We start from the raw sequence: 64,576 nt of genomic DNA on the forward strand, positions 1-64,576 counted from the left end.
ACGGAGGGACGGAGGAGTGGCTGAGACCACGGCGGAGGGAGTGAGAGCGAGGAAGCAGAGAGTACGTGAGCGAGGAAGAAGAAGACGATGTACGGATATGTTTTGTGTTTCTGAATAAAATAGCGTGTTTTAGTTTTATGAAAATTTTAAAAAGGGCTACCAGAGCGCTTTTCAGAAGCGCTTTCATATGCCCCTTTATACCAGCGCTTTATTACTAAAAGCGTTTTCGTACCCACCCCTTATAAGAGCGCTTTCAAAAGCGCTTTCATACCCACCCCCTATAAGAGCGCTTTTAGAAAGCGCTTTCATTACCCCCCCTATAAGAGCGCTTTTCTAGCGTGATTTTTAATTTTGTTTTTAGCCAAACCTACCAAAGCGCTTTTGGGCAAAAGCGCTTTCGTAGGTGTGCTGTTAAAAGCCAAATTTGGCGTAGTGACTCGATCCAAATTCTTACTTAATGTGTGTTTATCACTTGCACTTATAGTAAATGAAGCAATTTGTGCAGAGAGTGCCATTCATTAATGAAAGTTGACATGTTTTGTAAAAAATTAGTATTTTTATATATTTTAAAATTTATCTTAATGTAAAAATTGAAAGATATTTGGAACATGTACGGTAGAAAAGTATTTTTAAAATGATAATTACAATAATAAAGAAATTTAATTAAGTAGAGATAAATTTACATCTAATAACTTTATTTATTAGTTTGGGTGGAAGACTTTTATGGTGGCTTCATTAAAATGGGCAAGGTACTCCCTTCGAGACTCTAAGGGGTCCTGTTGGATGTTGAACAAGTTAATGGTAGACATCCTTCTATTTCAACTTGTGGCAAATTGATGCACGAGTTTTTTCACTAGATCCTGGTAGCTGGCGATAGAAGCTCGAGGTAGGCCCATATACTATTTTAAGGTTGCATCTCTAAAAGTGCCAGATAAAAGATTTCATTTTAGAGAGTCGGGCGCTTCGATGATGGTCATATGTTTGTTGATGAAGGTGACATGCTCGTAAGGGTTACTACGTCCATCAAACTTTGTCAAAGAGGGAAGCTTGAAACCTTTGGGGAGAAGATCTTCCTATATCTCATCTGAGAGGGGCTGGGGATCCAACAGTTATGTCTCCTCTATGGGGGAAATCTCCTGCTGGCGCTGCTGAATGTTAAGGACGTTATGCTCCAGAATTTAATTTTGATGGTGTATCTCATCCACGATGGCACATATCTCTGCCATGGCATTGGGATCGCTACTACTATTGTATCCTCTTGTGTGGGAGATTGTGCCCTCATAGAAACCATGATTAGGGATGTTAGGGATAGGAGTGAAGACTTTAGTGAACGTTAAAGTAGTGGTGATAGTGGAAGGTGTGACCTATGTTAGTTTTACCAGTGCCCCATGGTGGGTGCCATTATACTTGCTAAAAAGGTACAAAAGTGTGGCACCCCTATGCTTGTAGGGGGTCGCTAGAGACTTTTAGGATTTATGTGTGTTAAGGCAAGCTCACGATGGTGAGAGGCCATTTTTCAGTGGTATTTTTGGTATGGAGAGAGAATGCTCACGAGGGTGAGAAGCTTTGAATTTGGGTGTGTTTTTTGTCTATTCAGAATATCCATCTCAACCCTAAGGATGAGATATTTATAGAGTCTTATGGGCCTAAATTTAGAGTTTCTCATATGTAGTAACTATTTCACCTTGATTATGGAGCCCATTGACTACCAATTTCTTAGCGAGTCATGGCCTTGACCACCTCCTCACGTGGTTATAAACAACGCACACGCCACTACCCATGTTTTTCATAAGGGCGAGCCATCTAATGACCAAGGTTGGTCTCGTATCGCCTTGTGGGTTTTTACACATATATCACTACATAAACTCTCAAGAAGAAATTTTTGGGGAGAGGAATATGTCAAGTGGTTAGATCAAACCTTTATAAATCTCTAGTGCAATTCTCTCAATCCTTATATCCTTATCCTTTATTTATTTACTTCATTTGTATTTTCATCTTTCCTTTAATCTAATTTTCTTTTCTTTATTTATTCTGTTGTCTATTCTTTGGTTGGTTTACAAAATTGTTTTAAACAATTTATTTTATTAAATATTTTTTTAATTCGACACTATTTCTCAAAAGATACTTGTTTATGAGACTTGTTCGAGCATGAAAAGTTCCTACTGTGGTCTAGATTGACTAACTTTGATTACCATAAACTATCTGACTTTGGCTTTCTAGACATCCCTATGTGGTTTGAGGTGAAAGAGTTTCCACTCAAATTGGTTCGTTTGTCCTCCAACTTTTTGTCTTGTAGGACCTTGTTATGAACCATTGGTCTCATAATGTCATTAAATTTTTAAGAGACGTGATACATGAAATCATGTATCCTCATGTCTGATTGTTGTATAAGAAAGACATAATCATTACTACTAGTTCCTCGTGTGAAACCATAGTCACTCTAAAAGCAACTAGGACAGGGACAGTCGTTGGTATGCCCATTAATTATGCAGGTTCATTCACTCAATATTGTTTTGAACTCTTCGTAAATGGTAGTTATGGCTGATCCATATTGTTATGGTTCTTTTTGTACCATGAGTGTCAAGCGTACTTTTGACTTGGTTATTGAAAATCTATAATGGTATTAGTTGTAGTGTTCCAAAATGTGTAAGATCAAAAACCCTACCTATTTATATTATTGAACATTAGATTAATTGTAAAAAAAAACACATATTAGTATGGCACTTTTTTTCTTCACTTGTGTAAATAAGATATCTTCAGCCCCTTATTGTGAAGGAAACATAGAACAAAATCTGGAGCATCTTGTTTTTCCTTGTTGGCAATGTTTGAAACTAGGACGTATCTCAACAATCTCATCATGAGATCGACGAATGTAGCCACTTTTTTTTTTTTTCTTCCAGAAACTTCGAACAATTTATATCTATCATTCCACCCCATAGTTTCTTTTCTCAACATGATCAGTGTTCTTATCTTGCTGAGTAATAATGACACCAAGCACTAAGGTCAACACGTTCCATTAAATAAGATTAGTGAAAGATTGAGCTATTTGCAACTTGTTTGTAAGGGAAGGGACCTACCTCGTGCCCTTCTTGCTATGTGCGCGAGTTCTTGTTATTTTATGAGGACGTGAATTGCTTTTGCTGAGTGATAAATGATTGATTTGGATTTTTGGAGTTTTCATGCACATGTATAGGAGACTGGTCTTTCACTAATAGTGAAACAGTAGTTAAATGTTGTCCCTGACCAGACATTGGAGGACTAGATAGATTTACTAAATTCTTTAACAAAAACCCTTAAAAAAATTTAGTTACAACATCAGAAATTATTTATTTTATAATTTAATTAATACTATAAATAATTAATTCATATGAATGATTTTACGTTATTAGGTTAAGTCAATTCATTTTAAATAAATTATTTTTCTTTTTTTAGTTTAAAATATATGGAAGAAACCAATATTGAATAAATTTGATATGGAAAATTAATGGACTGTTTGATTAAGTTTTATCAAACTAATTTTTAGTTTCTAAAATTTGAAAATAATAAGATAGCTGAATTTTTAAAAAATTATTCTCTATTTACGAGTTTTAAAAATTAAAAAACTAAAATAAATTTATAAGTTTAAATTTTTAGTTTATAATTTTGAAAATTATAAAGAGAAAAAAATAAGGAAAAGTGTATTGGCAAATTTTTAATACTATACAACTTTAAAATAGTTTTTAAAAATAAAATTGTCAAATATATTTTTTCTTCAAAATTATTTTCTAAAATTGTATTACAAAATATAATGTTTTATCTGCAGACGATTTTCAAACATTTTCAAAGATATTCTATGTAATTCCCTCGTTTAGGGGAATTACGTAGAACATCTTTAAACCTTCTTCAACATTGTTACGATTCAAAATTTACTAGCTTTATTACCTTTTATAATTTTCTTAATTGTTTAGATTTTAAAATTTCAATTTATCAATACTCTATTTATTGCTTTGATGTGCCAGTATAAAATTAAATTGATATTGCATCATATTAGAATACACTTACATGTTAAATTCATGATAATTAATTCTTGAGAATGATTAAAGTATTAGACTGTGTTGTTTCTCTGATTGGCTAATTTTAGGTAAAACAAGATGGATAATAAGATGTAAGATTGTGAAGATTTAGGTAAAACAAGATGGATAATAAGATGTAAGATTGTGAAGAGACATCATGTGGGACAAAATGTTCTAGCATGTGTGTAACATCTGATCCAATCTAGAAGCCAAGGTTCATGAGTAAATCTGAGTGAGATTCTGTTTGTTTCCATGGAGATTTATTGATGTATCTTTTAGCAATATGTTATTTAGTAAGATTTGTTAAATATATTGTTCATGATCAAATAAAACTAAATAAGATTTAATTTGCAAATAATATCAAATCTCTTGGTGAATGTTTTTGAAAAGCAAATCAAATCTTCATCTAAATCAAATCGGGTTAGTTTCAAATCTGTAGCCCGTTGGAGAAAAGCCCATCATATGGTTTGTTATATAAGAAGACAAATTCCAAACAAAGAAAGATGAGAGCAAGAGTCCAAGATCTAATGTGTTAGGGTTTTTTATTTGAGTCTTTGTTCTTGTTGTTAATTGTGTACCTCTATAATGACTAAGTTCCAAATCTAAGGCATAGAGGTTAGTTATGTTAGTTGAGTTGTAACTCAACTATTATTGATGTGTTTTATGTATTAATCACCAAGCTTAGTAATTAAGAAAAAGTAAGAGGAATTCTCATATTTAGGAGGAGTCCTAAATAGAAAGACATTGGTAGTATTAGGTAGAGAGGTATTGAACAAGATTTATTCTTCTAAGACTAATTGTAATAAACTATTGGGAGTGAATTAATTTTTAATAGGTTGGAAGCCCCCTAGACGTAGGTCACGTTGCACCGAACTGAGTTAAAAATCTTTTGTATTCTTTATTGATTTATGATTTATTTACTAGAATCTATTAATCTGTTATAAGAATGTTATACACATTGTCTCAGACATTGTGTGTAACATCTGTCTTGAGAAACATAATTTTAATTAGCATCAATTATATGGAAGGAGAATCAGTCAATAGACCCATATATTGGATGACACCAATTATGATTATGGAAAACTAGAATGATTTCTTTCCTTAAATCCATGGACAATAAAACATGGAAAGCTATAATAAAATATTGGAAATACCCTATGACTACCTCTCAATATGGAGCATTAATCTTAAAGCCAAAAGATGAGAGGTCTAATGTTGAAGATGAATATGCTCTTGGAAACTCCAAAGCCTTGAATGTTATTTTCAATGGTGTGGACAAGACCATGTTTAGATTAATAAACACATGTACTAAAGCCAAAGAAGCTTGGGAGATTCTCAAAACTGCTCAAGAAGGCACATCTAAAGTTTGTATGTCAAGGTTGCAGCTCCTCACAACCAAATTTGAGAATCTAAGAATGCGGGAAGATGAAACTACTCTAACTTCAACATTTGCCTTCTTGACATTGCTAAAACTTCTTTTGCCTTATGAGAGAAGATGTATGAAGAAAGGTTAGATAAAAAATCCTCAGATCTCTACCTAAGAATTGATATAAAGGTTACAACTATTGAAGAAGCCCAGGACATAAGTAGCATCAAAGTTGATGAACTCATTGGATCTCTCCAAACTTTTGAAATGGCTATAAATGAAATATCTTAAAAGAAAAACAAGAGTATAGCCTTTGTATCCAACACTAAAGAAGATGAAGATCAATGTGAGAAAGATAGCAAAGAAAATATCATAGATGCTATAAACTTTCCTCGTAGAAAGTTTAACAAAATATTGAAGAGACTGGATAAAAGGACATCATTTAGTGTCTAGTGATGAAGACATTTATGGTGAATAGATAGTTAAGACATACAAACTTTTTTACAACAAATGAGAGGAAGCATGCATGACAGAAGAAAAAAAACCATAAGTGTTCTCCCCTTAGAAAAGGAGAAACTTGTTTCAACCAGCACTAGTTAGGAAGATAAAGTCACTCTTTTAAATCACAAGCTTGAAAATATGATAAAATTTGTTTTTATGTTGAACAATGGTTCAAATATGTTAGATGAAATCTTGGAAGTTGGGAAGATGTCCAGGAATATGAAGGGAATAAGATTCGATTATAGTTCTATGAACAAAGAAATCCAAATTTCCACTAAGAAGTTTTTCCCCCTAAGAAGAAGACTGAGTTTCTAATGTTGGACCATGTATGACAGCATCTGATCTGACTCATGTATCCTCAAAATAGAAGCTACAAGAGCTCTTCATGGAGATGTCACTAATGTGGAAGATATGGTCACATAAGACCATACTTCTATAGACTGTATGGATATCCTCAGTCTTATAGCCAGCCATGGCTCAACAGAAAAAGTGGCATGAAAATTCAATCAAGGAAACTATGGAAACTCAAATAAACAACCACAGGTCTCATAGCTCATACATATCTTAGAGTTTCCTCAAAAGGAGATTGGTACTTTGATAGTGGATGATCCAGGCACATAACTTGAGAAAAGAAGTATCTAGAAGAATTAAAACCTTACTCGAATAGTTATGTCATTTTTGGTCATGGAGAAAAAGGAAAGATCAAGGGGATAGGCAAACTGGTTTGTCCAAGTTTCCCTTGCCTTTATGAAGTGATGTTGGTAGAAGGTCTAACTGCTAACTTGATCAGTATCAGTCAACTATTTGATTAAGATCTGAATGTGAACTTCAAAAAAATAAAAATGCATTATCACTAGAAAAAATTAAGAAATGTTAATGAAAGGTTTGAGGTTCAAAGACAACTGCTATTTATGGATTTCTCAAACCATGAATCAACCCCTCAACATGCTTAATATCCAAGGTAGATGAGACCAAACTATCTCACTAGAAACTAGGACATCTCAATCTAAAGAACATGAAGAAGATCATATTTGAAGAGGCCATCAAGGGGTTACCAAGCCTCAAAATTAAAGAAGGCAAAATTGATAGAGATTGTGAAATAGGTTAGCAAACTAAGGTGTCCCACAAGAAGCTGCAATGTCGTACCACCTCTAAAGTTCTGGAGTTACTTCATATGGATATTATGGGGCCTATGCAAGTGGAAAGCCTAGGTGGAAAATGTAACACCCCTCTAATACCCCACGGCAATTAACAAAATTAAATCAGAGTAAACATGCAAAGGGTGTCACAATTCAAAATATAAAAGAAAACACACGTTTGGCATATGTCATGCATTCACTGAAACATCTGAAATTATAACTCATAGATAAAAATCATGTTTACACAGCGGAATCAAATCATCAAGTCAACATTACATCATTAATGTATCAGACTTCAAATAAAATAAACAATAGAGTTATAATTCGAAACTCAAAACATCGCGTCCCCAGTGTTACATCTATCAGAGCATGACACCGACACAACAACTAAACCGACTTATGAGCTAATCCTCACCAAGTCGAAAGCAGCTATCCTCAATCAGAAAATTGTCAACAAGTAAGGGTGAGTCTCATTCTCAATTAATCAATGTTATGCATTCATAAGCAACAAAACATCATAATATATCATTCACCCAATTTGTCATATATTCAGATTCACATCTATTATTCATCAATTCACACAATAATAGATCACAACACAAACACAGAAATCCATACAATCATGTTATGACAAAATGCATATGACACAACTGACACTATGCATGTGGTACCAAAATTCGTGAATCACATTCACAGGACTTCTCTCTGCGATACTGCCCCTTCAAGTCGCTTACATCCCACATGGGCACACGACTAACCTCATCGCTCACACCCCCATGGGCACACGATGACTGCTTACTAATCTCCACACAATGGGAATTAGCCACCAACGATCCACTCATCAACGGGATCCAATGTAAATGATTTATGAATGAATGCACACATATCACATACTTATATCATCACCGATCTGATGCTTAACATCGTCTCATTTCATCTCACCAATATCATCACAAACAAGCATCATTCAATCATTCACATATATTCACCACAATCAACATATTAATATTAACAGCATATTAATATTCACAAATCATCAATCATCATCATATAATTCTCAACAATCATCACATCATAATGTTTTCAAACAACATTTTATATTGTCACATTTCATCATACATGTCAACAATACATCATCCTATTTACACAAATCGTCACATGATTAATATTTCAACATAGCATGTATTTAACACATCTCATCACATATATGTACAATACATCATTCACCAAGAAATAAAATCATATTTAAAAACAATTGGATTTACACCTCATTTCATCATTTAAACACGTAGGCTATCTCATAAGATTCATCGTACTCGAAACGACACTAAAAACAGACCTACGGTTCGAAAGTTACACATCATTTAACTTTCCCAAGAAATAACTAACGCTACAGCACGCGGCGCAACCAACGTTCGCGGCGCGACCTGAACCACACAAACACGTTCGGGGCGCCAACTCATGCACGCGACGCGATACGAGAAAATAAGTACGCCTTCGCGGCGCCAACACATGGACGCGGCGCGACCTGGCGATTTTGCAGAATTACGGGTCTGCGTTAGACTCTGCGATTTCACATCCTTTTCACCCAAAAACGATTCCAGACATAGCAGACAGGCATATAATCATCGAATTTCTCATCACACATCATTATACATCAAAACAACACATCAATAACCAACAATCTATACAAATTCATCAATTATCCCAAATCATAACATACCTAACAATATCAAATCCCAATATGCCCAATCGAATCGAATCATACGTTAATCCATCCTATTACCCATAATCACATAATAGAAATTAACCGGAAGAGTCCCCCCTTACCTTAGCCAAGAGTTCTTGATTGGTCTCTCCCTCCATTGCTCCTCTTTCACGTTCTTCGTGTTTCCAAACTCTTTTCACATTCCTTTCTCTTATTCTCAATTCCTTATTACTTTATAAAATAACCTTTTAATTAGAATAGGGCCTTTACTAACATAACACCCCCTCAATCCTTAACATCACACATGGCCCAACACCATAAACCATCCTTTTCCAATTAAATCCCTCAAACCACATATAATTCTAATTATTAATTAAATTTCCATTTAAATTAAAAATTAAAATAGACGGGTGTTACAGAAAAAGACATGTCTTTGTGTGTGTGGATGATTTTTCAAGATACACTTAGATTAACTTTATTAAAGAAAAATGTGAAACTTATGATATGTTCTGAGAACTATGTCTATGTCTCCAAAAATAAAAATTGAGTGAGATAGTAAAAATAAGGAGTGGCCATGACAAAGAATTTAAGAACTCAAAGTTTTCTGAGTTTTGTTTTTCTAAAGGGATATGCCATGAGTTTTAGCACCTAGCACACCTCAGCTGAATGGATTGGCTAAACGCAAGAATACAATATTGCAAGAGTCGACTAGATTCATGTTGCATGCCAAAAATCTACCTTACTATTTTAGGACTGAAGCCATGAACACAAACTCTCACATTAATAATTGTGTGACTATAAGATTTGGAACCAAAGCAACTCAGTATGAGCTTTGTAAAGGAAGAAAACCCAATGTAAAATATTTTCACGTCTTTGGTAGAAAGTGCTACATCTCGTTAGGCCATGAGCAAAGAAGAAAGAGAGATCCAAAGAGTGATGAAGGGATATTCCTAGGATATTCAATCAATAGCAGAGCTTACAGGGTATATAACACTTGTACCAAGACAATGATGAAATCTATAAATATTGTCATTAAAAATACCCCTAAAGAGAATAATGAATTTGAAGACGAAGATGATGTTTCCCCTAATCAAATTGATGTCCCAGCAAATGTCCCACCCAACAATACTAAGATCTAGTTTCACATTTGACAAACACACACGCACACACACATTTCGCCAATAACAATAAGGTCAAACAAAAGTTCACATTAATGTATCAAATGAAATGAGTGAAATATAAATTCATTCTAGTAAAGACAACATAAAGTTTTAAATTCCCACTAATGAAACACGTCAAAAGAACTCACAATGCACATATTTTCAATGTGTTCAACCACTATAGTAACATATTTAACAAGATATATGATGGTCAAGTACTTTAATTCCAAGTTCTTTGATCCTATATTTAACAATAGGAAAAGGAATCTCAAGCTAAGGATCATGAAGCCTATGAGGGACGGGTGGCTGGGCTGAGGAAGGAGATCGATGAGGCCCTCCAGGGAACTCTTAACAGGGTGTATGGAGCCTTCGACCACAATGCTGACCAGGTAGAAGTGCTTCGTCCAAATATTTCTATTCCCCGTTCATAAATTGATCCACACAAATTTTTGCGGGACGAGACCTTAGTGGAGGATGATGGCGCAACACCTCAAGGTGGAGAGGCTTGACTTTATTTAATGTTTACTATTTTGACTGGGTGTTGTGCCCAAGTGTTATCTTGTTACATGTATGAACAACAATATTTATTGACTTACCTTTTTTCATTTGACATTTCCTTTGTGCATGTTGTAATTTATTTAATATTCTAATGGTCTTCCAACTTTACTATTTGGGTCATTATTGACTTGGTCTCTTAACTTCAAACCAACTAGTGGTTTTGCCCTTGCCATGATTGAATTTGATTGTTTTAGCAAGTGAAGGTTTGTACTGTTATTATTACCCTCTCTAGATTTTTTCTTTAGCGGGAACCAACAATATCTTTGAAGCTCGTTGTCACCTGTCCCGGTCGATGTAAGTTGGAGTAACTAGAAAGCTTAGTCATTACCCTCCCAACCGAAGGGAACTAGTGCAACTTTGAAGCTTGTCACTACTCGTCCCAATTAAGGGGAGATGGTGCAAGTATTCAACGTCACTAGGAACCATCCTTGATCCAATATGGGGTTCATGTCCCTGCCTCAAAATTTTGTCTTGATTTGGGGCGGATGTCTTCAAGGCTACACCGTCTACGCTTTAAGAATGACTAGTTCCTAAGAGCGGGGTGAGCCAGCTGTGTTTTAAGAGCGTTCCGCCTAGTGGAATCCTAATACATAAACATATTCTATATCGCATTGCCGAGGATTGTAGTATTCTTTGTGTGTGCAACATTTCTTTTAGGAAAAATATTTATTTATTCGAATTTAGAAGAATTCTGGGATATACTTATCTTATGTGCGAATGGGATTGACATGCGTATCTTGGACAATCGACACTAGAATGTACGCACATAATCATCTGTTGATCAGTTTGACCTTCGAAGGGGATATGAGTCAGTGGACTTTATTTCCCCATCCATTTCTTCTTTCTATGATGAGTTATGGGGTTCTTCCCTTATAGGTTTTTGTATCTGGCGTTTCGCTCAGAATCACGACCCTACATTTTGTTAGGTTGCCTTCCTTGGTGTGAATGTGAGTTGCTTGGTTGTTTGGCGATAGTATGCACCAACGTTCCGTACTATTCGACCTCAAGTTTGCGTTACTGCGTCTACAAGGAATTGCCCACTTTGCGTGTGAGAATCATTACGACTTTGTTCTTTAGAAAAGGAATCACATTAGCTTGATTTTTTGTGTATGTCAGTTCAGTTGGCCCAACGATAAGAGTATATTCGGCCAATATATCCCCTTTCATAGAGGGTCGATGAATTTTCTAGATCCACAAGACTTTCTTTCTTCTATTTTGGCTAGTGTGTATGGGATCTAATTTCATGCTCATCTCGAACTCTATTCGGATCTGTCAAACTTCCAATGTAGACTGAGCCTCTTAGAGTCATACAACCTATCGCCATGATAAAGAAGAATCTTGAATTCGCGACCCAGATTCGTTTCTCTAGCCGTGATAGTGTTAATTCGCATATTCTTCTAGTTTCCCTTTCAAATAGGGCGAGATATGGTGACATTGAAGGGATCATCTCCATCTTAGGTTTACTTATGGATCTTCTTAATTATAATCATCGGAATTTGTAGTTAGATCAGGGAAGTTAGGGGAACTGTATGTTGCCATAAGGTTGAGAATGAAGTGAGCTTCAAACAGGATATCTTCGTGATTTAGTTTTAGATCAAACGAGATTTTATAGTGGAATTTTGCGGGAATTCAATGTCATTTCTTGCGCACAACGTCATTGTTCCTTTTGAGAACTAAAATTAATATGGATTGACGAAGTTAGACTCTTGAGGCGGTGATGTTAATCTCTGATATGTTTACACAAGGTGCACCTGCAAGGTTAACACTCCAACGCCCAAGTCAATTATAGAGTCTAAGATGAGTGAATAATAAATGGTGTGTCTCTCACACAGGAGTCTAATCCTACACTCAATGCTCCTATTGAAATACTCCCCCCAACAAATGGTATTAGATTCTAGTTCGAGAAAGGGACCGACTCACTTGTATCGAAAAGCCCAGGAAGTGGTGTTCCGTTGCAAGGTGTCAACGGCGGTACAAGTGTGAGGGGGAGTGTTAGAATAATAATGCAAGTGTGAGTAAGTGGAGATAGTCTCACATTGGATAAGAATGTGATGACTTGAACATATATTAGTGGGAGAACCCACTCACCTATCACCTTAAGGTTGTAGGTGGACAAGTGGTGTCTCTCTCACAAAGATGTCTAATCCTATACTATGTATCAATACTCTATCTCCAACCAATATGGGATTTTAAGATCTTCCTAATACACCCCCTCACGCCCAACATTCTTTTTGGACTTGGTGCGTGGTTATTAACGGTGGGCGGCCCATGGTCCGATCGATAGACTCTGATACCATATTAGAGTTTGATCTAATTCATATTTACAAAACCGATTGGTTATTATTCTAACAAAAGTCTACATGCTACTATTTTGCCTCCCTTTTCTAATAAAAGCATGTGGCCAAGTTGGCTCACTCAAAACCTCCTATGTACAACTCACGCTCAAACCGAGTATACATATATATGGAGGGATTTTTTGATCGGTCAACTAGATTTTTGTTGGAAAAGAAATTAGTGCTCCTCTATCATACTCAACTAGTGTCTAGGAAATTCAATTTAACTCAAATTCTAATTTCTTTGATCATTCTGGATGATAAATCTTTTTCTCCTATAGGCAAGATCACTTGGATAACTTATGGTCATATAGAGAAAGAAAGAGACAAAAGATGAAATTTAATTTCTATCTCCCCCCTTAAATATTTACTCTTATTCCATGTTTTGAAGCTTGATGGACTTAACATTTTAAACAAGCTTCGAAGTCTTGTGATGCATGATTGCTTTTTAAGTTCACTAGTAATCCATGTTTTATATGACCATAAGAACATGAATAATGTTGTGTACTTAGATACTAAAACATTAGTTAAGAAAATTAAGATTATAAAGAAAAAGCTAAAATAACAATTTTAAACAGAAAAGAATGCTCTACTCAAACCAATGTTACAAATTGTAAGGAAATTTTTAAAAAATAATCCCTGTTTTATGACCATAAGAACATGAATAATGTTGTGTACTTAGATACTAAAACATTAGTTAAGAAAATTAAGATCATAAAGAAAAAGCTAAAATAACAATTTTATTAGAATTTGACCTAACTCTTCCTTATAAAATCAGTTGACAAGATGAGGAGTGTCCCTCTATATATACCCTTTCAATGCTCTATCTCCAATCAATGTGGGACTTTAGGATCTTCCTAATATTCAAATTCTTAGACACTTAACCTCCTCCATAAGTGTTAGAAAGTGTATTCCCTTGAATAAACACCTACCGACGAAGTAGGTTGTTTAGGCACTAGTTTTATCTTAAAAATTTTATGGCAACTCAGCTCCGAGCACCATGCCAAAAGATATCAAATGTATTTTTATTTTGGCTCCTTCAAGATTTATTAAAATTCTTTGAAATAGCTTCCGAGTTTGACATCAAATTATATTATTATTATATATTTAATCTATGTTATAGAACTTCGACAAACTTTTATGTTATTTATCTACTGTTTAACAAAATCATTTTCTTTTATTCAGACTTAAGACTAGCTATTCATAACAAAAACTAACATATATATTTTTTTGTAAAGTCTAAAACATAGTAATAAGAAAGGAAGACGCTGCTAGACTATTTTTATCGCCCACTTTTTGCTATGGTGTGATTTGTTGGCTTAGTTTGGCATGCATAGTACATTACTCAAAATTAGTCTAATATATGCTTGTAAATTTAATGGTTTGATGCACAAAAAATTACACTGTATTTGGCTAGCATACATCAGGTCGATTTAGAAATCATGGAATTATATGATTGTTAACAAGAAAACCATCTTTTTCAAAATTTTAAGGCTCTCAAAATTCTATTTTAGACATGTATTAAATAAATAGTAAAAAGCTTTTTTTTTGTGTTACAATTATTGCTATGTTTAGGTATTACATTATCATTGAAATGACCCTCATTAAATCCTTATTATTGAACATTCATTGTATCAATTACTACATCCCTCCACTAAGCTCCAATCAAAACAATTATTTGAATCACAATTAACTTTCTTTCATGACATTATTTGAATATTTGTTTTTTCCTTCATGACACCTATTCATCAAAACAATCATTGCCATTTAATAACATTTTAAATTTTCTATGTACACTATTTTATCTGACTACTTTTTTTCTCTTCATCTTCTTATTCTTCTTCTTCACTCACTTTCATAATTCTCTTATCCCTTTTTCTTTCCCTCTCAATCAACTTAAAGCTTCCATTTCCATCATATGTTGACAGATTCCCACTTTTTTTTGGTCCTCAAATCCCTTTATACATTCAAATACCAAAAGAAACAAGTATACAAAATCTTTCACAAACCCACTTTGCACTAAATTCAATGCTAATAGTTCCATCTTACCAAAACTTTGGAAAAAGACCTTGATGCTGACCACAACCAAACACTTCATTACCTCGTCCAATGTTTTTAACTTGCACCTAGTCAAATGTTTTTAAATTGCAGTTGCGATCGCGTAACAATTTTATATATCACTAGCCCAGATCGGGTCCGCAATTGCAATTTCAAACCAATTTTTTTCTTAAACTTTGATTAGAATCATCATAATTTATATACCATGTCACAAATTTGAGACCCTCAGAATTTCCATTATGTCCTTGTGTCAAACAAAAAACCTTAAACAGAAACATAACAAGGTCAGAAAACGAGGTTGTTCCTCTCCATCTTCCTCATCAACCTTTTCCAGAAAATATAGATTTAAGAGAGCCATTTTGATAGGGAAGAAAAGTGGATATACTACACCAGCACCCGTTTGGAAAACAAGTTCAAAATCACCTTCTATGGCAACTCATCATCATCTTCATCATCACCATGTTACAAAAAACACAGCTTTTCATTCTTTTCGTTCCGGGTTAGTCTCTAAAGAGAAAGAAGTTTCTGTGTCTGCTAGAAAACTTGCTGCTACATTATGGGAAATCAATGATTTAACTCCTTCAAGGATCAAGAAGGAACCAATGAAAAGCAACAAGGATAGAGACATAGAGAAAGTTGAGAGCTTATGTAGATCAATGTTGTTGGGACCGCAGAAGTTAGATTTAGATCTATCATCAAATAGGCTTTTCGTCACAGAGGTAAACTGCTAATTTCATATATTGTATCTCAATGTTTTGCTAATGTGATATTTTACTAGGGATGGATCAAATTACGATACTCTCTGATCACTATTATAAGCCGTTATTTATATTATATCATATTCCACTTTATATGATACATCTGTTATTCAATTAATCTGAACAGTGAATTTTTTTTCGCACTTTTGTTGTATTATAATAGAAGTTATTTAAGTTTTTTTGCTATTGAATAAGATGAAATTAAACTATGTTGAAGTACAGAAGGAAAGCGATAAGGCAAAAGAGAAGAAGAATTGTGGTAAATGCAAAGTTGGAGTTAAGAACCGTCTTAAGGAAGCGAAAAGCGGGTTATATGCATTGAAAAAGCTTCTAAAGGTGTTAAGTCAAATGGTTGTTGAAGAGAAGCACTCATCTAGAAGCATGCCTCTCATCTTGGCTATGAGTAACGAGCTTAATCACGTCCACGACCAAATTGATCGATTCGTTCAAGAACAAAGCTCTAATCAGAGTGATATTGAGTATCTCATGAAGCATTTTGAAGAAGAGAAGAGTGTTTGGAAAAGAAGAGAAAGAGAGAAGATTCGCGAGGCCACGGGGGGCATAGCGCAGGAGCTTGAGATTGAGAAGAAGCTAAGAAAGCAAACCGAGAGGATGAACATGAAATTTTCCAATGAAATAGAGAAGTTAAAAGCTTCCTATAAAAAGTTGTCTAAAGAGCACGAAAGGGAGAAAAGGGCTAAAGAGATATTGGAACAAGTTTGTGATGAACTAGGCAAAGGAATCGGAGAAGATAGAGCAAAAGTAGAGGATATGAAAAGGGAATCAGAGAAAGTTCGAGAAGAAGTGGAAAAGGAGAGGGAAATGCTTCATTTAGCCGATGTTTTACGCGAAGAACGAGTCCATATGAAGCTCTCGGAAGCTAAGTATCAATTCGAAGAGAAAAATGCAATGCTTGAAAATCTCAGAAATGAAGTTGAAAGCCTTATAAAAAATAAAGAAAAAGGCGATGACGATGTTGAAGTTGATCAAGGGCTTGAAAAGCTCAAGGATCTTGAAATATATCTAAACAAGACATTTTTCGAATTCCAAAATCTCGAGGAAGAGAATGATTCGATAGAGAACGAAGATGAGTCGGGTGAAAGTGATCTTCAATCTATTGAATTGAACATGGACAATGAGAATAAAAGCTACAAATGGAGTTATGCATGTGAGAATATTCCACATTTTGAAGCAAAAAGAGTTTCAATTGATAAAGATATAGGTAGAAGATCTTTTTCTGATTGGGGAAGTATTTGCCTAAACAAAGGTCCTAAAAAGAAGGACTTTGTTGGTACAAATATTGAAGAGATTTATGATCACAACCTTGAAAGTGGAAAATCAATTGAAATTGTTTTTGGAGAAGATGAAATACAAAAACATAAAGAAGAAAATGAGAAGTATAGCTATAAGCCTATTATGAGTCTTAGAGATTATATATCAATTCCTGATTCTGGAAAAGAAAGTGGTAAGGTTTTGAGTTTGAGGTGCATTGATGGTGAAGCAGAGGAAAATGCTCTGGCTTTGGAGGGATATGAATATGAAAGGAAGAAAGAGTGAGCTCCAAGAAAATGAAAGGAGATTTATTTTTGATAAAGTAGTAACATATAGAGAAGTTTCTTTTATTAGTTTATGTTCTTCTGTTATACACTATTTATCTTTCATGTAGAGTTTATATTCAGCAAAAACAAAGTTTATAGCAACATATTATCCAAATTCATCTTAAGGTTTTTTATTTTTATTTTTATGTTTACCGGCTAAATTATCAGAATTTTTTCATTTTAAGTAGTTAGAATACGTGTTCTTACATTCTGATGTTTTTATAAAACTACCAACTTAAATTATATAAAATATATTCGATAATACTTTCTTCCAATTGAATATTTAGTAACACATTTTCTAATAATATACTAGTACTTTTTTTTTAAGAACCTAAATTTGCAAATTACATGGATTCTATCAATTTTATTCTTAATTTATTTGTTTGAATGTTTAACGTATGATGCAAGTAAAGACTAACTTTTATGCATCGTTTTGCTTTTCCTTGCCTTTTGGGCTTTAAAAAAGTCACTTTTCCTGCCACTAACAAGTTTATGTAAAACAGTCAGTAAAGCTTAGATGGTTAATTTTGGAATCCAAATTTAGGAACGAAGCAACGATAAATCTTTAAAAAAGAAAAGAATTTTGCTCTTTTGTTACTATTTTTTACTTGATGAATAAGTATTTTGATGCATCTGATTGACATAAAAAATTTGCTTCTTTGATATCTAAATATGTGTGATGCTATTCTGTAAATTCATTAAATTAGTTTATAAAATTACAAATAAAGATATATTTAATTATTTATTTATAATTTTGATATATTCAAAACTATAAATTAACTATCAATCATTAGTTGGTCTAGTGGTGATTGGCGCTGGACTTGGTAAGGAGAATCATGGTTCGATCCCCCGCAAACCGGACTAAACCGGTGGTATAAAGCCAAAAAAAATTATAAATTAACTATAAATGAATAAATTTAACTCTTTTATGTTAATAATTGTTTTAATTAAAAGTGAGTTAATTATAAGGTTATTTTCTCAAAAACAAATAATTTTAAGGGTGCACATCTCTCGACCAAGTTGACCACCACGTCTCTGCCACCGTCCAACTCCAATCGAAGGTGCTTTGTCACCCTCATCGCCAAAACTCAAGTGCCACCTTCTGTGGGTGACCAAACTCCGTCAAACCATCATTGTCACCGCACTTTTCGACGACTTTTTCATGATTTTAACGTCTTTCTTCAACTTTTCTCTACTTTTTTTTGACATATAATTTTGTGCAATTTCAAAATATTTTTTTTCTTCTCTTCATCACTTAAATTTTTAAGACATACTTCTACAAACCGTAAAATCTCGAAAGTAAAAGATACAATACAATTTAAAAAATAATATTTAATAACCAAAATAATTTATATTTAAAAATAAATAAGTAAAATATCACGAATTACAACTCACCTTTTACAAATAAATTTAAGTATCTAATAACTAAATCAAATTATTTTTATGAATACTAATTTATTAGAGAAAAATTTGCATGGATACGATCCTAAATCCTTATAAATAAAATATTTTTTTGTTTTTAAATTAATAAAAAATTATAATCGATTATTTATCAAATCACATATTATATTTGTTTTCATACAAATATTTTTCAATTTATTATTTGAATTACAAAGAAACCACATAAATACTTTAATAGGAACACACATGTATCCATATTCTCTAGCAACAACCAATTAGATAATTAGATGTTGTTATTTTAATTCAAAATTTTAAAAGTATTTTAAATTTATTTTTATAATTAGAATTATGAGGTGGTGGTGATAACGAAAGAAAGAGAAATTTTTTTATTTTTTATTTAATAAAAAAATTGCCATCAGTTATTTGTAAAGCTATTTGTTAAGTTATTTTTTAATAAACCATCTTATTTAGTGTTTTAAAAATTGGACCGAATTGATCAGTCGAATCGGTCGAACTGAGAACCGAAAGGGTCATTGGTCTAATATGATTCTTGAATTGAATATGATAATGAACCTGTGAAAATCGATCAAAATTAGTCAAAAGCGATAAAAATCGATGAATCGACTGATCAAATGCATATTTTTTCTTAGAAAAATGACGCCGTTTTCATAATTTTTTTAAAAATAAAATTAAAATTTAATTAGATTTTTTTCAAAAATTATTTGAAACACTTTCCCTTATTGTTTTGTAGTTGTCATATTTTTTAAAAATTGAAAGGGTTGAATTCGAGAGTATTGTTAATTTCTGAGACATATTTTTTTGGGAGACACACCACTTATATATATATATGCTCAATTCACCACATGTATTTCTAATGTGGGACTATTATCCACACTCACACTTGCATTATTCTCAGCATACCCTCACCAGTTTGATAATCGATCCAGTTTTTAAAATATTAATTATTTTTAAAATATGGAATAGTTTAGTTAGTAGTTATTAATTTAGTTATGAAAACTGTCAAAAAAAATTAGTTATGAAAAGTCGGTTTTTACCCATCCTTAATTACTGGATCCATATATCGTTTAAGCTGAAAATATGAAGTCAATCTCTGCCAATATTTAAAAAATAAGAAAAAAAAGTATAATACAATACTACCTGAAGAAAGAAACGGTGGGAGTGTGTGCAGTAAAGCAGATAACCACGTGGGGGTGACACATTGATAAGAACCGAACCTTAACCTCACCATTCCACTTCTTTGTCTTTACTCATTCTTTGCCGACCCTGCCCATTCCAAATCCACCTTCCTTTGTCACCCCCAACCAAGCAAAGAACAATCACAATTACTAATTACTAACATCATATATTATCATTATTATATTATTATTATTATTATTTTCTGAATCAATTCAATTCTGGAATGATGGAAATCGTTTCTAAAGAAGCTCAGATGTCTATTGCTGCTTCTTCCATGTTTCCTGGTTTCAGATTCTGTCCTACGGACGAAGAGTTGATTTCTTATTACCTTAGGAAGAAGTTGGATGGTCATGAAGAAAGTGTTCAAGTTATTTCTGAAGTTGAGCTTTGTACATATGAACCTTGGGATTTACCAGGTCACACAACACAACAAACACTCTTTTCTTCTTTCTATTTTTGTTTCAATTTCTTGTCTTGTTTTGTGTTTTGTTGGAGGAATCGTAAGTTGTTGTTGTTGTTGATTGCAACTGTTTTTATTATTAACTGATGTGACATGAGAATTTATTCATTTTGATTCTGTTTTTGGAACCATGTTTCAATTCTACAAATCACTTATACCTAAAATAAAACTATGATTTGAGCTGAAAATATGATTTGGTGGGACCGGGGAAATTCTTATTTGTATTTTGTGCCCTTATTTGTATTTTTCACAGCCTGTATAGTTTGGTTCGGAGTAAGTTCTCCATTAAGTGGTTCCACTCCCGAGTCAGTTCTGACATCAAGTGGTTTCGATCTTGTAAATGTAAATGAGTCTAGGAGATTAATAGATAATTGTGAACTTACATAGAACTTTTGTTGTAGATGTTAGGATTAAGCTGGATACTTACTTGCATCGAAACAATAATGAAATGTAGTTGTTTTGATATCTCGTTTGTAAGTATGCCTAGAAGATAAAAGTAATTTAAAACTGTTTTGTTATGCAATTAATTCAACAGAAATTTTGAAAAACTGACTGATTAGTACTTGTTTGAAACCAGCCAAGTCATTCATTCAATCAGATAACGAGTGGTTCTTCTTCTCTCCGCGAGGACGAAAGTATCCAAATGGTTCGCAGAGTAAAAGAGCTACTGATTGTGGATATTGGAAAGCGACTGGAAAAGAGCGAAACGTGAAATCAGGTCCTAATGTTATAGGTACGAAGCGAACTTTAGTGTTTCATTTAGGTCGGGCACCTAAAGGCGAAAGAACAGAATGGATTATGCATGAGTATTGCATCAGTGACAGGTCTCCGGTGGGTAATAATCATCATCTGAATGTGTCTTACTCATGATAACAAACAAGAGTGGTTCATAAATTCTATCTTGTGTTTGTTGCATTTGTTTCAGGATTCTTTGGTTGTTTGTCGCCTCAAGAGGAACACCGAGTTTCGTCTGAACGATGCTTCAAAAGGAGCCTCTTCAAGTCAAATAGTCCAAGTACATTCACATGAAAGTGATTGCGCTGTCTCAGAAGAGGCCACTGATCAAAGGGAAATAGGCGTCTGTGAACAAGAAAAGGAGGTTGAGGGTAGTTCCAAGCGGGGTAGCAGCAGTTATGGTTCACCTTCAATGGAACAAAATGATTCCGTGTCTGAATCTAATCAGCGACCAGCTACTGATGCTACTTTAACAGACTCTTCAGGCCATCTAAAGGTATATTAAGCCCGTGTTTGAATTTTGTGTGACGAAAAAAGTGATTCTGTAAACATAATTGATTTGAAATATTTGTCTCAACATAGTTTTTAGCATTAGTTCTAACTTACCCTTTTATGGTGGCACTGTAATATAGATGGATGAAGAAGATTGTTATGCTGAGATACTAAAGAACGATATTATAAAATTAGATGAATCATCAATGTCTCAAGGGGTGCAAACAAGACCAAATGACATTCTACAGCCTCATCCGTGCCAAGGCACCGCGCAACGGAGAATACGATTAAGGGTTCCAAAATCAACACATGCTCAATCAGGCGTTCGTTTCTCCAGAACAATGCATCAGTCAAAGAGTTGCTTCTTTGGCCGAATGACCAACCGTTTGATGATATTTGCTTTCTTTGTTTTCACTCTCATGACTATATTTTTCTGGTTTTTATTGGATGGTCACAAACAAGTTAGAAATATTGTAGGAAAATTTCGGGCGTAAATTGTGATTAGATTAGTGCTATCCAAGCTCCCACGGCCGCTGCACTGTATACAGTGTAACGGCCGTAGGAGATAATCTCCTATCCAAGTGTTTGACAATGGCAATGTTAAACTGGTTTCACTAGAGAATATATTTCATTAACCTGAAATTTTGTATACCCATGAAACTGAGTTAAGAGGACTTAGAGAAATTCTTTCTACTAACCAGTTTTAAATGTTGCATATGGCTTGGAAGGGTACTTTAGGATGGAATTATACTTTCAAATAATACAAAAGTTATGCTTACTTAAATATACACATCCAAAATGATTTTGTGAAAGGAAAAATTCCTCCGGAAAAGAAAGATATTTTGTCCCTAGGTTTAACTAATTAGGACATATCAAGAGTCTTGATTTCAAACTAACAACAAACCGTGATTATCGGAAAAAGAATGTAAGACTCTTTTTTAAAGAGTCACATATTGTATTAATATTCAACTAGTATATGATGCGTGCATTTGCATAGGCTTGCACGTTGCCGCTTGTTAGTTATTGTTCTTGTTATTGTTTAAATTAGCCGTTATAAATATGATTTTAAAGATAAAACTCATGAAAAAAAAAGTATTAGCTTAAAACAAAAATATAATAGAATAAGACTATTCTGTAACATGAGTAAACGATGTCATGAAAGATTTATATTTACATATTGAGTTTACATGAATTATTGTAAATAGATATAATTAGTCTCCAAGTTTTTTAACTTTATTAAATATTTCGCTTTGGTCCCTAACTAAGCAAACGTTACAAAGTGATCTCTTAATTACCATTCCGTTATATGGAATGGTTCCTTCTGTTAGTTTTGCTGAAAATACGTTAAGTATGGATTAGGTGGAATGACAAGTAGGCAAATAGTAAAAGGTAAACTCGCCAACTATGTTATAAACGCCTATAGGGTTGGTATTCTTGATTTTTCATCTAACATCTTCTCTATTCACCTGCAAATCCTAAATCCTTTCATTTGGCGTCTTTGTTTTCTTTCTTGTTCCATCCGAGTTTTCTTTCATTTTCCCGCTTCAATCACCATTTGTGCTTCAATGTCAAAGAATACAAACAGTGCTTCAAACAACTAAAGTTTTGGTACATCCGGATATGTGGTTCGTAGAAACAAGAGGATGGCATGTTTTTGCCAAGATGAAAGTGTTCTTTGTACCGTAAGTGATATGAACAATGTCAACTATGGGAGACAATTTTGGGGTTGTAAAAATTAAAGAAATCACATGGATAAGGGCTGTAATTTTTTTAAGTGGTTATACTACAAAAAAAATGTTCAGAAGTGACGTGAAATTCACGCCACAACAAGAAAAAACATTTCACAAACTATAATTTGCGACGTGTTTAATTACGCCACAGGAGAGCGGGTGGCAATTATGCACTAATTAGTGACATGAATATCATGTCACAAAGCTTGCACAGATAATCATGCACTTTTACTCAGCAGGCGTAGCAGAGCACAACAATTGATGTACAGAAAAAGCAACTTTAGTTACGGCGTGATTTTCATGTCACTACCTAGTGACATTTAAATCACGTCACTCAATAACATTTATTTGAATTTTAATATTTAAATTTATAGGGAGTTGTGACGTAATTTTCATGTCACTACATAGTGACATGTAAATCATGTCTCTAATTATTATTGTTTTTTTAAAACTCTAAAACTAATTATTATTATTATTATTTTAATTCTGAAACTAAAGTATATAAATTAAATTAATAAACTAAATATATTAAAATATATAAATTAATAAACTAAAATATATAAAATAATAAAATAAAATTATAAATCAAATATTACTAAATATAATGTAATTATAAATTAATTAATATCTTACAAAAATTCAAAATAAAAAATAACAAAATAAAAATAAAAATAAATCAACGACCAGTCAGAGTCGGGAAAGTTATCATCATTTTCGTTATCATAATCTGTCAGCGTATAACTACCCACGTTTTGGTTTCCACCAGACGATTGCATAAATTGCCGCATTTGCGCCTCCATATCATCGCCTCATCGCCATGACCTCCATTTGCCGTTGATGCTCACTCTACATTGCCTCCATTTGGACCTTCAAAGCCGTCTCGCGTCTCGCCTTATTTACCTCCAATTGTCTTACGGTTTATCGTTGTTCAAGTGTCAAATTTAATGGACGTGAGCCTCCTTCCCTGTCAATAACTCTTTGATATAGAGTTCTCTCATCAGGTCTCAAGATGCCTGCCAAATTTCCACCACCAAAAAAACACATGTTAGGCCCCTTGCCGCCAATGACTTTACTCCAAATATAAAAGTCCACATCCGAATGAAGCGGCTCTCTCGGTCTCGGAGTATATCGAGGATTAATATTCAAAAATCGTACAAGCAATGTCTGATAATCATCCTACACATATAATAAAAAAAATTAAGTTAAATATAATTTTAATTAAATTAAATTTACTTATATAATATATGAAAAATAGCCACGTGATTTTCACGCGGCAACTTTAATTGCCACATGATTTTCACGCCACAACATCCCACATGCCACGTGAAAATCACGACACAAAAGTTGTCAATAAATTAAAAAAATATGAACAACGTAAATTAAATAACTTACCATAGCTTTTTGTGTACAATCGTCAACAAAACCCCATGTTTTTTTATCCGATTTCTTGCAATCAGCTCGATCATCAGAGGTGGTCTATTCAATTCCTTAGCCTAAATAATAAAATAAACTATAATTAATAATATCTATTATAAAATAAATTATAACTTTAAAATGGGGTAATAATTATTACCAGGCGTCAAAGATACTCAACAGTGCTATACTTCCAACAACATTAAGGCAATCCCTTTTTTCAGATGCTCTCATCTTCTTTGCATTTTCAAATTTAGCCAGAAATTCATCACCCTCTCAATATTTAAGAAGTTCCTGAAAGATTTCTTCTCCTATCCAACTGGAAGGGATGCCATGAAGTTCCCAACGCTTTCTAACACGTCGTAGCATGTCAGAAAGTCGTCTTACAGTTCTGCCATAATAATTTTTTTAATCAGCCTCTCTTTTAGTGGTTCCCACACATTTTTCCTGCAATGTTGTATGACATTAAAATAAAAGTTAGATAACTATAATTAAAAAGTCATTTAAATAACCATAAGTTAAACAATAAATTAAGTATACCTGAAATTACTTAAACCAGTGTTCTCTACCATCGCCCTTAACATCTTTAAAACTCTTTATAAATTTTTTATAATTCTATTTTAAAAACTCTATTCTATTTTCAATCTAACCAAAATATATATTCTGTATTAATAATATATATATAATAATCCAAAATATATATTCTATCATCCAAAACTATATTCTATTATCAATATCATCCAAAATATATCATCTAAAACAATATTTTTATAATCTACTAAATTTAAAATAAAAAAAACAAAAATACCTTTACTTTAATGTTCTTCAACTTTCAATCTCTTCAATCTTCTTCTCCTTCAACCCTCTTCTTCTTCAATCTTCTTCTCTTCAATACTTTTAAAAAAAATTTAACCCTAAATTAACAAACAGAAATAATAATAACGAAATTAACAAATTTATTTTATGAAAAACTTACCTTTGATAAATCAATGGAAGAAATTTGAGAAATATGAAGGAAGAATTTGTGAGTTTAGAAGAGAGAAAGAGATGGAAATGGGTTTGAGTATGGAAGGGAGAAAGAGTATGAAAGAGTATATTGCTTGGAACGATGGGTCTGGCTGGGAGAAAGAGAAAACACATTTACTTATACGCCAATCAATGACGTGGATTTCACGTTGCAACTTACACACGTGGAATTAACGTCGCAACATGATCAACGGTAATAAAGAAGATTCCTTCACCTACAAAAGCCTGCTCCAATCAGAGTCAAGTCAGCCCTTTTTTCTAGCGACGTGATTCCCACGTCACTACTTAAAATTTGAAAATTTTCAAACTCCCCTATGTGAATGTCACCACCTTTTTTATTTTTCATTTACTTTTAGGGTTGCGACGTGATTCCCACGTCGCTATTTTTTTTTTAAAAATAAAAAATCTGACACTCTCCATGTTAACGTTATGAATGTTATTTTAATATTAAAAATTATAGTGACGTGATTATCACGTCGCAATTGACTTTTTTTACCCACGTGATAATCACGTCACAACTTCACGTGGCTAGGGAGAGTATTTCTTATAGTGTTAGGTGATGAAATTGTTGATAAAAGAGACTTGAAGCTTGACAGACAAAAGAAGAAAATTATAAAATTGAAGAATGGAGTTCTTCACACTAGAGGATGGTTTAAAATATTCATTGTAACCATGTATTTCAAATATGATTATGGTTGAAATTTGTATGTGTCATGAGCTTATGTATGTAACACTTTTGTTGGCTTAATTTAATGCATTTTTTTTTTTATAAACAATGTGTGTTCATTATACTTTGTTATAACACTGATACAAAATACTGGTATAAAAGTGTTCACAAAAAATCCACCCGTGCAACATACTAATATATGGACCTAAGTGTAACAATGCAATGTAATTAATGGATTAATGTGTAATAACTTATAAAGTTAAGGGGCCAATGTGTTGCATTTCAAAATAGAACAATAGTTATTATAACTTGACATATCAGAACATTTGTCATTATCGGAACAATTGGCCAATTTATAAAGTTAAGGGGCCAATGTGTAGCATATCAGAACAATAGTCGTTATTAAAAGAGAATTTCATATAACTTGTCATTATAACTTGGCATATTACAACAATAGTTATTATCAAAACAATTATCCAATTTCTAAAGTTAAGGGGCCAATGTGTACCATATCAGAACAATAGTCATTATCATAAGAGAATTTCATATAACTTGGCATTATAAGTCATTCCAATATTCATTAATAGAAAAGTCATTACATTCCAAGAGGTGATTACATTCTAAAAAGTGATCCAAAATTGAATTATAAACCATATGATTCACAAAGTCATTTCATTCAATAGATTAAAACAAAACAAAAAAGTCGTAATCGTAGACATAACATTCCCATAAAACGGTTACATTCCAAAACAGCATAACAAAACATTAAATAGGTGAAGATTCATGAAATCATGGTTGACCTGAAATAGGCTACCCCTCTTTTGAAATCTTTTTTTCTTCGTTTTGAGTGGTGGTTGAGTTGAAATAGTTGCTACTTGTGGTGCCTGACTTGAAACAACTGCTACTTTTGATGTTTGACTTGAAACAACAGCTACGTGTTCCTAAAATGAATTAGCTGCTACTGGTTCCTGACTTGAATTAGTTGCTACTGGTGCTTGGCTTGAATTAGTTGGTGCTATTGGTGGTGCTTGACTTAAATTAGCTACTATTGGTGATGCTTGACTTAAATCAGCTTCTACTATTGCCTGACTTGGAGGTGCTTCTGGAATTGGTAATTAAAATGCGGTCTTATTGTGACCAACCTTATGGAAACGACTGCACTTGATTCCATATTTTTTCTCATTTCAGGTATGTCTCATCTCTCACCATTTCTCTGGCTTCAATGTTTCTTTTTTTCTTTGGCCTTCTAGGTTGTCTCTTTATGGGTGGTGGCTGTAGATCAACAACTCCAGATTTTATCCATAAACTTTCCCCATTAACTGGATATAGAACTAGTGCATATCAAACTTGATAGTGTTCCTTTTTAAAATAGTCTAGCACAAAATCTTCAATTTCTAAATGTTGATCCTTCATTCATGACATTGCATGACATCATGGCAGTCCTATCAACATTCATGTTCTAAATGAGCATTATTTCTTTGAAAGATTAAAAGGATATATTTCTCTATTGAATAATATATCCCTAACCTCATAGTCATATTCACCTACACACTTGTAAAACATGATGAATCCTCCCAAATCAGTTGTCAATCATTCTAAAAACCAATTCCATAAATTTTTAGTTTCACCCTCCCAAAGCATTTGATCATTTGGGCCCCTCCCAATGAAAGCTAATATTTGTCTACCATATATTCCTTTAAGAAACACTCATCTAATCCTATAATAGGTCTTCATTTGAAAAAAAATTCTTTGCAAGCTTTGAAGCATATATACATCCTCTGGAAGTGAGGATTCATTGGCCTTTCAAGGTGTTCACTGCTTTCCCATTCACCTTGAAATGATTGACTTATAATTTTAACAGTTGATCCAGGGTTTTCCCTTAACAGTTCATGGCCATAATCATGGATTCTTCTATATTGCTTCCTAAATGAACCATCCACAATATCAATAGCAAGTGTCTTGCATTTTTAGAAAAGTTTAAATTTTTAGTAACTTAAGGTGAGGTATTCGTACCTTAGGGTTTCTTCTTCAAAGTTTTGATGACTGTAGTTTGTCTTAAATGGGGGGTTGTGAATAGTGTTGTTATCGTCTTCAATAAAGGTTGTGTTATGAATCATCTTCAGCGAAGAAGAAAAAGAAATTTTTCAACAATTGAACAAAGAAGATCTAAAGGTAAAACCTTAGATATTCTGTGACTAATGCACCTGGGTCCAAGAAAATAATATAGGCACCAAAGGTGAAACCTCAAGTGTTTTGCAGGTATGCTTTGAAGGTTGAAGCTTTAAAGATTATTTAAGAAATTTGTACAATGCATTAGCATACGCTAGAAGTATACAAGGATTTATGAAAGTCTCTGATCCCGAAGACGCACGATAATGACAAATATCAACTGTTATGTTCAAAGTAAAATATTTAAGAATATCTCAAATTGATAATCTGAAATAATCAATCAAATGAATAAGTCTATAATGGACATCCATTTTTTGGATTTACCAACCTTCAATCCAACAATGCACGGATAAATATAAACCATGTGATGTCTTCTCTTTTGGAAAATATTTATCAAGATTTTTCTTTATAAGGGAGATAAAATTATTTTAAGGTTGAAATGATCAAGGGAATCTAATTAAACCTTTAAAATAATAATTTTAATTATTTACTCATTTAAAATAAATTATGTCTAACCATAAAATGAGTATTTTTAGTGTTCTATAGCAAAAAGTATATATTTCTTAATGTTGATCCTTCATTCATGACATTGCATGACATCATGGCAGCCCTATCAGCATCCATATTCTAAATAAGCATTATTTCTTTGAAAGATTAAAAGCATATATTTCTCTATTGAATGAAATATCCCTAACCTAAACCATGAAATAAATAATCGATTAGAAAAGCTTGGCGGACTTATTTTCAAATCAAATTAAAGTTTTCCTTGCACTTCAAGTAAATCGAATCCCATCATTTATGAAGATTTCACTAAATTTTGAAGAAATCATAAATCTAATCGATTAGAGCCACTAGCTAATCGATTAGGAGAGTCAACAAGGAAAGATTTTTTATTTGATTTTCAATCACGAGAATATACACTTAATACTTTCCTGGATTACACGCTTAAATCTTTAAGAGTCATACTATATATAGGCAAACCTCTTTTCACTTTTCTTGCAACTCATATTTTCTCTGCATCTCTTCTTGTGAATTCTCCTTTTGTCATCAGTGTCATCACGACTTCCCCTTGCCAAAGACGCAAAATACCACCACAAAAAATAGAAGCCATCATAGCTACAATGATAAACAAACATGAAGAAGAAAAGAAGAAAAGAAGATTATCCTGGAGAAAAAGGTCACGGAGCCATGGTTTATGAACGTAACCTTCATAAAAGGATACAAACCATATTCTCACATATGTCAAGTCTCAATAAGAGCATTCTTTACAAAAGAAATTGAAAGAATCTTTCCAAATCTAGTACACGAATTCTACACCAACTTGGAAATTCTTGGAAATTCCTAAATGTCTTAATTACTTTTGTTTTTCATATTTCTCACAAAGCATCTTTATTCACCTTTTTTATTTTCACAAAGGGGAGAAGTATATTATCAGAGGGTGTATCTTCTATCTAACTCATGGGGAGTTTAATCACTCCAAATATATCAATATAGTTTATTTTTACCATATTCCCTAAAAGATGCGTTGTCATCATCAAAAAGAGAGAGAATGTGGAACCTTGTTTTGCAGGTAATATGGCATCTACTTTTGATGATGACATGCACCATGTGACAACTCTAATGACAAATATGATAAGTCAAGCATGAATAATTAAAAGGTTAAAGATGCAAACCTAAGTATTATGGTTTGATAAACTAGACTATCAAACGGGGGAAAATTAAATGGAAACAATTTTAAACCTCATATCAAGAGATCTCAAGCAGTGTCAACATAGAGAAGAAGTATCTAGCAAAAGCTTGTAGAAAAGGAGTAATCTCCTATTTTAGTAAGTGAGTGATCATATGTAAAAAGCAAAGAGTTTTTTATAAAAGCACAAGGCTGAAACACACACACACACACACCAAAACCTTTTTCAAAATGATTTTCCAAAAAAATACTTTGAAAAACATCTAAAAGTTGTGTCAGATGAGTTGAGAACAATCAAATAAGTCATGGGAAAATATTTGACTTTTCTAATCAATTTGAACATATGACTAATCAATTAGATTTGCACAAACTTGAGGCTCAGGCTAGTTTGAATGTGCCTTGATTATGGGCAACAATTAGATATCTCAATTTTCTATTTTGAGAACTTACAATCATATATTTACATCATCTAATTGATTAGCAACCTGGTCTAATCGATTAGCTAACGGTAAAATTTGTTTAATGAGAATTCCTTTTTGAGCCAACCTCTTGCCTATATAGTGAGGTCTCATTTCTCATTTTAAAACATCCAGAATCGTGCTTTGACAATTTCATCTCTCACTCTCTCTCTCTCTCTCTCTCTCTCTCTCTCTCTCTCTCTCTCTCTCTCTCTCTCTCTCTCTCTAAAGTTTTATTCAACTTTCTATGACTAAATATTTTAGCTTAATGCCTTTGTGAGTGAGGATATATCAGTAATTTTAGAAGGGTAGAATTGTAAAATTCACCAAGGGAATCTTTTGTTTACACGTTAGTTGAATACTGTCTATTTAGGAATTTATATGGGTTATAAGCTCATCTTGTAAAAGCTTATATTTGGGGATTGGGTTATCAATCCTAGGTTTGGTTGAAAATTAGCCAGTGTTAAAATCTTCATAGGTTCTTGGTTAGCTTGGTTAAACTATGATAGGTTGAAGCTCGACATGGTATTAAAAGCTTCACAAGTTTGAGATGAGTCCGACTAAAATCTCACAGGCTTTTGGTTAGCCTCGCTAAAACCAAAGTATTGAGCTCAGTTTTTTTGAAACTTGAAGACTAACAACCGCTCCAACTACTCCAAGTGTGTGTCAAACCAGTTTTGTTCATCTATCTAACATTTACAAAGTAGTTAACCTATTTTGTGTATACAACCAAAAAACTTCCCAATGCGTAGAAAGTTTTTCATGATAAATTAAAATGCGTAAAAATAAGAAAAATCCCAAAGTAGAACACAAATTTGAACTGAAATGGAGACAAATCATAAACTACAAAGAAAATCCAGATTGTACCTTCTTAACGGTCATACATGAAAATTCCGTTCCAAATATTGGAGTTATCAAAGAATATATGGATTGTACCGTTTTATCTATGTCTATTTTTTTTAAGTTATCATTTTTATTCATACATTACTTACAAAATAGATACTAATATAACAATAATAAAAACAGTACAAATTAATAATACTACTTAATAACTTAATACACTACAACAATTAAAACAGTATCTTCTATCTCATTTGCACTGTTTCATAACATAGTTGAGACGTAAATATGTTATTTTCATCACACTGATAGTATTACATATTGTCATTATCGATTTCTATAAATGATATGTATGAGGTACGTTTCTCTAATCTTCTTATTTCTTGTTTTTCCTTCAAAGTCTTATCTTAACCAATAGTTTAGGCACGCCTAAACTGCTAGAATTTCCAATCCAGCTCAAACTGAATCCTCAAGGGAGACTTATCCCAAACAAAAATTATAATCACTAGCATCCATGTTAGTAAAAAAGACAAAAATTATAAGGAGAAAATGAGTGCAAAAATGTTTGAGAAAAGACTTCTATTTATATGTGATTCGTGACATACATGCACCAATACAATCCAGCAACCATATAATAGAAAAATCAGTGCAACCATGGCAGTCATGTAGTTAAATTTTAACAAAAATATTTGTAAATTCAATTAATTAAATGTAACTAATATATATATATATATATATATATATATATATATATATATATATATATATATATATATATATATATATAAATTTAAATAATTATATAACAAAAAATAAAATAAATTATATGTAATTATAAATTAAATAAATTATTTCTAAAAAATAATCTAATATTTATTAAAGTTACTATTTAACGAAATATAAATAAATACAATAATATCAATAATATAATAAATATGCACTACTTAATATATTTTTTTCTAAAATTATTTGGTTAATAAAATGTTAAAACTTAGTTAATACAGTTTAAAGTTTGGTTAATCTATATTTTGACATAAAAAATTAGTATATAGAGTATATATTTTGGTTAATCGTATTTATAAAATTGGTTAATACAGTTTATAACTTGGTTAGTGAGCTCTCAAACAAAAAAATTAAATAGTAAAATAAAATGGGTTATTAATAGAGTGTAAATGTTGATTAATATATTTATTATTTTGTCTCGGAATATAGTTAGTAGTATGTATTTTATTGGTTAATGAAAAAGTGAAAGTGATTAATAAATTATAAGTAAAATAGTTGATTAATAACTTATATTTATGTGGTTAATACAATAGTCATGATGTTGGTTAATGATACACTATTATATTTATATTATAAAATAAATATTTTTTTTAAAAATTAAATATATTTTTTAAAAATTAAATATTTTATTAAAAAATACTATTAAACGTATTAATACGATAAACAGTGTATACGGCATAAGTATTGGTGTAAGAAAATGATATATCAATAAAAAAGCTGATAAAAATAACATGTGATTAAGTACATAAGTGGACATAATCATTTATTTATTTTATGAGTAATAGTACTACTCCAACAAGAAAATAAAGATACATAAATAACATGTGATTAAGTAAAGTACATAAGAGGACATGATCATATATTTATATCTATAATATAAGAAAATTAATGGCTGTGGAAAAGTCAAAAATACCCTTATTTGATTTTTTGCCACCACATTAAAATTGTGGTTTTTTGGTCTTTACACCATAAAGTTCTTAATTTTATTATTAAAATAATACAACTCTTATATTTTATTAAACTTATCAAATCTCTCTCCATTCTCTATTTTTTTTCTCTTTCATCCCTTTCTCACTTCTTTCTTCCACAACAAAAATTTATTATTGTTATATATTTTTTATATACGAAAAATGATATTCATAATCAAAATATTTTGTATTTGTATACGGAAAAAATCTATATAACTTACGAAAATTGGCATTTATGATCCAAATATTTTTTATTTAAAAATAATATATGGGAAAATAATCTACTATTGATCTAAATATTTGTATATACGAAATTTACTATTGATTCAAATATTTTTGTAAATGATACCTAAACAAAAATGAGGTCTGTATACGGGAAAAAAAATATATTATTGATCTAAATATTTTTATATACGAGAAATGGTATATATGATCAAATATTTTTTAGCCAAAAATGGTATACGAGAAAAAATCTATTATTGATCTAAATTTTTTTATACGAAAATTTAATATTGATCCAAATATTTTTGTAAGTGACAACTAAATAAAAATAATATTTGAATTATTATTTACGAAAAAGTGTTGTTTATGATCCAAATATTTTTATTCAAAATTGGTATACGGGAAAAAAACCTACTATTGATGTAAATATTTTTATATACGAAAATTACTATTGATCCAAATATTTTTGTTAATGATACCTAAACAAAAATGAAGTCTGTATACGGAAAAAAATCTATTATTGACCTAAATATTTTTATATACGAGAAATGGTATTAATGATCAAATATTTTTTATCCAAAAATTGTATACGGGAAAAAATATATTATTGATCTAAATATTTTAATATACGAAAATGTAATATTGATCCAAATAATTTTGTATATGATACCTAAACAAAAATAACACTTGTATACGGAAAAAAATATTATTTACGAAAAATGGTATTTATGACCCAAATATTTTTTATTCAAAAATGGTATACGGGAAAACATTTATTATTGATTTAAATATTTTTATATACGAAATTTACTATTGATCCAAATATTTTTGTAAATGATACCTAAACAAAAATCAAGTCTGTATACGGGAAAAAATCTATTATTAACCTAAATATTTTTATATAAGAGAAATGATAGTTATGATTAAATATTGTTGAACCAAAAATGATATACGGGAAAAAATATATTATTGATCTAAAATTTTAATATACGGAAATTTAATATTGATTCAAATATTTTTGTAAATGATACTTGAACAAAACTAATATTTGTATACGGAAAAAAAATCTATTATTTACATAAAAAGGTATTTATGACCCAAATATATTTTAATCCAAAATGGTATACGGGAAAAAATTTATTATTGATCTAAATATTTTTATGTACGAAATTTACTATTGATCCAAATATTTTTGTAAATGATACCTATACAAAAATGAAGTCTGTATACGGAAAAAAAATCTATAATTGATCTAAATATTTTAATATACGAGAAATGGTATTTATGATTAAATATTTTTAATCCAAAAATGGTATACGGGAGAAAATTTATTATTGATCTAAATATTTTTATATACGAAATAATCAATTATTTATCTAATTTTTTTCTTTTTTTTTTTAAACATTTTTATTTAAAATAAATGATGTATCCAAATTCGCCTAACTGATTAATATTGAATATTAACGGAAAGTTACTGATTAAAATATTTTTTATTAACAAGAACATGAAGTTACTTATCACAATATTGAATATTAACGGGAATATTAAGTTACTTATCATAATATTGAATACTAACAGGAACATGAAATTACTGATCACAATATTGAACATTAACGGGACCTGAAGTTACTGATTAAAATATTTTTTATTAACATGGAAATGTAGTTACTGATCACAATATTGAATATTAACGGAAACCCAAAGTTACTGATTAAAATATTGAATATTAACGGGAACATGAAGTTATTGATCACAGTATTAAATATTAACGGGAACCTAACGTTACTGATTAAAATATTGAATATTAAGGGAACATGAAATTACTGATCAAAATAGTGAATATTAACGGGAACATGAAGTTACTGATCACAATATTGAATATTAACGGGAACCGGAAGTTACTGATTCAAATATTGAATATTAACGGGAACATGAAGTTACTGATCACAAAATTGAATATTAACGGGAACATGGAGTTACTGATCACAATATTGAATATTAACGGGAACTTGAAGTTACTGACTAAAATATTTAATATTAATACGAACACGAAGTTATTGATCAAATATTGATTTTATTTTATAAGTAAGAAATTCATTGATAAGAGAACAAAAGTTCTCAAGAAGAGTTACAAGAAATACATCAGCAGGAGTTCAGTAAGAAGATTACATACCAACCAAATATTGAATATTAACGGAAACATGAAGTTACTGATCAAAATATTTTGAAATTAATGAGAACGAAGTTACTGAGCAAAATATTAAATATTAACGGGAACATGAAGTTACCGATCAAAATATTGACTATTAACGGTAACGTGAAGTTACAAAAGGCTATTTAGACACAATTTAATTTTGGTGATTTCAATTTTGTTCCTGATTTTTTAGACACAATTTAATGTTAATTGTTCTTATTTTTTTCCATAAAATGTTGATTATTTTTAATATAAATTTTTTCTATTAAAAAATATACATCTGAATCAAATGCGCGTCCCGTACCAGAACCCGTGCGAACGCACGAGTTTGTTACTAGTTATGAGTAATAATACTACTAAAACAACAAGAAAAGAAACGTACATAAATAACATGTGATTAAGTACATAAGTGGACATAATCACTTATTTATTTTATGAATAGTAGTACTAGTACTACTCCAAAAAGAAAAGAAAAGGACATAAATGGTATGTGACTAAGTATAGGATTCGGTCCATTTTAAAAAGAAAAAACTACACTTGCAGATAAATACACAATTCAGATTATGATAAAAATCATATAAACTTAACCCACTAAACCATATAAACTTAACCCACTAAACCATATAAACTTAACCCACTAAACCTTATCTAATGTAATTAGAAATATAATATTTTGTTTTCTATATTTTCAATAAAAATTACACGAAAGTGACAATGAAAATTATGGTGTAGAGTATAACAGAAGCCAATGCTCATTGTAAAAGAAAGTAAATTAAAGTTAAGATCTCAATTTTGAAAATGAAGTATTCAAATTGAAAATGTATATGATGTTTTAAGAGAATATGAATGAAACCCAATGTAGGGGCCAATTCTTATTACTGTTTGTGATTCATTAACCTACCATAAATATATGAGACAAATTTACAAAATATAATCAATAATGTAACAAAATGAATATAATCAATTAATAAATTAGGCATTCAACATGGTTTACACATTGGTTACACATGCATGCAGATGAACTACACTTGCAAATGTATAAGAATGTTTATATGTTTTTATTTATAAGGAGGCTGCTTCACTAAGAATAATTTTCTCGACAAAAGAGTAACACAACTAATATGGCCAACTAATATAAGGTAGTTGAGAATATCACAAATTTGATTGTATAAGTTAATCGGAAAATTTCAAAGAATATAAAATTTTAAAAAATATGAATATAACTTGCAAAATATAAAAAATTAATTAAAATATTTGAAAATTAAAATGAATAGAGTGGAAAAAGACTTTTTAAATTTTAATTTGAAATTTGTTCGGCGTCGGCCAAAGGCCTAATAACACAAAATCCACTTAACCAACCCGCTCTATTGAACCCAAGGTTTAAACACATTCACAAAGGGTTTTCAGGTACACAGTCTCTGATTTTCACTCTCACTAAGATTATTTTGAACTCTAAATTGACTTGAGCGTTAGAGCGCTAACCATGCAGCTCACCCACTCACCCCCAATTTGATTCGTCGTACTGAAGATTAGCATTGTCGGTTCGAGATCAACAATGATTAGCAACGGCGGTTCAAGATCAACATCTCTGATTCAAGAGGCACCACAATCACAACCTCTGATCCAAATTCAAATTTGCAAAGTTAAATCGACCAAGTCTCGTCTCGACTTCATCCGAGCTACATTCTAACCTCGCCTTTGTTCAAACGGCACCATGGTCGGCCCACATCGGATGTCTCATCCTCGTAACAATTTGAATCTAGTCCGAGACAGTCACCAGGTGTCTGGGACCGCATAATGATAAGGGAGTTGCAGGGTGATTGGCATCTATAGGTATGGGGTAACTGTGGAGATCAGATGATCGACTAGGTATCAAACTTGATGGTGTAAATAATGGACACATGGCTCTCCATCAGCGAAAGAAGTCCCCGACACCCCGACCCTATTCCAAAGGAAATACCATGAATACGCTAAAGGTGTAAATCAAGAGGAAAGATATTTCGTGTATAACAGGCATCCTAGGTATAACTGTTCGAGATATTCTATATGCAACAAAGTCGGAAGAGCATCGAAGATCCATTGGTCATCACGAATGCCAAACGGGACCCTTTCAGTTCCCGGTCAGACCATCGAGCAACTTGGATATCCCTAAGAAAGCTCTACGTCTAAAGACGCCTGTTCATAAAAATGATGAGGGACAAAAAACTCAAAAAAGTGACATTAAGTGACTAAAAAGTTGAATTTTTAAAAGAGAGACTCAAAGGTTACAAAAACAAAAAAATGGAGACACCAAAAGTACATTTAAGTCTTCATTAAAATTGTACCTTCGCGTTCTGGCCCTTGTGTTCCCGCATTTCTGGCCTTTACGCGGCCTAGCGTAAAAAACTCGATTTTTTAAAAAATCGACTCTGAATTGAAATTTCACAGTGACATCTCATAAAAAAATCAAGAATCAAAATTCCATATTTTGGGACAAAATAAGGGCCACCACCATTAAAACTCTAAATTCCTTTTTTTTTATTATATTTATTTTCTGTTTTTTCGGGAAAAAATGTAGACTCTTAATCTTATTTTATTTGATTTTTATAATTTTATTTTAATCGTTTTTCTATTTTTCAATTATTTTTTTCAATATGAAGATGGTTGGTATTTACATATTTGTTGCATTGCTAATGCACGAATACTAAGTTGGTCTATCTAAATATATACAATACTAAGTTAAAAAAACACAACAAAGAACTTTTTCGATATGCATTCCGAAAAGACAATTTTTCGTTAAAAAATAAAGTTTATCCGAATATGTTTCTTTAAAATTAAGTATAATAGCAAGAAAAAAAACTTATATATAATTCTTCAGGCGTGGTGTATACTATTTTTTAATAAAAATATGACAAGTGTATAATTTCCTCTTGTAATTTTCTCCTATTTTTACCCCTTGTAAAATTTATTTATACATTTTATACCTAAGAAATTATAAATAAATTTTATCCTAATAGAAATGAGTCAGTTGTTTGTCGAGCCGGGCATTTTAGAGGCTCTTACAAATACTAAACTTTTATGTTTTAATTTATTATTAAATAAATTTTAATAATATCTTTTTATAAAATAATATTAAAATAATAAAACTAAATATAAATAAATATAAATTTATTATATTTTATGATATAAATTTAATAAAAATGAATTTATTATAAAGGGGATTTAAATATAATTTATATATATTATTTAAATTTTATTTTTATAAAACTTGAAAAGGTACCTGAAATGCATATATGATTTCCTTAAATACAACTTTTTTTTGGAAAGTTCACTATAAAAGGTATAACAATTATTTGAAAAGGTACCATTAACAAAGATGGATAAAAACTCATCCTTCTAAGTTTGGGAAAGGTAAAATTAATAAAGATGAAAAAAAATTAATACTCCCTCCGTTCCTTTTTAAGTGTCGTTTTAGCAAAAAGCTCTTCAACCAAGATAGTGGATTATTAGAGTTACTTTTTCTATTATACTCTTATTTATTTTTCTCTTTCTAAATAAATTCAATCATACACTCTCTTTTTTCCAATAACTAATTGAAAATTTTGAGGTGGAGTTATTGAAAAAATAAGGGTATAAATGACAAATTATAACATTAAATTATAAAACGACATTTAAATAGGAACAAAAAAATTCATCTAAAACGACACTTAAAAAGGAACGGAGGGAGTACTTCTTAGACTCGAACTCAAGACATAAAATGTAGAAGGGTTTTTCTAACCCGCAATATTGTATAGGATAAGGGCAATTAATAAATTATTTCTTTCCATATAAATTTTCATATTAATTATTTTTCTGTTGAAAAGTAATCTTTTATATTTTCTCACTCCTACCCAATTAATGGATGAACATAAATAAATATAAATATGGTAATTTATATAAAAAAAAGTGGTGTATTAATTCTCTCTTATCCTATGCAAGGTTGCATAGGTTAGAAAAACCCAATGTAGAAATACCAAGACCATTACCATTGGGCTATTGCTACGAGTTGCCATTACACCCGATTTTGAAATTCCCGATTTTTTGAGGCCCTAGACCGTAAATTTGGTTGCTCGATTTTGAAATTCCCGATTTTTTGAGGCCCTAGACCGTAAATTTGGTTGCTCTGACTTAAGACCGCCCTATTTTGTTTGCATTCAATTTAATAAAAAATATGTTTGTCTAGAGATAGATCTCCAAAAATTAAATACATTTTTAAATTTTTACCAAAAGTTTGAGAGAAATTATAAGAGGAATGCAAAAAGAAATTGTGTTATTGTTCATCATCATAAGAAAGTGAGGTGCGCGATCAACTTGCATTGCAGTGAGTGAATAACCTGATTTAAAAGTTACGCCATTAACCCGATATGAATTTCAACCCCAAAAATCAATCTGATCCATTCGAATCATAACATCACTTCCCACACAACCATATTGATATCCAACACGTTATTCCAATGAACATTCCACTTCCAAACTAAATTATCGAATTGACCCATATCTCTTTTCCCATATAGCATTACTTTTAATTTTGTTTAAACGTAATATATCAATCAAAAGAAGAAATTAATCAACAAACTTGAATTAATCATAGATACGCGTATAATGTTTTGTTGTATATCTTGTTCTTTTTTTCTTACACTGTTATTTTTATAAAATTATATGCTTCATAATTTTTCAACCGTACCTGTACAATAAAAAAAAAAACAAAAGTGAAGTTAATTTTTTTTGGGTCAAACTCAAACCCAAAACCAAAACCTCACAAACCGAAAAAGAAAAGCAAAAATGACGATAGCGACCAACATAATAAACATATCCATCGCTTTCTCTCTCCTCAACTTTCTCTCTCTCCTCTCTCTCTTCATCAAACAGAATCCCTCAAACCTCTTCTTCGCTTTCTCAACATCCACCTTCTTCCTCTCACCGTTCTCCATCGCCCCTTGCAAAATTACCAAACTATCCCTCCCAACCACGTGTCTTCCATCCATATCCTCCATACTAAAACTCACCTCCCTCACGTGCATCTCTCCCCCGGCTTTCCCACAGCACGTGACCTTTATCGTGCACTGCACTACTCCCATTACCACAGCGTATAAAACCTCAAACTCCCCCGTCAGCCAGTGACGTCTCACGGTTACCGGTAACCGGCTGGAGAGGTTCACCGAACGCTTACGTGTCGGTTCGATCATAATCCAGCTTAATGTCAGATTTTGTTCAAGCCACTCCACGACGTCGTTTTGCTCGAATTTTATATTTGTTTGAATAACTTCGTTTGGGTCGAGAATTTCAATCCATAGAGGTGAACATAAGAACCATCCGTTATGAGTTTCCGTTCGGAGGATTTTGGAAAAGACCGGTTTGCCCTTGTAGTATAAATCGACGGCTGAGATTAATTCTCTCGTTGGCGATGATGATGATGTTGTTGTTGAGGTTGTTGAGATTGAGGAAGAGGAGTAATCGACGGAGGGGAATGAGTCGGAGAAAACTGAACGGTGAGAGGATGGGAAGGTGGAGATGAGTGACGTGGCGAGAGGGTTATTGAGAGAAGGCCACGTGGCGGTGGAGATTTTTTGCCAGAGATGGTTTTCGGTGCAGAGGCGGTTGAGGTGGGAGGCGGTGGAAGCGGCGGAAGTGAGAGATGGGCCGTCGAGTCGGGAAAGGATGTGGGATTGGATTATGTCGGAGTGGATGGTGGTGATCGGTGAGTTTGTTGAATAAGAAGAATCCATGGAAGTGTGAGTTTGTTGAACTTTGAAGGGTTTTAGAAAGAGAGAATAGAGAGAAATGAGAAATGAAAGTGTGGAGAGGGGAACGAGTGGTGGGTTTTTATATAGTAAGATATATAGATTATAATTTATTTATTTATTTATTTATTTTTGTAGTTTGAAATTAGAAATATATAATATGGTGGAGGTGGGATTATGAAGAAAAAAATGATTTAAAAAAAAAAGAAAGAGAGAGGGACATGTGATTTGCGTGTTTAGTGGCAACACAAGTTGAGGATTAATGGAGTTAAAAGTCAAGATTGGATGTTAATTAGTAATGATGTTGGTGTAATCCCGTTATCTATATAATAGTATTGAATGATTCATTGAATTGAAATTTGGAATTATCTCAGATATTTCGTTTTTTCTTTTTTGATATTTTTTTTATGATTTGTTAATGGATAAACATTAACTACTTGCTTGAATATGATTTATGATCTTGACCGATAAGAAGGTTTATATCTATAATTTATTCATTTTTAGGATTTGTTGGATAAGGTCTGTTCTTCACCCATTCATTAAAGAGAAATGTTATCTCGTGTCATTGAGAAAGATTTAAAATAGTTTTTTTTTAATATGTGTTTTCAAAATTTTGGAAATTAAAATAATAATTTTTTTTTAAAAAAAAAATTACTTAAAAGTTTTTAAAAAACTGAAAGATGGTAAAGAGAATAGTATAAGCAAGTTTAATCCGCGATACAAGAATTTGAAGTACCATTATTGTCTCAAAACAGGACACATACATAAGTATTGCTATCAGTGAAAAAGTGATAACAAAGACAAGAAAGGTAAGTCTAAACAAAGAGATCATGATGATGATCGTGTTACTACTGCTATTAGTGATGATCTCGTTATTCTACGTGATCTTGAGTTTGTTAATCTCATATCAGACAAGAGCATGTGGATTGTTGCCAATGGTGCTACATTATATGTTACACCAAGGAAGAGGTTATTCACATCTTATACTTCTGATGACTTTGGAGTGTCGACGATGGCTAACAATGGTGTATTTAAGGTAATTGGTGCTGGTGATGTTTGCTTGCAAACTAGAATGCAATTGTTGCTTAGAGGTGTCAAACATGCTCCCGATGTCTACTTTAATTTGATCCTTGTGCATATGCTAAATGATTGTGGTTATGACAACCACTTTGGTTCTGGAAAGTGGAAACTTAGCAAAGTTAACTTGTTTGTGGCTAGAGGAAAGAAACTTTATAAAAAGGATGTTCTTCCAGGATTAAAGAATTCAGATTCGGAGAACTGTTCTCATTGCAGGGTTGGATAACAGCTTTGGTTGCTAGGGACAGTGTGAATGTTATCGACGTGGAAACATCTTCGTGGCCACGATAACTTAGTCATATTAGTGAAAAGGGGGAAAATATTTTGGCCAAAAAAGATGTGCTTCCAGGATTAAAGAATTCAGATTTGGAGAAGTGTTCTCATTGCATGGCTGGTAAACACACTAGAGTATCCTTAAAGAGACATTTTCCCTCAATGAAATCAAACTTTCTTCCATTGGTACATTTTGATGTTTTTGGTCCATTAATGGAAAAATCTTTTAGTGGTACACATTACTTTGTTACCTTTATAGATGACTCTTCTATGAAACTATGGGTTTATGCCTTGAAGACAAAAGACCAAGTGTTAGAGAAGTTCAAAGAATTCCTTGATTTAGTTGAGAGGCAAGCACGCGAGAATCTGAAATGTGTTCGTTTTGACAATGGTGGTGAGTATTGTGGACACTTTGATGCATATTGCAAGCAGTATGGTACTGCACAGGAAAAAATTCCTACTAAAACTCCTCAATTGAATGATGTGGGAGAGAGGATGAATTAAACACTAATTGAGATATTTCGGTGTATGTTCCCTGAAGCTAAGTTGCCCAATCATTATTAGGGTGAGACACTTTACATGGAAATGCATGTTCTTAATCTCACTCTTACTGTTGCTTTGAACAATGAAGTTCCAAACAAAATTTGGTTTGGAAAGAATGTCAAGTATGATCATTTGAGAGTCTTTGGTTGTAAGAATTTTGTGAACATTCCAAAGGATGAAATATCCAAATTGGACGCAAAGTCAAAATAATATATCTCCATCAGCTATGGCTAAGAAGAGTTTGAGTACATGTTGTATGATCTTGTATAAAAGAAGCTTATCAAAAGTCGTGATATGGTGTTCATGGAAGATCAAAATAATTAAGACCCTGATAAGGTGGAGATGACTAGGCCTAAGAAAGATATTAATTTGTTTAATATTGATCCATATTGGTTACCTATTCATAATATGAATACTATTAGTGGCGGTGATTAGTATGGTGAGCCGCATGGTAATGTTGATGATCAACAACTTGAAGGTGAGGTAAATATTCCAATACTGATGATGAAGAGGAGAATGATATGTCACAAGATGGGAATCTTGGTGAAGCTCCAAAATCATCTTTACTTCAAAAAAACTTAAGAGGTCTAAGAGACAGAGACAACCTTTTACAAGGTATAATTCTGATGAGTATGTGATCTTGATTAATGAGGGTGAATCTGAGTGTTTTCAAGAGGCCGTGAAAAGTGATGAAAATCAAAAGTGGTTGGATGCAATGCTTGATGAGGTAAAACTATTGCATTATAATCACACTTATTATTTAGTGAAGTTACATGAAGGCAAAAGGGCTTTGAAAATAGGTGGATTTATAGAGTTAAATACGAGAAAAACTCTAAGTTTCCATGGTATAAAACCAGATTAGTGGTGAAAGGTTTACATCAAAGAAACTGTGTTGATATTAATGAAATTTTATCACCTATTATAATCATGTCATCAATTAGAACCGTGTTGAGTATGGTAATTACTCTTTATTTAGATTTTGAGCACATGGATGTGAACAAATTTCCTTCATGGTGATTTGGAGCAAGAGATCTACATGAAATAACGGGATGGTTTTCAAGTTAAAGGAAAATAAATCAGTTGTTTAGATTGAGAAATAGTCTATATGGGTTGAAGCAAGCTCCAAGGTAGTGGTAAAAGAACTTTGAGTTTGTTATGTGTGATCAAGGTACCAGAAGACAATTTCAGATCATTGCGTCTTTGTTAGATAATTTTCTAACGATGACTTTATTATCCTATTATTATATGTTTACAATATGCTTGTTAGATCATTGCGTATTTGGGCGATTCATTTTCCATGAAAGACATGGGAGTAACTTAACAGATTCTTGGAATTGTAATCATGCATGATAGAAAAGAGAAGAAATTTTGGATGTCACAAGAACATTATATCAAAAATATGCTGCAAAGATTCCAAATGGAAATTTCTAAGGCGGTAATAAGCACTTCTCTTGCTACTCGTTTCAAGTTCAAAACTATTCAAAAATCCTTCAAGTGAAGATGAAACACTTGAGATTTAGGTTGTTGGACATAGGCCTACACACATAAGTGGGGTGAATTATGTGTTTTATAAAAACAATAGTTAGTAAAAATTTTAGGATCATTTTAAAGGATTTTAATATTAGCAGCATAAATTTAGAATAAAATGCGGAAAATAACTGTTAAGGGAAAAGAGAAAACACTAGGAATTATACAAGTTCAGTCAGGAAGACTTAGTCTTGTCCCCAAGATTTAATCTTGAGAGTACCTAATAAACTTAAGATCTTTTAGTAGGTTGAACTCACAAACCCCCTTATACAAGAAAAATTGAAGTTTCTGGCTAACTTCTAACTAAACAATGAACAATGAAGAGAAACAATCACTACAACACGGAAGGGCTTTAAAAGCGCTTTTTTTGGCCTTTAACAGCGCTTTAAAGCGCTGCCAAAGCCAGCGCTGGCGTAGGCTACGAAAGCGCTTCTAAAAGCGCTCTGGTAGACCCCCGTATAAGAGCGCTTTTTCCAGAAAAAGCGCTCTGGTAGACCCCCCTATAAGAGCGCTTTTTCTGGAAAAAGCGCTCTTATAGAGGGGTCTACCAGAGCGCTTTTTCTGGAAAAAGCGCTCTGGTAGACCCCCTATAAGAGCACTTTTTCTGGAAAAAGCGCTCTGGTAGCCCCCCCTACTAGAGCGCTTTTCCAAAAGCGCTTTGGTAGGTTGCTTTTTTTTTTTTCTTTTTTTTTTGATCTTTGGCAGCGCTTTTTGTAACAAAGCGCTTTAGTAGGGGGACCTTTAAGAGCGCTCTTTAAAAGCGCTGTCGTTGCTAAATGAGATATTTTAAAGTGCAGCCTATAATTTCAGCCTCCCAGATCGACCTGTAATATTTTCAACCTGTAATATTTTCGACCTGTAATATATTTTCAACCTGTAATATTTTCGACCAGTAATATATTTTCGACGATATATTTTCAACCTGTAATATTTTCGACCAGTAATATATTTTCGACGATATATTTTCAACCATAGGTAGGACTATATATATACTAATATAATACCATTATAATATCCAAAATTATATATATACATCATTATGTCAATCAAACTAAATCTCTAACATCAACAATATTATACTTCAAATATTAATTGGCAACAATATGAACAAAGTTAGTAACCATATATTCTGGAGTACTATAATATTCTCTTCAAATCGACACAAATCCTACTACATGAATAGCTGATGAATATAAAATTGACACAATTCCTCTTTGATTTCTTCCAACTTAAGTTTCGGGTAAGAAGCAGCACGGAATTCGTCAAAGTACTACAGAATAAAAACATAATATGAATGATTTATTTAAATGTAATAAATTATAAGAAGTTATCTAATTAAGTTATAAATCCATACCGTGATTGGAATCTCTAATTGATTCATCTGAAGGATTTCTTTCATAAACCTCAAAACAAAGTATCCGCAGTCTGAACTGTTCCGCTGTATCGGACACTACATAGAAAACAAATAAGAATTTATAGTTGTCTTGTTTTATCAAGTAGCATAAATATTATAAGCAAAATTGTGAAAAATAATGTACCTGCACTTTGATCCAACTAATGTTGTTTGATTTAGTCCGGGATACCTGTGCGTCTCGTTGACTTCGGAACACTTGTATTGATCTAACAAAAATATAAAAGCATATATTTAGATCAATCTCACAAATAATTAAATATATAAATATACAAGAATATTTAGAACGATCCCACTTACAAATCAATAATTTCCTTCATAGCCGGATAATTGCTCCACTCACCATCTACCGAATTCAGAAAATATACAACTTCTCTTATCGGGTTGATAACAAGCAACAACCAGTGTGCTCTATAAATTAAAACAATAGGTTATATAAAAATTTTGCTACGCAAAAGAAACAAAGATTAAATGAACCAAGAATGAGAAACTAACCCTACTGGTCGGGTATTATACGCCCAAAGAATCAGACTTTCTGTATTGCCGGATGACATGAATCTATCGACTAAGCGCTGTCTAACTGATTCGGGTTGCGAATCAATTGTCATTCCGCTGCAATGGGCGGAAGACACGAAACGGAATCTGTTTGACAATGCAGTCCCGCGCAACACTCTGTCATGCAACAACCTTAAATAAAAACATTATAAACATATTAGCGGATGAGTGAAAAACATAATAAACATAATGTGTAAATAAATTGTTCGACTAATTAAATAATATATCGGATGAGTGAATATTACCGGATGTACGAGTGCATATTAGCGACGCCTAGTTGTTCTTGTGTAAAAATCTCTTCCAAGTCATCTATTGCAATATGTGAAATGAATTCAACACCAAAGATACCTTCCTCCATATTGATTTGACGGAGAGCACCTTCCTTCAAATCGGACATATCAACAAGTGTTCCGAGCGTCATCCGATATCGAGGAAAAAAAGCACCACCTTTTTTTGCCGCTTGCTTCGGAGGACCCTTAGGCGGTACGCTACGAACGACCTGTGTCACTTGTTGTGACTCCCGAGCAGATGCCTAAAAATCAAATAACGATCGATAAAATATAAAATCATGGAGTTTTACATTCAAATTATATATTAACACCTTAAATGTACCTCTTTTAGTGATGCAACAGACTCCTCCTCCTGTAAAATCCCTTTGCCCTTAATTGCGGGTTTTGTAGGAGCAGTCTAAAATTAAAATGTAAAAAATAATTAACGTAACGGTGCAAAATTGACATTCGAAAACTAAATGATTCATAATGGTTTTGAATATACCTCATCACCAATGATAATGAGCTCCGAGGGCCATGCAACAAATGACCCTATTGCATCTCGCAGCAATGTCGTCTCTGAGACCATGTCAGGTACCGGTAGCACCGCATCATGATCTAATACAACATCCACCGATACTTTCAGGTGTCCATCCGGGAGCGGTCTATGGTGAAGTAAATCTCCCACAGTGTTGTGCACTTTTCCCTTGCCAACTAGGCGATAAGACGGTGACGATAAGTATAGTTGGCAAGAAGAAATGCCCTAAACCAATAGTAAATATAAAGTCATTATCGTTAATAAAATAGAACAATTTGTAAGGAAAAGAAATTTATAATTACCTCGGGAAGTTTTCTTTGACAGTTGAAACTAGCTTTATCACTAGTTTCTTTCACCGATGCAGTATTGCACTTTTCTCTCATATACATATCTTTATCTCTTTGCAATTCAGAGACTTGTGCTTGCAATTCCTGCAATTTTTGCAACACTTCTTCATTTGAAGGATTTCTTCTCCTAGGATGCTTGTAAAAAGAGGTTGGAGTCACACCATGACCCTTACCCCTCACCCGACCGGGATACTCAGGAGCATCTAGTGCTCTACTAAGTATGCTCCTATCATCCTGGTCCTCACCGGTGGACACCGATTGCGACAATGTCTCCTGTAATTCATTTACATTTCAATAATTATTAGTGGAGATAAAAAATCATTTATATATTAAAAAAAATTTGATTTAATTAAAGACACAGTATTATACTTACACATTCAGCATAAACTCTCTGAACATCGGGATCGACAGCTCGATTCTTGCCCACACGAGCTTCCTTCCACAACACATGTTCAGGAAGTGAAGTTTCCTCACTTTTAGACTCCTCTAACTATGCATTGACACAAATGATAAAATCGTCAAATAAAACACATTTAGACAATTAATTAAAACGCATTTCTATTTACTTACAATTTTATCCTCTAAGCGTGCATATCCCAAACGCCCTTTTTTGTATGGATACGCGGGTTTGGATGCTCTCGCACTATTCGTGGCACTCCTTTTCCGAAAATCTTCATCTCTTTGATTTACAAACTCAACCCAATCTTTTTCATCAATGAAGATCTCATACTTTTTTGGCCGTCCCGGTGCCTCTTCAAGAAAGTTTCCATCTTTATCCTTAAGATAGGTGTTTGTCAAAAAAGCTTTCCACCCTCTATATCTTTTCCCGGCCAAACTAAGTATGTAGCGTCTACGATCATCTGGTATCTCAAAAGTCCTCTGCAAAAAAACATACGCATAGTGTGTTAGTATAAGTAATTTAAACAATTTATCGTCAAGATAATAACAACAACCATATATGATATATACCTGAAGCTCGTCCCAAATCGCTTTTTTTTTCGCATCCAACTCTTCGCTTTTCAGATTCCATTTAGCTACGGAGACTGGAATATGCATACGAACAAGTGTACCAATATAGCTTGTCAACTTTGCAGAATTAGGACCAATTGGTTGGTTTTCAGAATTCCATTCCAAATGGTATACTAATCCTTGGTCTCTATGTCGTACGATTCCCTTCATAATGGTGATGCCTCGTGCAACTTCTTTTGCTTCAGTATCAGGTGGAGCATTTGTACCCGGAGCATCTCTTTCTTGAGCATCTCTTTCTTGTGAGTTTTCTTGTGAGTTTTCAGGTGGAGCATCTCTATCCGGAGCCATTGAACCTGTATCAAACAAACTAAAGCACATTAGTACACTATTAATAAGCTAACAATCTATACAAGTCAATGGAAGTCAAACCATGCATGTACAAGTAAATCGGGAAATTCTATCGGTACAAATCAAAATAAGCGTCAAAAAAGAAAGTTGTCGGAATTGAACGAAATTTACACGGCTATGGTAAAACGTCCCCACGGACTCAAAAATAAAGTCGGTTTTCCGAAATTCAGACCCTAAGCCCGACTTTTGATTACGGGCAGAAGCAAAACCGATAAAAAAACAGTCCCGAAATGTAAAGATAAGTGCATGAGCAGCTCCGGAATCGTCAAAATAGTATAGTTACATGTAAAGAAGTCGACAAACGGATACATGGTTCAAAAGTTATGTACAAAACGAGAATACGCACCAAAATTGAATAAGTACTATACTATTGAATAAAACAATTGGTACAAATTGAATAAAGCAAATTAGTCGGAATATGTATACTATTACCTTTATCACTAACGTCTCTTTCTTTTCTTGGTAGGATTGTGTTCTACGCGTCTCTTAACAACGCGGACGGTTGGATTGATCCAAATACCCTCATTATGATCATTTCTAGTACAAGATTCATTCTCATTTTGATCGTTTCTTGTACAAGATTCAATGCCAACACCAATATCACCTTGATCTTCAATGTTTTCATCAACTATTTTGTTAGATAAAAGCACTATAGACCATTTCGTACTTGTCGGATCATTGACATAGAACACTTGTTTAGCTTGAGAGGCTAGAATGAAAGGCTCATCTTTGTACCCTACCCTATTGAGATCCACTTGCAAAAATCCTGACTTATCCATTCGTATGCCACTATTATTTTCAACCCACTTGCAACCAAATACAGGAATCTGAAACTTCGCGTAATCAAACACCAAAATGCGCTCGATAACCCCAAAATATGACAAATTTGCAAATTTCGAATTTAAGTCATTCGCACTTGATATGTGCATTGCTTCAGCTACCAAGGTAACACCACTATTTTGCATAGTACTTTTATCATCCTGTTCTTTGGTATAAAATGTGTATCCATTAATTGCGTATGCGCTATAAGAAAGCACAATTACACTTGGACCATAGGCTAAACATCTCAACCTTTCTGTTACTGAAGCAGGATCTGAACGATACTTTGAATAAATATGATCCCTAAACCACGGTATGAAACTTCGATTGTGCTCTCGTACTATCCAGCTCTCATTTCTATTTGGATTTAAATCTCGGAGAACAACCTTGTGCATTTCAACATACGGCTCAACCTCAATCTCATTGTGCAGAACATACAAGTGCGCTTGATCCCGTTCGACCATTGATACTGTCACAACTTTATTTCCAATTAGCCTTTTTCCTTCTTTTTTTTCGACAATATGAGATTTGGGGAGTCCAATTGATTGAACATTTGACAGATATTCAGTACAAAACTCAACCGCTTCTTCAACAACGTATCGTTCGGCAATACAACCCTCCGGTCGACTTCTGTTTTTCACGTACCCTTTTAATATTTTCATATAACGTTCAGCAGGGTACATCCATCTCATATAAGCTGGTCCGCACAATTGTGTCTCTTTCACAAGATGAACGACTAGATGAACCATTATGTCAAAAAACGAGGGAGGAAAATACATTTCAAGATCACATAAAGTAACAACTATCTCTTTTTGCAATGTTGGTAAGATCGCGGGATCGACCACCTTACTGCAAATAGACCTGAAGAAGAAACACAGCTTAGTTATTGCGCTTCTTACTTTTTCTGGCAGAATAGAACGTATACCTATTGGTAAAAAGTGTTCCATTATAACATGGCAATCATGCGTCTTCAAACTCTTTAACTTGAGGTCTTTCATGGACACAAGTCTTCTAATATCTGAAGAGTAGCCTTCTGGAACTTTAACTTCACTGAGGAACTTACACAATGTTTTCTTCTCCTTTCTAGATAGAGTGTAAACAGCAGGTGGCAGATATGTTCGTTTTCCTTTCGTCACGGGTCCCAATTCAGTTCTCATTCCCATGTTTACCATGTCCTTCCTTATGTTGAGGCCATCCTTAGACTTTCCTTGTATATTGAGTAACGTACCTATGACGCTGTCAAATACATTTTTTTCAATATGCATAACATCCAGGAAATGTCTTACGTACAACGACTTCCAATATGGAAGTTAAAAAAAAATTGACTTCTTCTTCCACCCACCCTTGACAAGTGAATGTGCAAAAGGCTTGCCAAACTGAGTGCTCATATCTTTCACCTTTTCAAAAATTTGATCACCTGACAAAAAAGGTGGGGCTGTACGATGTTCGGCCTTTCCATTGAATGCTTTTCTCCACCCACGGTAGTGATGATTAGAATTTAAGAATCTACGATGGCCGAGAAAGACATTCTTCTGACAAAGCTCCAATTGTATCATATCGGTTTCGTCTTCACAAACAGGACACGCCTTTTGACCTTTATTGCTGTACCCGGATAGATTTCCGTATGCTGGAAAATCATTAATTGTTCCAAACAACATCGCCCTCAAGTTGAAACTTTCCTTCCTATACCCATCGTAAACCTCCACACCGTTCTCCCACAAAAACTTTAAATCTTCGATTAAGGGTGCCAAGTATACGTCTATGTCATTCCCTGGTTGTTTAGGCCCAGAAATTAGCATAGATAACATCATGTACTTACGCTTCATACATAGCCACGGAGGTAGGTTATAAATCATAAGAATCACAGGCCATGTGCTATGCGAGATACTTTGAATACCTTGCGGGTTCATTCCATCAGTAGACAATGACAACCGAAGGTTTCTTGCTTCTTTTCCAGATTCAGGATAATCAGTATCAACTTTCGACCATTGTGGTGAGTCTGCCGGATGTCGCAACTTTCCATCAATAATTCTTTCATCTGCATGCCAAGTCAAGTGTCTTGAATCGGTCTCACTACGATACATGCGTCTAAATCTCGGAATTATAGGAAAATACCATAAGACTTTAGCAGGAGACAACTTTTTCTTATATCGAGGGGCACCACATTTAGGACACTCATTCAACGCTGCATACTCGTTTCGAAACAAAACGCAATCATTTGGACATGCATGTATCTTATCATAGCTCATGCCAATAGAGGACAACATCTTTTTGGCCTCATACGTTCGATTGGGAAGAACATTATCATCTGGTAGCATATCTTTCATAAGGGCTAATAACTCTGTGAAACTTTTATCCGACCATCCATTGTCCGCCTTTAAGTTGTACAACTTTAACACCGCAGACAATCTTGTGAATTTTGTACAACCCTCATACAACGGTTTCTCTACATCGCTTACCAACCTCTCAAACATTTTGGGACAATCCGCAAGATCTTCTTCAAGCGCTTCTGCAATCTCTTCGACTCGATCGCACTCGTATGTGTCTGTGCAATCGTCGTTTGAAGCATACTTCCTATTACAACACGACTCAGCATTCCCGTTACTTTTCTCACCATGCATTGTCCAACATGTATAACTTCTATCAATTCCAAACCGTAGTAAATGGGATGCCAACTTATTCCCGTCAACCTTACCCCCATAACAGCAACCCAAGCAAGGACACGGCATTCGAAGCGGGTCTTCGGAGTGCGCAACCGCAAACTCAACGAATTCCCATACCCCTTTCTCGTACTCTTTCGACAATCGGTTTGAATTCATCCATGTCTTATCCATGTCTTAATTAAGCTAAACAAATGCTTCTTGGTTTCTCTATCAGGTACTAAGGAATTCTGTCAAGATAATAAATAGCTATCATCATAATAGAATACCTAATCAGAATACCCGATTTCTTAAAGAAGACATTACCTTATTTCAAGGTAATATAAGTCCACAAACCAAAAAATGAATTGAGAGACACTAAATTGAAATTAAATAGAACCATAAACAATAAACTATAAGCAGACAACAACAAATTATAAGCAAGAAGAAAGGGATAGTAACCTGAGTTAGACTTGATGTGGGAGACGGGTAGGTTTGAATCGACGTTGAACAAGTAGAAACCAGAGAATTCAAAGTAACTGTAAAATTAAACACACACGATGCAGTTAAATACACCACTACTAACACAATATCAAAAAAACCCCAATATAGAACTCAATTATTTAAAATGATATGAAATCAATTATCAATTAGCTAGTAACTACAAACACCCGAATTTACAAAACCGAAATGCTCAAATATGTTTTGGCTAGATGCTTTATCTTTATCTTTTGTTATAGAAATAGCTTATAGATAGAAACTTATATGATATGCATTAATGCAATATAGTACTTAATTAAACTGTTTATCTAAATAGTGCCTAAGTTATGTTTAAGAGTCACTTCTAACATCAATGATATTAATTTCTTTTTACTTGAATATTGAATATTTCTCATTAATAATGAAAAGATGTGAATAATATTTATATACATGTTAGTTGGAAAAATCTAAATAAGAATGTTATTCTATCGTTAATTTCAAAGGATACTATTAAATCTTAATAATCAATAAGATAGCACTCAAAATATCTTCACTAATTTGTCGGTGTCGTGTTGTATTTACACACAACATAACCTACAATCACTCAAATTATCTTCACTCAAAAACCTATAATAATTTGTAAGTTGTTGTGACTAAACCTCTTTTGTCTTCAAACAGAGCAAAACAATGTATCAAAATAATGTATCAATGTATCAAAACAATGTATCAAAACAATGTATCAAAACATATGCCACAGACCCTAGTAAGGACAGTAGCTCTATAAGCCAATTAACTCTAGTAAGGACAGTAGCTCTATAAGCCACAAACAACACCAGGTAGAAGAAATCCAAAAGAAACCGTGACTTAATTTTTCAACAAAACCTACACCAATTCATTGATTCAAAGCATTCATGTAATACCAAATTCATTCAGATTCACAATTGAAGCATAAAGTATGCTTCCAAATCCAATGACAAAATATTTGCAATCAAGAAATTTGTCAAACCTGATTTGAACAAAAATGGAGATAAAAATGTCGACACAGCACAGACGGTATTCTTTCATTCAGAAGATTACATTTTTATATTATGGTTGTACAACTCAGCTAGGTTCATCAAAACAAGCTTCTAAACAATTTTCAGTTAGGAATCATGTACCTGGTGACGGCGAACCAGCGGCTGAGAACGGCGAACCAGCGACTAAGACGGCGAACCAGAGGCGGGGGACGGTCGGAGAACTGTGGATGAAGGTAGTGGTGGAGTGACGGCCGGAGCTGCAATTGAAGATGAAGGTCGTGGCGGAGGAACGGTCGGAGAACAGTGATGAAGGTGGTTAGGGCTTCAGGTACGCGAGGAGAAGAAGAGAGACTGAGAAATTAATTGGGGCAAAACGCGCGTGTTTTTGTGTTAATTAGTTTAATTAATTTAATTTTAAAATAGCTACAAGAGCGCTTTTGAAAAACGCTTTAGTAACACCCCTTATACCAGCGCTTTTTAGGAGAAAAGCGCTTTCGTAGGCTACCCCTATAGCAGCGCTTTTGAAAGCGCTTTCGTAGCCCACCCTATACCGGCGCTTCTATAAAGCGCTTTCGTAGCCCAGCCTATACCAGCGCTTTTTAAAAGCGCTTTCGTAGGACCCCCATATACCAGCGCTTTATTCCCCTTGTTTTATATTTTTGTCTTTAGTGAAAGCTATAGCAGCGCTTTCTCTCAAAGCGCTGTCGTAGCTGCGCTGCTAAATGTAACATTTGGTGTAGTGAATTAATTTTCCTTTCAAACTACATATTTAAGCGCTTAGTCTTCTATCCAAATAACAACTTAAAGTGGTTAGTCCCTAAACTACACTGAGATTTTACACAGGTTTATCTTGAACCAAGGAGAACTTTTAAATCAGACTAAGCACATAAACTGATATTTATAGAAATTTTAAAAAATATTTTTATTGCATATTAATCTATTATTTTGTGTGTTAATTTTCTATTAGCTAGTCTAATCCATCTAAAATGTATCCAAGTACAATACATTCTGCAAGAATATTTAATATATCGTTAGTACATCATATAATCCACAGTTTCCATTTCACATATGTGTAAATTTTGTAGCCAACACTTTTGAAAACGAGAACGAAAAAGAAAAACAATTCTATTTCATTTATTTCTTCACCCAATTTGTACGGTAATTTCTGAAGCCAGTGGTGACTGAAACCGGTTGGTGTGGACCAATGAAGAACCCTAGTTCACACGTATAATTAAACTACCTCATCTAGTTAATCTCATTACTGATCATTAATGAAGTTTTCTAAACACAACTTGTAACAGATTGACAATAAAAAATGTTGAAATTTGCATCATCTGTCAAGTTAACTGGTCAATTATAAAGCTGTCATCATCCTCAGGTCCACAAAAATCTTCATGCATGAAATATTCAACGTACACGCCAACACGTGCTTTAATATATTTCCATTTTTTTTATGTGGCTAGTTACTTATCCAAGTAATAAGAAAATGAGGATGTACTTTTTTTCTCATAAAAACTAGTACTATATGTTGTTTTTTTCTCATTAAAAACATTTGTATATTAAAATCATAATAAGAAAAGGGTGTTCACATACGTGGAATGATAAAAGTTCGTGTTCAACAGATAATGAGCCACGATTTTTGTAAGTGATGCGGTGTAAAATGGGAATAGCCTCCTTTGAAATCATTGTCGACCATTCTTGAGCTTTCTTTGTTTATGCTATTTGGGTCGGTCTTAGTGTAGTCTGTGTATGGACTTCTGAGCCATGTGGAACACTAGTTTTCAATAAAAATTGTTTCTATCATCCTAAATGTTGAAGAAATATTCCTAAAATAAAATTGAAAATGATTTTCAGATTCTAAAAATTAATCTTTGGACGTATTTTTTTCAAATTTAAATACGCTTTAAATAAGTTTCACCCATTTTTTCTTTCAAATTTAGTTCGAATTCGCCTTAGAAAAAAAGTTCTAATTTAATAACTCATTGACAAATCCAAAAATATATATTCTAATTTCTGAAGTGCAAATTTAAACTCATGTCACATGAGTCACAATTCTGAAAGTACATTTTCGTATAAAACCTGTGTTTGACTTAGAGACTAATCACTTATAACTTTATTCGTTATTTGGCGTGAAGACTAATAACCGATTCACTGCATTGTTTAATGTATGATTGGTAGTAAACTTGAAACTTCATTTTTTTTTTTATATAAGGAGATTTGAAGTTTAACCTTCTATAAACTCTCGAGTATTATTGAATACTCTCAATATCAATTATTGTAAAGAGAAGTAGGTCAATTCATTTAGACCAAATCTCTATAAAAAAAATTTACCATCTCTCTTCCCTTAACTTTTTATTTTTTCTCTTATTTTTTTTACCTTGATTTTTTGCTTCATATCAAACTTTTTTTCTTAAAAAAAGCTTTTAAACTTTGATTTAAAAAATAATTTTATTTCAAACCATTATCTTTCAAACCCTCACAATTCACCCACCGTCTTTTGTGTGGATTCACATGTTTAAAAAATGGCATGAAAGCTTAACTTATATTTAAAAATTAATTAATTTGGGGGGAGTATGACTTCAGGCACTATTTCTAACAAAAAAAAAATTCTTAAATGCACCTCCATCATTTAATGGTGATAGGTTTTAACTACGGAAAATAAGATTTAAAATCTTCATTCAAAGTTTTGATCTTGAGTTGTAGGAAACTATAATTAATGGTCCATTTATCCCTACTCTCCACATAAATGGAGAAGTAGTAGATGAAACAGATTTCCTTTGGACCATAGAGGAAAAGAGAAATATTGAAATTGATTTCCAAACAAAAAAAAATCTTATTTATGTATTTAGATGATAACTAATTCATTTATGTTCATAAATGTAATTCCTTCAAAGAAATGTGAGACACTTTTGAAATGATATATGGAGTTTCTTCAAGTGTCGAACTAGAGAGAATGGACACGAGACGAAGAACATGAAAGTTTTGTTCATAAATGCTTCTCTAAATTTAGAAATCTGTGAAAGAATGATAGAATATTTGTCACTAGCAAATTCTAAGAGTAAAGAATTTAAATCAGAAATCTGATCCAATACTTAAATCGGGAGAAAGAGATGTTTACGAATTTCAGGAAAAATCTAAGAAGGAAGAAATCGCTGAGAAGTTGAATGAATTAATTCAACTACTTAATGGTGAAGGCATCAACTCAAGGCTTGAATAATCCTTAGCAACTTTATTAACAAAATCCTCGGAGACTTTAACTTCATATGAAGGAACTTTATTAAATGAACTCCTTCAAAAGAACAGTCTCAGTATTTAAATGATCCTCGGAGACTTTAACATCATAGGAAAGAACTTCATTTAAAATAGGATGTGAAGAATAAACTTCATCAAGTGGAATCTTTGAAAGAATAAAGGAAGCCTATATGAATAACAGAAAATCAACATCCAGGAGATACCTCAAAGAGTTAACCTCGGGTAGAATCTCCGAAGAATCTTCGTTCAACAAAGAAGATGAAGTCTATTTGAAAATATATCAAGAGGATGAACACGAGGTAACAAATTTATCATACAAATTCATGTTTAAATTAAGTTTTAAATTAATTGAATAAAATAATAATAATATTAAAAAGGTAACCTAGACCCTACGGATTATCTCAAGTTTCTAGATAAGATTAATAAAATGCTTAAACACGAAACAACTAACATTAGAAACCTAATTGGAACATGTGAGACTTGTGTCTTGATGAAAAAAGAAGTAACATATTTGTATGAAACCCTAAATTAAATTTACTAAGGGGAATGAAAACATTGACTTGATTCTATCAAGTCAACTATCTTCCTTAAATAAAATTGGATTAGAGTTTAAGTCTTGTAGAACACGTAGTAAAGAATTATATACGAAGAAAATGAATCGACTTGCTTATAAATATTCTCATTGCAGTAGATGTGTCCTTTTATATCATTTTTGTTTTAATAAATTGATAAGGTCTAAATATAGTAATCCTAGACCTTTTAGAACTACAACACACCAGGACCTAAGAAAACTTTGGTACCAAAGAAGAAAATCTAGTGTGCTTTGCAGGGATAATTTGCGGCTTTAATGAATCCTTGGTGCGTACTAAATGAATTTGTGAAAAAACAAAGTATATGCATTAAAGTATACAATGGTATTTGTTTTGATATGGAAGCTTGCAATCCAAGGATGCTCGCCGATGGTATTTATCAATCATCGTGATCAAAGAATGTATTTGTTGAGGTTGGTCTCAACATCTTTGATCGATGACGATTAGCCAAACTCTTAGAATGTTAATAATATAAGACTGTAAAGAATATATATATATATATATATATATATATATATATATATATATATATATATATATATATATATATATATATCTTGTGTTTACCCAACTATCGTATCCAACAATCCAAAGAGAAGGAAGTACACGGTTATATTGTCGTTCCCTCGAAAGGAGGAGTTCTTGTCAAGGTTACTTGGTAATTATGGTAGAACACTACTTAAAGGTTGAATCATTAGAAATTTATGATTAACCCTTTAAACAAGTGCATTTCATATTCTTTCATTTATTAAAAATATTTTTACAAACAAGATAGATGATTTTTCTAGTTTTTATTAAGAAAGGGGTGCTAACAAATTGAACAGGGGTGAAAAAGAAGTGGGACAAAGAAAAATTCAACCCAAGGACCAAAAAGCATCAAAGAGACTAAAGGGAAAAAACCTAATTGATTAGGGTCATGAGCTAATCAATTAGGTTGCCTACACACTTCAAATTTCAAATCAAATCATATTCAAACTTCACCTCCAAGTCAATCAAATCCATGAATTAATGAAAAATGTGCAAGATCTCCAAAATTATCAGGATCTAACCTATTAGATCCTTAAAATAATCTATTATATAGCTCATTATGGAAATATTTGGTTCTCATATTTTATGAGGGAGAATCCTCAACGAATAGGTAACTTCTTTCCTTTCTCTAGAATATCATCTTTTCCTCTCTTATCTTCTTATGTATGTGAGAATAAACCTTTATTATTCCATCATCATCATGGTGTAACACCCCTTTTCTAACCCCAAATATATCATACAATCAAACAGAGTAAGCATGCATAAAGGAAAAAGGGCGCCACATGTTGATTTTCACCAAAACGAAAATCCCAAAACAACATACATACAACATCCATAATACGCAAAGATCATATTGTAACACAATTATAACCTCATGTTCTCATACATTATGCATAAAAGCTTGCGGAAAACAATTCGAATTGCTATTAAGGATTTCAATGAATATATCCCATACTATATTCATCTACCAAATTCAAATAACATCAATAAACATCAAATACAACCAGTATTCATCATTATTGAACAACATATATCATCAAAATCATGTTTAATCATGTAAATCCATAGAAATAGCATAGAAATTAGGGTTCATACATTTCTCATGAAATAGCAAAGAATGAAGAGATTCACACAACACAAACATTACCCAATCATAGATTCTACAAGAACTTGTATTCAAACCCTTACCTCTAACTCTTAATCCACCCTCTTCAATAATCTACAAATTCCTTCTCCTTCTCTTCTATGTTCTTCTTCTCTTCTTTCTATCTTTTTCCTCTTTTCTTTTTTAATTAGGTTATGACATAACATTCTCTCCTAACTCTCATTATTTCATTGGGCTTAATCCACCTAATACTCTTTCTCACTCAACTAAGCCCATTTAACTAATTTCTAATAAAATTCTACCATTTATTAATTAGCTAAATAACATATTACCACCCAATTAAATAATTATCACTCAAACAATAATTAAATAAAACACACAAACAATTATCAAATATCAAATAATCCTAATTAATTAAATCTAATAAAAAATAGGGTGTTACACATGGCACCCAAAAGTTTGAGATATCCCTCTCTTCTCACTGATGATTTTTTATCACAACAACAAGAAGGAAAGTTCTTTCAAGATTTTGCAAGCAGAACAGACTTGGGAATTCGTACCTTGGATACTGGAGTTTTTCAAGAATGTGAATTCTTACAGATATTTGAAGACCTACAGTTAAGAACTTTTATTTTTAGACCTCTAAAAGATATGTACCCATCCTTAGTCCAAACGTTCTTTTCAAATCTATATTTTACTGATGGAATAATTTATTTTGAAGTAAGAAAGCATAAGATATCCCTACCCTTGAAATATTTTGAAAAAAAATGTAGATCTTCCCCATGATAAAGCTCTCTTCAATCTAGGTGAATAAGGGGACAACTTCAACTATAAGACTGTTGCCTCATTATTCCAGATCAATCCAAAATATCTAGCTCTTACCCTTTTCACTTATGGCGTTGTGAAACTAAACATCTGTCTGATTCATTATGGAGTAAATCACATCATCTTTCTAAGGAAAAGCAACATTAGTCATCTAACTAGATATGATATTGCAATTGTGTAGGTAATTGCAAACAAAATTAAAACAAATTGGGCAAGTAAAGTGATACAACATATGTTGGCAAGCAAGAGAAAAGGGTTATGTTTACCATATGGTGATCTAGTAAAAAAATATCTTGGAACTCATTGGCTTCAATCTTGAAGGAGAAGAGTCTACAGAAGATGTAACGAAATTGGAGAAGTTGCGTTAGTAAAAATGAGATATAAGAACATCAATGGAAAAGTTATCCAGAAACCCTCCAAAGGAAACAAGAGAGGATTGAATAAAAAATCAGGAAGAACCTATGAATGTAGAGCATTTCGACTATGACATCCTTCGTATGCCCTCTACTAAAGAATTGCTCAAGGAAATAATCAAGAGACAAATGAGGACAAATGTGAAAATTAACTTCCCGGCCTTTCACTTTGCTCAAGACCTAAGACGTATACCTCCAAAGATGTTTACTAATGATGATGAGCATATTGAAGAGTAGTCTCACCTATGTGTTTTAGTCTTTTAGTCTCATTTATTTTAATCTTTTTTGCATTGTCAACTCATGCAATTTCCTGCTTTTTGTACCTTGCATTTAAGTATAATTTGAATAAATGAAGTTTTTCCCTTTCTAAATACTTGACTATGTGATCTATGTGCTTTCGTATTTTAATTTTTGTCTTGCTTATTTACAACTTTACTCGCCTTTTTTTATTATGACAAAGGGGGGAAGTATACTCTTAGGTTGAGAAGAGTATACAAAATCATTTTTTTAAAACATATCAAATATTTTCCTATATTTTTTAAAAAATTCACTTTCGAAAGCCTTCCCCTCCCCTCCAAATTCTCAAACATAGCCTTAAGGAGTTTTCCTTTTCTTCCAATGACTCGTCCATAAAATTGAACTTAGTAGCAAGGGTGAAAAAGGTGTCATGCTCTTCCACCTTTTTCTTCAAAGAAGCAAGTTGTTCCTTCGCCTAAGCCAATTCATTCCAAACACCATCATGTTCGATAAGGAAGGTGTCAAATTGCTTCTTCAGATGTTGTTTCTTTTTTCTCAAACAGTTTGGAGCCAAAACCTCCCCCCGTCTATAAGCATCAATTGACAGAACAGAGACCACACGATGTAGATAGTAAGACATTTAAGCCATCACCTATCTATTGTTTGTCTCGTTTGGTCGTTTCAAATATGTATAGTCTCCCTCAAGGATGCAAGCTTGAACGTCTATGGGGAGTTGAGCATGTTGGTAAGAAGAAACTATTGCATAGAAAATGAGGACGGTATGGTTTGAGTTCCCCTTATGACTCACCCGATCATCCTTTGGCATCATCATTTTAGGTTTCTTCGAGATCAACTCATCATAGAATGGGTCATTACCTCTATTCCTCTTTAGAGTCACTACCTGATTATTGTACTCACACGAGTACCGAAACACCTTTACATATGCCCAACTCACCCTGTGTATTTATGAAGGAGCAATTTTTAGGTAGTTCAAGACTCCTCCTTCAAAGTCGTTGAAAGGGAGTCTAAATCTAATCGTAGAGATCATGCACTCATGGAGATGCAACAAACATCCACCGAATGAGCTGCACAATCTTTTATTGGACTCTATGTGAGAAATCGACCAATCAAATGAGAGATCAAATTATAAGAGGTCCAACCCGGAGCGTTATCTCGAAAAGTCAATCATAGGTGGAACATCATCAAAGAGTCGGATAGCTGGTCTCAAATACTCATGCATCAATTATTGTTATATCTAATCAAATGGTTTTCTGCATCACACGTCGAATTAGACTAATACAGTTTTAAATGTCTGTCATATATAAGTCATGCCACGCATCATAACAAGTATTATCTCAATGTCATTCTTACAAACTACATCTCTAACTTTAACATTAAATTACTAACATTGCACATCAATCATTCTCCGCCACATTAGAGACTCTTACCACTGCACCGAAAGAACCCACACTTTCCTGATCATATCATATATTATAATTGGTGTTTCATGGTTTTAATAATGTCATTTATATATGTTGGACCACTTTCTGGCCATGTAATTTCTTTTGGTTTTTTCCACTATTTCCTCCACCTAATGGTTTGTCTTAACGCTCCTATGGTTTGGGTGACGTATGAATCACACCTAGTCATTTATTTATGTTTGTTCTTGTCTTCTTTTATTTAGTTTTACATTGTTGTCATGTTGATCATCTTATAATGAATTAGAATATCTCTTCTCACTCATCCTCACAAGTCACAAGAATTCACTTTCGTTACGACGTTAGAAGAAGCTGAAATTAGTGATAAGAATTACTTAATTTGTAGTCACATCCACTAACAAAACTTTTGAGACTAGAAACGCAATTTGCAATGTTGTAGTAGTTGAGAGTTGGGGTTTTGGACACTCTTTTTCTTCTTCCAAATTGGTAGGGTTTCGTACCATATATCAGTCCATCAACTGTAAAATTTGTACCCAATTTCGTTTATGAGTAACATGTAATAAAACACGTACACCATCGCCCAGCTATATTGGTCTCATCTAATTCTATTCTATGCACGTACCTATCAACTTTATGATTTTAATAATGTACTTCCAGTCTCAAAAATATCTTATACCAAGAAAATAAATTTATAGTTTCATTTTATTAGGTTAAAATAAAAGTGGCTTTGAGATTAAATAATCTATAAATTACATTCAGATGTTTTTTGGCCCGTTTGTTTTATTTTTTTTAAATGATTTTAATTGTGTAATAAAATAGTGTAAAAACAATTTAAAAGAAATTTTTTATAAAAATTTGATGTGATTAGAATGTTATTTTAAATATTTTAATATTTTATCGGAAAAATTTTAGATATCAAAATTAAAAAAAAAATCACTTCATTTTAAAATTATTTTAAATAAATTTTCATAAAAATTATTTTTAAAATACAACTTATTAAAAGAATTGTAATTTTGATTATATTTTGATCTTCAATAATATATATTTATGTTATAGAATTTAAAATTAGTCTTTTAATTTTTAAAAAAAAACTAATACAAAAAATTTGCATTAATATTATAAAAAACAATTTTGTAAAATTCATTTTCGAATACATATATTTAAAGCCAAAACAAACATGCCATTTGTTTAAGGGTGAAGTAACTTATTTGTGTTTGTTTATAATACTTTTGGTTGAGCCTATGAAACACAAGTACATGACAAATCATCATTACCAAGTATGTATCAGGTACCCGTACCCGTACGCGTATAGTACGTATCAAATCCACATTCTTTTTATTTTATTTTTCTTGTTGGATACGCGCATTGGTACAAATACCCATAAAAGCTTAGCTTTTTCATCCATGCAATTTTAGACTATTTTAGTGAGTCAAATTTAAGTTTTTAACTTAATTATAAAAGGGTAGTCTTACACGTTGTATGCCTGCGTCCCTGCCGTGGCTTTTAAATTTTAGCCGTTGACTTCATGAATTATTGACACATATCAAATGTGATTTTTTTTTATGTTATTGATCTTGACTTTTTTGGAAATTACGTTTTAATTTAGATATTTTGTTATCATTTGAACAATATAATTCCTTCATATTATTTTTTTAACAATATAATCATTTTATTTTATTTTGATAATTATATTTAAAAAAATTATAGCGACGTACTAGATATGTATCCGAATCGATGTAATATAGGATTGTGTCTAACTCAACCCTACAAAGCTGACTTGTTGGGTGAGGATTGCTCTCACTTATAAGCACATTCAAGTCTTATATTCTATGACGTGGAACTTTTAACACAACCCTCACGTACATGACTGAATATCTGAAGCAT

The 64,576-nt window shown here is 32.6% G+C and overlaps 3 protein-coding genes across 3 annotated transcripts; 2 read left to right on the forward strand and 1 right to left on the reverse strand.

Annotated features, from left to right (window-relative positions):
* Positions 1-14,661: 14,661 nt before the first annotated feature.
* On the forward strand, positions 14,662-17,399 carry LOC131647878 (uncharacterized). The gene is made up of 2 exons (XM_058917694.1): positions 14,662-15,594; positions 15,856-17,399. The coding sequence occupies exons 1-2, from the start codon at positions 15,115-15,117 to the stop codon at positions 17,188-17,190; spliced, it is 1,815 nt and encodes a 604-aa protein (XP_058773677.1). The 5' UTR covers positions 14,662-15,114; the 3' UTR covers positions 17,191-17,399.
* Positions 17,400-19,819: 2,420 nt separating this feature from the next.
* LOC131647879 (NAC domain-containing protein 40) lies at positions 19,820-22,108 on the forward strand. The gene is made up of 4 exons (XM_058917695.1): positions 19,820-20,245; positions 20,867-21,120; positions 21,215-21,520; positions 21,657-22,108. The coding sequence occupies exons 1-4, from the start codon at positions 20,053-20,055 to the stop codon at positions 22,008-22,010; spliced, it is 1,107 nt and encodes a 368-aa protein (XP_058773678.1). The 5' UTR covers positions 19,820-20,052; the 3' UTR covers positions 22,011-22,108.
* An 18,143-nt stretch (positions 22,109-40,251) lies between these two features.
* On the reverse strand, positions 40,252-41,495 carry LOC131653533 (F-box protein At2g27310). Its single transcript, XM_058923706.1, has one exon. The coding sequence runs from the start codon at positions 41,415-41,417 to the stop codon at positions 40,428-40,430; it is 990 nt and encodes a 329-aa protein (XP_058779689.1). The 5' UTR covers positions 41,418-41,495; the 3' UTR covers positions 40,252-40,427.
* Between the last annotated feature and the right edge of the window lie 23,081 nt (positions 41,496-64,576).

The sequence above is a fragment of the Vicia villosa genome, linkage group LG2, assembly GCF_029867415.1.
Source record: "Vicia villosa cultivar HV-30 ecotype Madison, WI linkage group LG2, Vvil1.0, whole genome shotgun sequence".
Classification (NCBI taxonomy): Eukaryota; Viridiplantae; Streptophyta; class Magnoliopsida; order Fabales; family Fabaceae; genus Vicia; species Vicia villosa.

What these genes read in the sequence shown, in the direction of transcription:
- LOC131653533 (XM_058923706.1), bottom strand. Translation starts at nt 41,417, where the DNA reads ATGGATTCTTCTTATTCAACAAACTCACCGATCACCACCATCCACTCC.
- LOC131647878 (XM_058917694.1), top strand. Translation starts at nt 15,115, where the DNA reads ATGTCCTTGTGTCAAACAAAAAACCTTAAACAGAAACATAACAAGGTC. An exon ending in ATAGGCTTTTCGTCACAGAG is followed by an intron (nt 15,595 to 15,855) that starts GTAAACTGCTAA and finishes GTTGAAGTACAG; the next exon opens with AAGGAAAGCGATAAGGCAAA.
- LOC131647879 (XM_058917695.1), top strand. Translation starts at nt 20,053, where the DNA reads ATGATGGAAATCGTTTCTAAAGAAGCTCAGATGTCTATTGCTGCTTCT. An exon ending in TGAACCTTGGGATTTACCAG is followed by an intron (nt 20,246 to 20,866) that starts GTCACACAACAC and finishes GTTTGAAACCAG; the next exon opens with CCAAGTCATTCATTCAATCA. An exon ending in GCATCAGTGACAGGTCTCCG is followed by an intron (nt 21,121 to 21,214) that starts GTGGGTAATAAT and finishes CATTTGTTTCAG; the next exon opens with GATTCTTTGGTTGTTTGTCG.